Below are 70,976 nucleotides of genomic sequence, written 5' to 3' on the forward strand. Positions count from 1 at the left end.
TGAGGGGTGACCTCATTAATGTTTACAAATATATAAAGGGTGAGTGTCACGAGGATGGAGCCAGGATCTTCTCGGTGACAACCAATGGTAGGACAAGGGGCAGTGGGTTCAAACTGGAACACAAGAGGTTCCACTTAAATTTGAGAAAAAACTTCTTCTCAGTGAGGGTGCCAGAGCACTGGAACAGGCTGCCCAGGGAGGTTGTGGAGTCTCCTTCTCTGGAGACATTCAAACCTGCCTGGACACATTCCTGTGTAACCTCATCTAGTTGTTCACGCTCTGACAGGGGGATTGGATCAGGTGATCTTTCGAGGTCCCTTCCAGTCCCTAACATTCTGTGGTTCTGTTCTCTTTGCTGCAAAGTAAACCCCACTGTGCTTTTTCTCTCTTTAATTAAGATTTTCCTCTTCCTTCCTTTCCTGTTGCTTTTTCACATCTTAGTCCCCTTGCCCCCATCTGCCTGCATTCCCAGTAGCACAGTTTGCATATTGTTACAGTACTTCAGCTATAGCCTAGAGCTGTTGTTAAGAAAAGCACAGTAAAGACTGCCAGAATACAGAACGTTGGTTGATGACAGCAGCTACAGGAATACTTAAACAAACACCCCCCAAAAACAAACAAAAAAACAACAACAATGAACCAAATGCATTAAAACAAATCAGTATTTGGGGTGTATGGAGTTTATGATCTTGCAGGTCCCTAGAGATAATGTAGTCAGTCTTAGTATGAAAAACAGTGGAGTGAGGCATCAGTTTCAACCTCTAGTTGTAAAATACGCAGCACCACCACACTTCTAAGAAGGTGCTGAAGTTTTTGTAGAACAGATGTGTCAGATGTCCCCCTTGAGGATCAGAAGCTGGAGAATCCCCCTGTATCGCTGCCCTCTCTCTTTTCTCTCTGGATTAATGAATTATCTTCTGAATACCACCAAAGGTGTGTTAGGACAGCTGTTCACTACACCCAGAACCAGTAGGAAGGTTACCAGGTCAGAAGAAGGTTTCTGTGTTTAAAGTGGCCCTTTTTTGGGGAGTGGAATAAATAAGGGGGACAAATCCTTGCTGTTCTTGCATTGAACTCCAGGCTTTGGGATATCTACATGACTCTGTTAGTCACTGTTAATAGCTCCATCTGGTTGTGTTTGGTCCAGGCTTGTTTGTAATACTTAGGATAAAGTTGCAGAGCACTGCAGAAGGATCAGAGACTAGGGAATTGGTTTTACAGGGGTGGTGGTACCGTCACCAGTGCTCAGTCAGCACGTGTGCCCTGTGCTCTAAGTAACAAAGGTGATGTGACAGGTACCACAAAGAGAATTAGAATCATAGAATAGTGTGGGTTGGAAGGGACCTTCAAAGGTCACCTAGTCCAACCCCCCTGCAATGAACAGGGACATCTTCAACTAGATCAGGTTTCCAGGTGAGCTGGTGTGGACAGGCTCATGTGCATGCTGCTCAAGGTTAGCATCAGCTGGCATTTGGAGCAGATTCTCAGAAAGCGTGCCCCAAAATGCTTGGGGTGGGCTTCCTCTGGACTGTGTGTGGTGGTTCTGAGACATTACTATTTTCTATGTGTATTTTTAATACAAGGCTGTATCACACCTGCCAGAGTGGTGGTGCTACACAGCACGACGTTAACGCTGAATGTTGTTTGTCTCAGGGTTGTGGTGAAAGGAGTATTGAGTGTTTGCAGAAACATGGCTTTTTGGGATTGCTGTCAGCTAGGAGAGCGGTGATCTTCTAGGGGTATGTGATACCTCTACCAGCTGGTTCTGTAGTAAAAATTCATTGAACAGGTCTGATAAAGTGGAAGGAGAAAAAAGTTTCTAGTTCTCTCTTCTGTTGTCATTGTTGTCTGTATAGGAGAGAAGTGATGGAGGCATGGTTTCACCCCAATATGTAAGTGAATCTACCAAGGATAGCTCATAAGCTGGATACTGTTTTAGTCTTTTTAGCATTATAAAGCTAATTACTTTCAGAAATAAGTAATCAAGCTTACCTTATCTGTGAAATGTATTACTGACCGCCCCTAAAAGTTGCTTTCCAGTTGTTTATTACAAACTGACAGTAGAAAGTACTATGTGCTATTAGCATGCAGCTTAGATTTTCCGATCTTTTGAAATTTTATTTCTTTATTAATGTTATAGCTGTCCTGAACTGTGTAGATTTCCTCATTTTGTAGGTCAGTTGGATGTTAGGTTTTGTCCTCTGGCTGCTATTTTCTGACAACAGAGTTAATGGATATCAACAGAAAAAAACAACCAAACAACTAGTTCTGTTCATTTTCAGGTTTCCTTGTACAGACCCATGCTGTCAGTGTTGTACAGGCTATTCTGATGATTTCCCATGTGGAAAATCAGAGGAAACAATGTAAATGAGGGCACTAAGCTAATTTTTCCGTCTCTCGTAAAACAATGAGGCAGAGACCCAGATGGTCTCCAGTGTAATTTACCTAAGAAAGAATTCATTGGAAAATGTGGTATCGGGGACCAGGAGACAAGGAGAGGAGGATTAAGAGGAACTCGGGCTTTCTCTTCATGTTTGATTTGGTGATTCTGTCCTGGTGTTCTTCAAGACCAGAGAGGGGAAAAAAACCAGCAAAAACTACCCAAAAAACTGTGGTTATTGGTATGACTGCACGTGTCTCTTTTTTTCCTTCTTGAGAACCTCTCTTTTTTTTTTTCTTTCCCTTCTTTCCTTATAAATAATATTCTCTTCTCTGGTATAGCCTCTCTTTCTGTCTTCTCTCTTTGTGGTCGAGGTGGCTGTGGAGATCCTTCGCCATCAGTGGTAAGGTCACTGGAATCTCCTCTCTCGGATCCTTGGAGCAGCGCTGTGTGGTGCCTGTGGATGGAGAGAGCAGGTTACCCCCTCGTTATCCCCTCTGTGTAGTGCCTGTCAGGAGGGACAGCCGCTGCTCATTCCTAGCAAACCCTGAGAAATTCTAGCACTACATTGAGTATTTCAGCTTGTCAGTCTTAGGTCTGGCTCCCACATAACGTCCCTGTGAATCTGCAGACTTTTCCAGAAGACACTTGGGCCAGACTAGTGGGAATGTAGAGTTACTGTATTCCTTCTGCCAGCAATATCTCTCCTGGGTCTCAAATGCATTCTGACTGCTGATATAAAATAACCTTCCATGTTTTTGTGTTTCATCCCTTTGATGCAGCCTGTTTCGTGTGCATTGTCTTTAATCACCGCCTTTGCTTCACTTAGCCTTAGTCCTTGTTCTTATCACAGGTGGCAATTTTCTTGTGTGTTTTCCATATCAAAGCTCTCTTTTATTAAAATTTCATTCTTTCTCTGCTCTGAGATGATAATAACAGACAGAAATATTAGCATGGTAACTTTATAGCATGATGGCAGTGAAAGGCTGTATGAAAATGGAGCTCTTGAAAGAGCGCAAGAAACAGAACAAAGGATCAGATCCTCACAGGCATAGTACTGAAAAACTGCACCTCTCCCTTGAAAAGCAGGAAAATTTGCCTCCTGCAGCAACATTTGAGAGGGGAATACAGGGCAAAGACCCTCAAGGTGGTACTGGCAGGCAGCAAACACAGAGGAACAATTTCTGATGCCAAGTCAAGTATTGCAGGGTTCACGCTGTGGTGTGCAGAGCAATGCAGCATCAATAATACTCTCTTTCAGAAGAAAACAGTTTAATTCTGTAGCGAGTCATGTGGTTTTCATTTTGGTGGGGGGAGCTGACTTCACTTATAGCCAGGAGAATCCCTTGTCTTGCAGGTGTTGTTAATTTTGGTAATAATAGAAGTAGTAAAGCCTGTGTATTGCCAGGCACTGTACACAGACATAATATGGGGTAGTGATTGCACTTTCTGATCTGAATGGAGGAGGTCGGGGAAAGACTGGGAGTGGAGAACAAAATAGGAAAGTGATTTGCCTAAAATCATGCGGCTGGTTTGTGGCTGAGCTAGGATCAAAGTTCAGCGACTTAGTTTATGACCAGTAGTTCACACTTGCTGTTTCTTTCATGTTTTGCTGTAAGTTCTTTTCATGACATCTGTGAAGGAATAGCAGCGGAGGGCAATAGAAACTAACTCTCTCCTCCCTTTTTTCCTTTGTCCAGGTTAAGTCGTATTTTCTGGCATTTGAAGAGCAAACAGCACCATGGCTCCATGAATTGCAACAAAGCAGGAAACGTGGCAGCTCTTCCTACCTCCAGCCTTCCTTCCTTACTGTGACACTCTTCTTGGGACCTTTGGTTGCGTCCCCGCTGGGTGCACAGTGACCTGCCTCGGCAGCACAGCAGAGGAAACAGTTCGTAGATCAGGGAGAGCCATGGCCTTGAACTCATGTGTCTTTCACCTCTTCTACAAGTTCAAAGTGTTGGTGCTTGTCACTTTGTGTTTGATGGTGCTATGGGCCATGTTCAGTTACTTTGTGGACTCCAGACAGGAAATTACTAAAGCTAAGATCATGGTGGACAATTTCAGAAAGGTAACTAGCCTGGAGGACAGTCAAAAGGAAGAGAAGATAAAATCAATTGCAAAAGTTCCCACAGTGAAGTCATTCCAGGATCACTGCCCAGCTCTTTCTCCGTACCTGCGTAAGTGATGGTGCTTTCCTCTCCTCTCTAACAAGTTACATCTGCTTTGGTACTGCTGACTTGATTTTTTTTCCTAGCTGTTTTACCATTAAGACACTTTTCCTGTGAAACAAATACAATGCAACCAGTTGCAGTAAGCAGTTCTGCGTGAGGAAGTTACTTGTGGCACAAAGTACCTTTTGCATTATTTTAATTAAACTATCTTTATCTTGACCACAAGTCTTTTCACTGTTCCTCAATTTTTTGCATTTTCATTATTAGATGTATGTTTGTGTCTCTGTCTTGACAACTGAAGGGCTTCTCTGCTGCATTGGGGTTAGCACTACTTACAATGAAGGTTCAAATAGGTGGCTGTTTCCTTGGCTTGGCTGTTCTTATTACCCCACTTCTTTTGTTGTCTCGATGTTGCTAGCAGCACCGGGCTTCTGCTTTGCAGTACCATGTCATTGTTCTTTTCCTCTTCTGTTTTTTGTGAACCTGATTAAGGATTTGTTTGGGAAGCTGGATTCTTCTGATGAAGTCCAAAATGCTCCTGTCTAGCTGCACACTAAGACACATTTGCTTAGGTAAATGCACTGCGGCTGCAGTCATCACAGTTGCCTTGTTTATCTTTCATGGGTTTGCTGAGTCCAAGTCTGGAGGGGCTGGAATTACAGCTCAGTGCAAGAGAAGTGATGAAAACTTCATTTAGCTACAGAAGGCCTTGGTAAATTTTATCTTCTAAATTTATAGCCTTAAGCCTGGGGTGCTTGTTTTATTGTCATGCTTTAAGCAGAGATGACTTCTCATGGCCACAGTTCTATGTCTCTTTCCACTTTGCTCTCCTCTGCTTTGCCTTGGCAGCTGTTTTCCTGCCAATCCTCCTGCAGCAGTGTGGAACTTCTCTTGATTTTTTTTTTTTAATACTTTTGTTTTTATCATCACTATAATCAGTTTAAGCAACTAAACACTCCCTACCCTCTCTTTTCGCTGCCTGTGTAATGTCCTTGTAGCACTACTTTTCCCTTGGAAAGGCAGGGAAACCAATTGGGGCATGAACTTGGGTTTCTTATGCTGGTTACAGAGTGCCTCATTACATGACTGGACTAGCCACAACCAGAAACACTTCAGGAACACTTCTTGTGCTTCTCTGACAGGAGGTGCCAGCAAACTCACCTTTAAAGCATCTCTCACGCTAGAAGAAGTTGAAAAGGAGAACCCTCAGGTATCCAAGGGCCGGTATCACCCTACAGAGTGCTCAGCATTGCAGCGTGTGGCCATCCTCATCCCACACCGCAATCGAGAGAAGCATCTGCTGTACCTCTTGGAGCACCTCCACCCCTTCCTGCAGAGACAGCAGCTGGACTACGGCATCTACGTTATTCACCAGGTGCGGCAACTCTGCGGGGTTGTGTTTGGGTGGGGATGATGTTGGTGCTGTGCGGTCTGAGGAGGGGCTTGCTGCTGCCGCTGCTGTCTGACATCAGCCCTCCTGGCCTGCTTCAGGCACTTCTGCTTGTAGAGGGACGCAGCTGTGTGCGCAGCCATTGCTGGTTGCGCTGCAGGATCTTGGTTGCTGTTAGCAAAGCTGGGAAGTGTTAACAAACAGAGTCTCTAACCGGTGACCATTTCTAAGTAGCTCACTGTTCCTGAGTTATTCAAGGCAGGCATGTTTTGCCATACTAGTGCAACTCGCTTCTCTTGCAGTGTACACATAGGTAACTAGGCTGACATGTTTTCTGTCTTCAAGTTTGGAGTTTTTTGGATTGGAGGCCTCGGTTTGTGTCTAGCTCTTCTCTCCTATCTCATCCATTTACACACAGCTTACACGACAGTCAGTATCATGTGGTTGTACTTATTTCTTCTGTCTCAAACTAAACACACCAGCTACTGCTTGTGGGTGCTTCACTTGTCCAGCAAGGGCTGTAGGAAGAAATAGTCGTGGCAGAGCATTTGGATCTTGAAATATTTAGTAATTTCTTTATTTGCATTCTTTCTAGCTCTACTGAGTCAGTGGCTAAAATTTGAGCATACAGACATGTCACACTGTCTTTCATCTAAGGTGCTTATGTTCAGGTCACATGAGCTAAAAGCAGTATAGATTTCTCTTTTGTAATATCTTGTATTTTTCTTGATCCTTTATAGTATTTGCTTTCTTTTACTGTCATTTATTTAAGTGTTCTGCTTTGACTCAGAACAGATTTTTCAGACAGTAGGAGAAAAAGATTAATATGGTTTCTCTTTCCTTCTGTTTAAAGAGGCTAGAGTCAATCAGTAAGAGACAGTGCATTCTAGGTGAAAGCTTACACTTTTGCTGAATGACACGGCACGACAGCAAAAAAGTCATTGCAGGATATATACTTTCAGTTGGAATAGACTGTTCTTTCATTGTTTAGAGTCATCATGTGGCCCGTAGAGTGGAAAAAATGAGGCTTTTTTCTGCATTCGTATGTACTGTAATTGTATGTATTATGGCCCACCAACTAGCAAGCAGTAGTTACCAATCAGTCATTGGGAGAATGGACGTATGTTCTTCATTTATTGCAATATGTGATCTGGAGAGCAGCAGTTGTCATGTTAGCAAAAAATAATACAGAAGTAGGAAAGTCTTGTCTGATGTGAGCAGCAATGTTGAGTCCGAGCTTGTTCTATCAGAGTTTTTCCTTGGAAGATGGAAACTTTTGCTTAGCCTTTTCATTTAGATAGGCATACTGGAAGACGGGAAAATGGGTCTAACAAAACTCTCTTTTATGGCAAATCCATTTTCACTCTCTATTTGTGATGCCATTAGTTGTTTCAAGTATCTTTTGGGAAAAGAAGTAGTTAAAACCAGAACTTAAATAGTTAAAATACACTGAGATTACTTCGGAGGAAGATTAAGAAATGTGCCACTTACGTTTTTCTCTGTGAGCCATTGAAGGGCATATTCCAGATCTCTTCTTTATGGGCTACTTCTAACAATTTGAAAACTGTGTTTCTCTGAACCAATGTGTGCATACATGAAACTGAAAGAAACCCTCAGAAATTTGACATCATAGATTTTGAGTGAAATGTATGTAAATTTTTATTGGAAAAGTGATTTCCTGACTGAGAATGGAAGCAATTGATTATCCCTCTCATAGTTTCTCGAAGTGGGCACTGGGCTCTGTCTCCCTAACTGCAAGTAAGGAGCCATAAATCTGCTTTGTGTAGGAGCACATGGCTGTCGGTGATGGTGAACAAATTGCTGCTTTAGAGCAAAGCTTTACTTCTTAGCATGAAAAAACATGCTTTGTATACAACTGCTTTTCCCTACATCTAACCTTCTCTCAGCTGCGGAGGTTAGCTTCTTATCTTCCATGGAGCCTCTTTCTGTCCAGGCAGCTTCCTAGCAAATGACCCCTTTCTCTTGAAAATTGCTTTTTTAAAACAAACAAACTTGTAATTCTGGAAAATATGCTTCCTATGAGTTTCTGGGAGCGCAGGGCTTGGCCCTGTGTCTCCCAGGTGAGAACTGGAGGCAGCTTGACCACTTAGTCCTCAGCAGCAGAAAACCTTCTACAGGCTGGCATGTCTGTACAGCCCAGTGAAAAATAAACAGCAAGATAAGCATACCTGTTGCTGCAGAGTGAATGGTGTCACGGTAAGCTTACAAAAGCGCCAGCGGTGTGTATATATGTGTATACCTCTAAGGTGAAAAAGTATATCTTTGAAAAGTGAAGATGCAGTAACTTACCGCAAAAGCAAACAACAAAGACCAGTAAAAGTAAAGTGAACCTCTGTGCTATGGGGAGTTCCTGTGCAGCCAAACAATTAGGTTGTAGATAGGAGTTAAAAATGAAGATAACTTATTTTTATTTCCCACTCTGCCACCTACTGTGTGCTTAGGGAAATACAGTGAACTCTTTAAGCATTGCTCTCCTCCAAGCTGTGTGGCATAAATCATCTGTGGCAGAGTGGCAGGTGCTCTGACATCTATGAACGAATTAGTATGGGAGTAATGTTTTTGGTCTTTCTTTGTTTTAATTTTATTTATTTATTTATTTTAGGTCTTTTTTTGGGGGGGGTGGTGGTGTTAGAGGTTTGTTTGTTTCTTTGTTTTTAAACTCCTGTAAACCTTACTGACACAGTTGTATGAAGCACCAGTTTCTCAACAGTTTACTGATGCGTCTTTTACTATGTAGCCTGATGGGAACTCCAGCACAGGAGCAGCAATGGTAGTGCAGTCGCATCCTGCAGCATGTGTGCTGCTGGTGCCCAGATAACCATCAGCACTCCTGGCCTTGGCTGTTGTGTTTGTTCATGGCAAGTAGAGACTGAAGAAACACTCTGCATCACTGGCTGCTCTGATGATACATCTGATGTTATGGGGGAGCTCTTTGTGCTGTAAAGGCTGCGACCCGTGCACGTGGTTGCGCACTGTGCAATCAGAACAAATGCCCAGGAGCGGGTCGGATTCAAAAGGTTTTACTCTTTCTTCAGGGTTTTTTTTTTTCCCATTCTGTTTCACAGACTGGCAGCACCAAATTTAATCGAGCGAAACTGCTGAACGTAGGATACCTAGAGGCCCTAAAAGAAGCAAACTGGGACTGTTTCATTTTCCATGATGTGGATCTGGTTCCAGAAAATGACTTTAACGTCTACACATGTGACAGACAACCAAAGCACCTTGTAGTTGGCAGGAACAATACTGGATACAGGTAGGAAACCAGTAATATGGAAAGAATACCATCTAGGAAATGCCATGTTACTGATAATGTTCCTCTTCTGATAGAGCTGTATATTGGTATCTACCCTTCCTTCTGACACCAGATTTCTGGGGGGTAACAGTCTGCCTCTCTAGAGCACCTCCTGACAAAAGAGAACTGTGTGGCATGTTTGAAGTCAGCTCTGTGTTCACTTGTACAAATTATCATTGTCATCGTTCTGATTTCTGGGGTGAGGTAAAGGCTGTTCCGAGAGGAAAGCAACATGACAGAGGTTGTGCAGAGACCTTCGGTCAAAGCTAAATATACATTTGCAGTCTCCTGGTCCTGTGATTTTGACATTGTGATCTTACTATTGTGCTAACAAAATTGCCACTTAGCTTTTGCTGCTGAAGAGGTAACTTCTGATATTGAGAGCTCAAATGTGAGAATTTGCCAAGGGATAGTGTTGTCTTTTATTTAGCTGTATAGCACCTAATACAGGATTGTTCTGATTTTTAAAGGGGTGCCCCTATGTGATAGTCTGGTATAAATAATTTGAAGTGAAAAGTCAGGTTCAGTCTACCTCAGAGAAAAAAAAGCTTCTGAACTCGGTGAATTAAATGGCTCGAGTGGTTTCATTGAATGTGTTTCTTTCAAGAATCACCCTTTAGGTCATGTCACTCTAAATATTAATTAGGCTTTTCAAAAGCTGGTCTCGGCGTACTTTGAAGTAAAGGTCTGCTTTGCTTCTGGGTTTCTGTTGTTAAATAAATGAGAAAGAGGTGGGATGTGCAAATTCTTATATAGTATAATATTAACTTTCCAGTTATTCAGTGAAGAGAGGAACAAGCACAAACGAACGAGGCTCATGACAAGTTTTTGAAGCACTGCGCCTTGCAAAGGGAATGCTGGGGGCTACAGGATGGTCATTCACCAAAGCAACAGAACCCCTGCTTTGGTTAATTGACAGTCATGTAGAATCCAGGCTAATAAGATGGCACAAAGCTTGAGGTGCTTTACTTAACCTCCTGTGCCTTAGTTACTGAAAGTGTTTAGCTTACCTAAGTATGCAAATGGACTTATTTGCTTTTACTAAGGGTTCTTTTTACTATTAATTTCCTCAGATTTGTCCTGTTTGTAGAAGGGAGCTGTTAGTTATGGGTTAGCTTTAAGTATTGGCTTTCAAGAGTCTTACACTGACAAAATGTTTTTATCATGAATCCCCTGCGTCTAGGGTGTTATGAATCCCCTGCGCCAGTATTTGCTAGGATACTGGTGATTTGAATTATATTTGTACTTTCTTTTCTGTGTCACTTCTTCTGTTTATGTATCTGTGAGGTGGGGATAATAATGCTCTACTTCCAAGGGAATTCCTGGGTACGTTTGAAGGAATCAAGATCTTGAGCTCAAGAATGATTCCCAAACTGAGCTGAGACCACAGGTTGAAATCCTGTTTGGATGCCCTCAGTGTTTAGTTTAGGCTGAGGTGAGCATACTGAGACATGTCACTCAGATGAGGTTGAGAAAACTGAAGTCATACAGGATCTACATTAACACAAAATGTCCTGGGCAGGAATGTGGGCTTTCTGTGGGTTTCTTGTGGATTTTTGTTTTTCTTCTAGGGAGAATATCCTCTATGGTGATGTGGTGCATGCAAGCCTTAGCAGCTGTGCACCTCGGCAGAGCAAGTACCCTATGTTTAGTAATATAAACTACAACTTGAGTTTAGATTCTTTGGGAAAAGGTTTATATATTCAAACTTTAAAGATAAGGGTGGGAAAAAAAACTTTCCTAGCATAGCTAAGCTATTTCCTTGAGAGCAGCACAACGTCCTTTCCCGATGACTATTTCTATTTTATGATTTCTTCAGTCCAATTTTAAAAATCCCAAAGGATATTCTCTTGTCCTCCGGGAAGAGGTGGTTGAATGCTGTTACAAAGGTGTGCTTTTATAGATGATGTCACCTAGGAGCAAGATATGGCTGGGCTGTGCCATTTCTGCTCTGCCAGAGGAGGGCTGAGTGTGCAGCACTGTCCTGGTTACAGCTCTGCCTCCTTCAGTGTCTGCCTCTCCAGGGGCACAGGGGAATTATGGGGTGTGTAAGCTCCTTGCTGTCCATTCTGCCCCTTCACTGCACTTCTCTAGGGTACCCATAGCAGGAGTCTCAAGGTAGTAATGGATAATTCAAACTGCCTTATGGTTGGTCTCCTGTAGGAAAGGAGAAAAAGGGGAGAGAGCAAGAAAGACTAAAAATTCCAGAGGTAGAAAAAAAGACAGGTAGAGTACAAGAGACTGCATCTGCTTGGAACAATCCTTTTTTGTATGTTTATATAGATAACACCATCTTTTGGAAAGTATGTCACAGTCCCAGCAAATGGTAGTTAAAGAGCAACTTCGAAAGGTCATGATGATTGGAGGAGGTTCCTGAGGACTGGAAGAAAAAGATGTCACTTCTATCTTCAGGACAGGCAAGGAGGATTTGAGGAACTACAGGCTTATCAACCTCACTTATTAATCCCTGGGAAGGTGATAAAGCAAATCTATTCACAAGTCATGCCTGACCAACTTGATAACCTTCTCTGAATTGACTACATGAGTGGATGAGGGAAGAGCAGTGGGTAGCATTTATCTTGACTTAAAGTAGGCTTTCAACACTGTCTCCTGTTACATCCCCATTGACAAAGTGATGAAGTATAAACCTAGGTAGTGGCCAGTGAGGTGGACTGAAGAGTGACAGAACTGCTGAGCTCAAAGGGTTCTGATCAGTGAAACAAAGTCCAACTGGAGACCAGTCACTAGTGGTTTACCCCAGGAGTCAATACTGGGGTCAGTACTGTTTAACATCTTCATTAGTAACGTGGACAATAGGGCAGAGTGCCCCTTCAGCAACTTTTCAGAAGATATAAATCTTGGGGGGGTGGTTGATGCATGAGGGACTTTGCCAGGCTGCAGAATGTGGCCAGCAGGAATCTCAAGTGTAATAGTTCCACTCAAAAGAAATGCAGAGCCCTGCAAGCTGGGGAGGAATAACTTCATGGACTCGTGTGTGCAGGAGGCCAACTTTGCAGAAGAGGGCCTGGAGTCCTGGCAGACTCCAGACTGAACATCAGCCAGCAATGTGGCCTTTGTGGCAAAGGCTGCCAGTAGCATCTTGGGCAGCGTTAGGAGGGGCATTGTCAGCAGGTTGTGGGAAGTGATTGTGCCCCTCTACCCAGCACTGTTGGGATGGTATCTGGAGTGCTGCGCCCAGTTCTGGGTTCCCCAGTGTGACAAAAATGTGTATATAGTGGAGAGAGTCTAGGGAAGGGCCATGGAGATAATTATGGGATTGGAGCGTCTGAGAAATGAAGAGAGGTTGACAGTGCTGGGATTATTCAGCATGGAGCAATGGCAGCTCAGGAGAGATCTTACTAATGTGGATAGGGAATGAATAAGGTAGAGCCAGACCCTTCTCAGTCAGAGGCAAGAGGCATAAACCAAAATACAGGGAATCTCATTTAAACATACAAAAAAACTGGAACAGGCTGCCCAGAGAGGTTGTGGAGTCTCCATCCTTGGAGATGCTCAGAACCTGAATGGATATGGACCTCAGCAACTTGCTCTAGCAGACCTCCTCTGAGCAGAGTGGTTGGACTACTTGATCTTCAGAAGCTCCTTCAACCTCTGTGCTTCTTCTGTGATCCTACGATAACAGCAAAAATCAGCCAGGAAGAAGAGTCTGTGAGGGAGGTTGTATGTGGTGTATTTTTGGGTTTTGTTTGGTTTGGTTTTGTTATGGGTTTTTTGTTGTAGGGGGCTTTTGGTGATTTGTTGGTTTTGTGTTTGTAATAAAGGCTGTGTTGTAATGGTTACCTTAAGAGCCAAGGAAGAGGAGGGTGTCATAAAATGCAATTAGCAAAATGGTATAAGCATGGTATGTAAATACCTTTTTAAAGTAGATGCAGTTTCCAGGAGAAGGAAGGTATAAGTTAGAAATTAATCTCATTTAGAGCTGAGCTCTGTCACATTATGTTACTAAGTAACTTGCACTGTGCCTTACCATGGAACTGGTCCTGTGTCATTCCTAGCAGAGCTGAGGTCCCACAGCAGATGCCCCTTTGCTGTGATCTGATTTTATTCCACATTTTTCAGATTCAGCTCTAAGACAGCCAATGGCTTTGCTATCATTTTTGCAAAGCTTCCGCTATATTAGTGCGTGGCTTTGTTCTTTTTCTGCTCCTCAGAGTCCTTGATGTCCCTTTTTGACTGGCAAGGGGGGGTTGCGTAAAGAGAGAGACTGCTGCTGAAGGCTCTGTTCTCTCCGTTGGAGCATTAACTTTGTATGGGCTAAAGCAAACCACCATCTTTTTGTGAAAAGAAGAAGAAAACAAGACCTGCCTCGTGGATTTGTGCACCCTTAACTCTGTGAAAGATGAGTCTAGATCCAGAGTTTCAGAGGGGTATTTTCCTTGTTGGTAGAACTTGGCTTTTAATTCTTCGTTCTCTCTTCCTGTGTACTTCTAGGTTACGGTACCAGGGATATTTTGGAGGGGTAACTGCTTTAACAAGAGATCAGTTTTCCAAGGTGAATGGATTCTCTAACAACTACTGGGGTTGGGGTGGAGAAGATGATGACCTTCGAATCAGGTAAGTTATTTATTTATTTATTGATTTTAAAGCTAGAAGGAAATGGATGCGAGAGGTATATGAATTTGTTTTAAAAACCAAAAATGGAGTGACTTCATGCATAGCTTTCAAAGGTGGAACACTACAGGAGCCTTCAGTTCGAAACAGTATTGCTGTGGGGATTTGGAGTGTGAGAGGCAGTTCTGTGAACAGTTTCCTCTTTGAAAAGGTTCAGCACACCTGAGACCTCGTCCTCCTCCTGACAGAATTGTTGGTTGGGCGTGGGTTTTGTTGTGGGTTTGGGTTTTTTGGGTGTTGTGGGTTTGGTTTATCTTTTGTGTGTGTGTCGTCTTTGGTGTTGTGTGTTTTTTGTTTTTGTTTTTTTTTCTTTTTTTTTGGTTGGTTTGGTTTGTTTTTGTCTCAGCCACACAGTATTTGTATTCTGGCTTGGAAACTGATAATAACTGAAATAAGATGACTGAAGTCTGGAGTATGATTTGCCAAAGAGACCCAAATGTATCGAGTTCCAATACTTTGCAAGAGTGTGGGAGTGTTTTGGTTTTCGTGGGATTGGGTTTTTTTGCATTCATCGACTACCCAAGCAGGGCTTAGTTTGTACGTGGGTGGTGTTGATGATAGTTAAGATAATGAATAAGTTGAATTTTAGAAAGAGTGCATGTGTATGCATATGCCCTCTGCTCTTGTTAAAACTAGTTTTGCAGACATGCCTGCCAGTGTAGGAGAAACTTGTTTGTTTGAGAGGTTTAGTGAGACAAAGAAGTCAACAAAACTTTTGTCTTGAACTTTCGCTTTCTGCCCAGGAGGAAACCTCTAATCCTGCATTGTTATTAGTGGAGAAAGGAAAACCAACAACAAACAGAACCCCACAAGCTCTGCTGGCAGAGCCCATCAATTTGTAACTTGGGTATATTCTGTCATTCTTAAGTGTTTATCCTTTTCAGTTGCTTAAATATGCAAACATTTTGAGGATATAAAATTCATATCCCTTGTGATGCTAAATAATTACGCTGGTGAAATCAAGCATCCTAAAGTTAACTTCCAAATGAATGTTTTTGTCTGTGTTAGTTTAGCAGATCAGTCAGCTGTATCTCAAAAGAAATCTAAAAGCTCTACTGGTGACGTGGATTTCTGTCCCTTAATTAAAACTTTTTTTTCTTCCTACCTCTAGCTAGATACAGCAGCTTCTCCTTTGTCACCTCTTGGGAAATGGCTTTTATAGTGGGAAGGAGATAGCGGGTCCCATCTTATTCTCTAGCTCCCTGAGAAGTGTCACAGTTAATGAGTGAACCAAGGTGATAGTGGTGTTCTTTGAAATGTTCCTGTGGGCAGCAGAGAACCAGCTGTGCAGCAGATCAGCAGGATTTACTGAGGGTCTCTGTGATGTTTGCAAGTGGTTGGAATCAAGTATGATGCTTGCTTGTGCATGGTGCCTCATAACTTTGCAGCTGTTGTGGTCTTGGTGGGGAAACCAAGTCATATAAGCCGGAGGATGCAATGCAACTGGACTTGGCTCATGCCTGTTCTCTTGGGTTGATCTTGGACTGGGCTGGTTACAGAGTTTGCAGCAGGTAGGACTGGGAAGCTTGCTGTCTCGGTGGGTGGCTGTGTGGAGAGATCCTTGCAGCCTTCCTCAGTAAAGACAGCAGATGGCAGCATCACCTTCGGTATCTTGAGGAACTCAGGGCTGGAGAGCTCTTGGATGGTTTGTTCTGTCTCTATGGTAAATGTGATGGTCTCTTTGGGGCCCTTTCCTAAGGTGTGCATCACAGAGAGATTTTAAAATCATTTGCTGTATTGGTTTGATAACTTAGGGCTAGAAACAGTCATTGCAAGGCTGTGGAGGCTTAGTTTCTTTAATTCTTGGTTTCCTATTGCTCTTTCAGCTGCTCATGTGACTAGCAAGGATGCCAGGCTATTCCTTAATTCCATTTTCCATGAATTTAACCCTTTCTGCTGACAGGAAAAAATTTTGTGCTCCACAGATATGTTTAAGGACAAAAGCTCCAACCAAGTGCCTGATGTCAAACACTAAATCCACATATGGGGCTCACTGTTTTTAGCACTGTTTTCAGAAAGCAGTTTTTCGTATCAACAACTGAAAATTTTGCAGCTGCCTGCCAACTGACAAAAAAGAAAGCACTTTTTTTTAACCCCCCTCTTTTTTTTTTTTTTTAATGTGGAGAACTGTCAAGTTACAGGGGCTTTCTTGCAGGAGTTGAGACTATCTTGTTGCAAAATATGTGAAATCTTGCTACAGACCTCCCAGGTTAATACAGGGTAGTAAAAACTACACCAGACAATACTAATTTAAATGTGCTCTATTCTATAACATGTGCATAAAGCTCTACATCATCTCTACTGTAGTAGCTACCTGCTTCTGTTCAAAAGAAGGGGGTATCTGTTACCCTACTGGACCTGCTCTCCAGAAATACAACTCTGAGCCCCATTTCTCTGGCAAAATAAATAGGCTGTGGAAGTTCTCTTTGCTTGCTTCCATGGCACCTATGAAGTCTCCAAATATTTTTTTTCCTTAAGAGCTTGGTTACTGGTGATGTCTTGCTCACACCACTATTCTTTCTTTCAGGGTTGAGATACAGAAGATGAGAGTGGTGAGGCCATCTGCTGATGTAGCCAGGTACACAATGATCTTCCACAAACGAGACCATGGTAATGAAGAGAATGGAGAGAGGTGAGTTATGAACAGTGTCCTACCTTGCATTCTCTTGGTATGTGGCATGGGGCTGGGCAACTGGGGCAGAGTTCTTTGCTCTAGGCCAAACAGGCATTTTGTGGTAGCTAGAGGCTCTGGGGGATACCACTGTTCACAGCTGGCAGTTGTTCTGTATGTGAGATCTGCCTAGAATTGACTGGGTCACGTTCCTTAGAAACTTCCAAAGTTGTAGTTACATGGACATGATTTATCATTTTAGAGATTAAGCCAAAGAACTCATTTCACCATGTCTGATTGTCTGTGCTGGACAGGAAAAGCATAACTTCATGTTTGCAGTAGATACAGGATGGCCATAGCTCTGCCTTTAAGTTTACTAGTAGTGGGAAAGAGCTCAAAACTCCTTGATGTCAATAAAGATTTTCTGCTCCTTGTCCTCAGGATGAAGCTTCTACGTCAGGTATCTAGAACATGGAAAACAGATGGACTGAACTCGTGTTCATATAAGCTGCTCTCAGTGGAACATAACCCTTTATATGTCAACATCACGGTGGATTTCAGTGTGCAGCCCAAGATCTCATAAGGGCGAGCACCATACAGATTAGAGGAAGTGGCAACAGATCATGTTTGTGGTTGCTGTTACAGGAGATGACTCCCGGCACTCTGCTTGAAAGAGTACTTCAGTAGGACAGAAGAAAGTTTTTCTTCACAGCGTCTAATTGATTGGTTGAGAATTTGCCTTTGTGAGGACTGGAGCGGCTGACCTGAGAGACGGGTCTTAATGTTCATCTATGCACTTTCTGCTGGGACACCTGCAAAGTGTCCTTGTTTGGGCTGGTCCAGCAGAAGGACTTGAACCGAGTCTCCTGAAAAAAAATTGTTCTTGCAACTATTTCTACTGAAACTTCCTATTTGTTGTAGGGGGAAGACAGCTTAGCACTGCCCACACTTCCATGACTACAAAACAAACAGGCCAGTCTTTTATTAGAAGTACAAGAATTCTTGACCAACCACAAACTTGCTGAAAAAAAATAATTTTTCCAATGTGAGAAAAAACTGTTGATGTGTGAGGGAAGGGCAATAATGGCAATATGTGAGAAGACTTTAAAAATCTCTCAATAAATACATTCCACTGAACTCAAAAGGCTTCCCTTGTCCTTCATGAGCTCAGCTCACTCTGCACAGGGATTGCTGAAATGTCCTGTGGCAACATGGAAGTCTGAGTTCTGCAGTAGGCTGCGTGTTATTCTGGTGTGCTCTGGAAGGAAAGGCAGTGGCCAACTCTGTCAGATGGAAGAAACTGCTGTCCACATCTTTTAATGCCTTGGCCTTGGGCCACAGTTAGCAGAGTGCCTATTTGTATACATACCCAGGCCATTATCTGTGATTCTTGTGTTAGTTAACCACAGACTTTCACTAATCTTCTAACTGTTCCAGTATGCTGCAGAGTTTCTGTTAAAATCTTGATTGGAGCACTTTCCTTACTATGTTATACCTAACTGTCCTTGTGCCTGTGTGTTGGATATGCATCCCTTGCAGGCAGATGTGAAGCCAGGGTTGGGAGAGTTTCTTTTAGGACACAATATAGTAAGAACTCCAAGACAAAAAGCAGCTTCTGCTTGCTACAATATTGAAGAATGGTCATCTAGCTGGGTGACACATTATTGCAGCTGTAGAGAAGGCTGAAGCTTTAAATAAATTCTTAGCTTAGATGCAGCTTTTTCCATGAACAGGGAATTTTAGTATCTGCAAGTTACAAGCAAAAAATACCCTCTGTCATACCTGCAAAATAATTGGGCCCTGTAGGCAGTGCTAATGACTGACTTTATAGAGAAAGAAAGATCACAGAAGGAAGAAGGTCTGTCAGGTAAGTACAAATGTATTCCTGCCAAGGTCACAGCTCTACTGTTTGTATGTTTGTTGTTCTCAGTGTTGTGTTGGTTTTTTTTTTTCAAACAAGTATTTGTTGAAGACAGATCAACCTTGAAAGATAATTAATGTTTGGATAACAGCTGAAATACTAGATTAATTTCCCTACTCTGAGCAGGAGGTTAGACTTAGTGACAGCCTCGCATCCCATTCAGCCTGAAATACTTAAACACTGATGGATCAGGCCAGAAAAACAAACAAAAAACCCACACAGCTCTTGTTTTATCTGGTTTCAGGGTAACTTTCTCCTTTATTTTTTCTCTTATTAAATATTCTAGAAAATCTTAACTCAAACACCTAAATCATTTTTTACTCAAATTCACAAAAGATATTTACAGACCTGTAACTGGCTTCAACACTTTCTCAAAATACTGCACACTTCAGAGGCCCATCTGACAGAATGGCTTACATCCCAATTAACACCTCAGTAAGAAGCAGGACAGAGCTATCCAGGCTGTGGAACAAAGGTTCAGGAAAACTTGCACTAACTTACTGTCAAGGAGACCTTGATCCCCAAGAGCTGGGAGGTGGGTCTGGCTCAGTAGTCTGTGCTTTGACAGGTTTTACAGTAAGCCACATCCTGTTTATTACCTATTATAGCCTGTTCCTGAAGCCTTTTCTTCTAAATCTTAAACAGTCAGAAGAAAAGTGAAATGCATGAAAGACAAAAGGATTAGTCCAGGGTGGTGCAGACTCCACACCACAACAGGAGGTAGAGGCTGAATGCCCATACACATGTGGCCATGCTGAGCCCACACTCAGCTTTTGTTCTCATTCTCTTAAGAAAATGGGGGAACATAGCCTATGTCCACAGTGATGTTAGTATACAGAGGATGCTTTGTCCTGGAAAGGAGCTTGAACTCCAGTGAATTCATTCCATCATCCTTCCATGTTTTTCTGGTGTTGTGTCGGGAAGTAGGACTGAAAAATGAAGAATACCTACAGTTAGATGAACAAAGGTGATGGGACAAGGGCTTAGCAGATGAAAGCTGTTAACAGAAAATCCCCAAGAAAATTCTTTTCACATGATATAGACTAGAGAGAAGATTTTTTTATAAGACTAAACAGATTAGTATAAGATCACACTGAGTATTCTAAACAAGGAGGACAATTTGGACCACAATCTGATCAGAGAGGGAGACTAGTGTGGTAGCAACTACAGTCTGCAAAATAAAACCCTAAGAAACTGGCACCAGCTTAGAGAGACCTGGGAGTGCACCACAGAGGCTCACAGCAATGGTGTACAGAGGCTGCTGTAGGTAGGTTTTAAGACAGGGTTGCTATGGAAACCTGAGTTTTGAGGTGATAGAGGGAAGTCTGTACTGTTGGTATGAGAAGCCTCCACAACACTTGACCCAACACCCTCCCCTCTAGCTCTTTTATATAAAACTCGGTCTTTGGTAAGGTCCTTCATAGCACTTATGTCTTCAAACTATGCTGTTTTCCACTATTTTAATGGCACATTGTAAAGGTGCACAGATTGAAGAGCAAGTTTTTATTATATTGAAGCTGTAACAAAGTGCCTCTTCAAACTCAACTCACCCTATTTATGAGACAGGCACTCTTGTTTTTTAATTTTATTCCCTGAATAAATTGATGCTTAAGTCTGATATGTGTTAGCTTCCTAGCTAGTATATGTCCTTAACAATAGGAAAAAAAGTAGGAAACAAGGAGAAACCCTTCAAATGCAGAGACAAGAACAGAATGATTTGGCTGAAAACTGACTGGGAGCTTTCTTTAAGTAGCTACATTAAAGCAGAAAAACAAGCACTGGCATTACATACACCTACTGTCTGTTCTGAGGAAGATGATGGTGACAACCTACCACAAGGCAAAGAGGAGCCTCCTAACCGCCCCAGGCCCTCAAAACAAGTTACCTTCTCCAAGGCTCTTGTGTCTCTGTCTCTTCATTGTAGTCCACGACTTTGTAGCGTCCAAGGTGAGGTGGTGTCCGGACTATTTTCATTCCTGCTAACTGAATCCTTTAAAACAACAAACAGAATGTTTGCTTAGGCATAAAGATGGCATTTCTCAGCTTAGTTATAGGAAAGTTCAATGTCAGAGATAATTTTCAGTGTTAATACAATCAAATCAAAATGCAGAAGCTGAAGGAACAAGTTGAACACAGTGTCATGTTGTCTTCTCTAGTAGGTTCTAACTAGGCTTGGGTTAGAAAGCTCAACTGCAACACACTTCAATGGGGTACACAGGATTACAGCAAGCAGAGAATGAACAACAGCATAGAGGTCACTCAAGAGCAATTCCCATGAATCTGACAATTGAGTTATTATTTTCACTTCCTTGTAAGAGCAGAGCTTGTACTGCCTAGAAGTCTATTACCTAAACTTAAAACAAAAACAAACAAAATCCCACAACACAACAACAACAAAACCCACACGCAAACCACCACAAAACAAAACAAACCAACAGGCAAAAAAACCAACCCCACACAAACCCAAACTGGTAGTTTCTGAAAGGAAGCCAGTCCTGAGTTTAAGATCAAGCCTCTCTCTCTTCACTGAAAAGTGCCATTCATCCAGACAGCCTTATTAGAGGACCAGCTTCATAAAAGATCAGTGATAAATACAGGCACCATGCAAATAAACGTGAGCTGCTGAGCTGCAGGACAGATAAGAAAAAAAGTGAACTGGAGGCTCAAAATTCCAGAGCAGAGCTCCTAAATCCAGCATTTTGAGCGACTTTCAAGCAACCCATTGCTGATGGCATCTATGTTAGTTTAACAAAAAGTGCCTGTAATAGTGCTAGGGCTACCAAGCCTCTGTTATCACAGGGCAGCTCTTACACAGAGAAAATTTCTGTGAACCTAAGAATGAATGTTTGTTCAGTTGAGATTATATAACTGGCATGTTTGTAATGTTCGATTGCCTTCTCTTGAGATCTGGTACAGCAGCAAGCTGCGCTAAAGCGAGGATGTTATAAAGCTGAAAGAGACTAAAGAACTGAAAATATTTGTTAGTCTAGAGCCGTCAAATGATTACAACACTTCATTGACAGTATGACATACTAGTATTTCAGACAAGGTTTGTTTTCTGAGTATAAGCTTATTGCATGCTCAAGCAAAATCAAGAAAAAGCCAAAACACTAAACTAGCTTTGCGGTTACAGGTTTTGCATTGTAAGATTAAACTAAAACCATAATATGAAACTGTTAACACACTGATTTACTGTTAAGAACCCAACATACCGCCCTGTAGTTGATAATGTTAACATGTAAGTGGTTCCAATTAGTGTTTTCTTCTACTAAAAGGTAGATCCTGATATTTGCCAGGACTACTATCATAAAATACTGCAGTTTGCCGACTATAGCAAATGTAGTGAAAAAAACATGCTGGCTGCTAACTGCTGTAATACACAGTATTCCAGGGAGGAAAAAATTTAAAAAATAATAATAATTAAAAAAAAAAATATCAATCTTTACACAGGATTTTTTTTTACATTTCCCATGTCCAATTTCAAATAGTAATTAGATTTTGTTGCTATGTGGCAAGTGCTTGAGCACCTCCTAAAATCCAAAACCAAGTAGGTGCACCAAGCTGGCCATTCAAAACCAGCCACCTCATTCCTCACTTTTCCAGGTTGAGACTTCAGTATGTGAATAAATCATTAACAGGTACTGTCCATGGCCTCCATGTACCTATGGGTGAGAACATTGCTAATCATTTATACGAGGTTTTAGAGAAACAACACATGATGTACTTCCCTTCAAGAAAGGGCTATTTTGGGATCTACATAACCTACTTGCCGTAAGAGGTTTCTATAAGGAAGTGCATAATTGGCATGACTCTGCCACTGGGACTGAAAACTGCATTAGGTGCCTAAACTGTACCAAAACCAGCTGAATAGACCCAGCATTGTAGTGTTTGATTTACAGATCTATTTGGCTGGCATTCAATTTCTTTAGTAAATGCCCAATCTCTGAACAATCACACACCCATTAAGTTAGCTATCTCTGAATGGAAAAGAAGGAATTCTGTGTTAGAAAACCTGACTTCAAATTCCCAGAAGAATACTGCTTTGTAAAAACTCCTGTGGTTCTTGAACAGAACATTCCACTGAAACTGTGTAACTTGTCACACTGTGCAAGACCAAAAAAACCACACGATGGCCTTTGTTGTCAGTTTAGTTTTATAAACTCCCCATGAGCTTGCTTCAGTGCAGGATGATGAAGGTGCGCAGTGCACCTACAAAGCTGAATCAAAAAGCTACAGCCATGATTTTGTACTTGAAGAATTCACATTAGGCTGGAATTAAACTCATTGTATTCACTTCTATAGCATGCTGCTGCCATGGCAACTTAAGTGCAAGGAAAAAACAAAAAAACCAACAAAAATCAGATTCTGCTGTCACCGACTCACAATAGTACACAGGCGTCTCCATTACCCAGCACTGAAGAGACAAGTTAGAATTGTGTTCCTTAATTCCAAGTATTGGTGATTAGATAATATTTGGAGCAACCTAGATGCCCAACATAACTTAAATTCTCAGCTGTCTGAGAATTAATAAGTACCTCCTTGGTTTTCTTATTCATCAAGCTTACAGATTCCTTCCTTCACTTGGTGCTGTTCATGTCAGTGGGGTCACTTGTCAACTACTGGTGGTTACAAACCCTTGGATGCACTCCAGGGCAACTGAAGGCACAAGGATTTAAAGCAACATTCCACCCTCCAGAGTCTGAGGAAGGCTTTGTCCTCCCAGCACACAATGATTACATTTGTAGACTCTGAGCATCTTCTGACATTAATCATTCCCAATGCCAACAGCATTTTGGATTTTAATGATACTGCAAGCACATTAAGGAACTGCATCTTAGTTCCTTTCTTAGGCTAATGCTACATGTTTCACTGCTCAGACTAGTCCTATTTTAAGCCTGCCCTGTGCATTAGTACCTTGTAGCAATGTCATCATTTTCGCCACCACCGCCCCAGTATGTGTTTGGAAACCCATTCATCTTCATGTAATGTTCTGGAGTCAGAGCAGATACGCCACCAAAAAAGGACTTATATGGAAGACTGAAAGAGGAAAAAAAAAAAAGGTATCAATATTGAAAGCTGATATCAGTACTCAACAAACTAACGTGATCCAAGTCACACATACATTAATCACATGCCTTACAGTCATGAAGAGCAAAACCAGTGTCATTTCTATCATGTGCCATCTCCCCTGTTCTTCCCCCACCCCCTAGACCAAAGTAAAGCTGGTTTTGAAATTCCCATCTTTGGTTAGTTCAAAATACCTGCATCCTATCACACATCTTCTACATAATCCAACAATTTCCACCCTATGCTTTTATTTTGGACATAAAGCCAAACAGAAATTTGCCAGTCATTTGGCACCGAGCTAACAGTGAAACAGGGAACTGCTGGCAAGGAACTTTTCAAGGTTGCATACTTAAAGCAATAATATCCTTTTCTGGGGAAGTCACTAGTGCCAAACAAACAAAAAACCTCTTAAAGATTGTATCTTTCACTCTCCCCACACAGAAAGTGAACCAATTAGGACACATACACCCCCCAAAAATAGAGTCACCTACGTGTACTGAAACTTATCCATGGCACTAGACATATGCTTGGGATAGTATTCATCGCAAACATAAAGATTATAATCATTTTCAGGCACTAGGTCCACGTCGTGCAGGAGAAGGCAATCCCAGTCTTCATCCTTCATGGCTTCCCGGACACCAACATTGAGCAGCTTTGCTCGGTTAAATGTACCGTTCCCCACCTGGAAAAGAAAACCTACATTTCTTCACCAAAACAACAAAGAGGATAAGTCAATTAAAATTTATGTTAGAAGAAAAGCCTTATTCAGTTGAATAACACTGGAATGAATCAATACTGGCTACAAACTTGAAACCCCAGATTACGAAAATTTTACCTACTCTCTTCACAATAACGCTCAGCAATTGTAAGCTTTGCTGTGTCAGGGGTTACACTGTGGCACCCAAAGAAGGCTGACTTTTAAGAGAAAAGTCAATCTGCAGGTGTACTTCTGCACTTTCACATTTTCCCCCTGACTACTGCTTATCAAAGCTTAGAAATGAGAGAACAAATCTTGGTCACAAACGAAAAAGCTTCTCCCTCCCAGTTAGGGATGAATCCAAAACTTGCTCTCTCAACTGTCATCTTTTGCAATACCAGTCCAGGTCAGTTAAAATGGCTGTTTGACCTGCACAAGTTGGGCCACAGCAAGGTCAGGCCAAATGTTTTTATTTGATACAAACTAAAAATATCCAACTTCACTTCAGCATTTAGTCTCAACAGTTTTGCTTAATAGCCACAATGACATGCTACAGACAAACCACAGTCAGCTCTTGAACAGCTGAAAATACAAGTTACCACATAGACAATTTTACTCCCCTAGAAGAAAAAAAAAAAAAACATAATAAAAAAAAAGGCAGATCAGTAACAGAATTATAATCTTGACAAGTGGTCTGATATATCAATAATTAGCAGCCATGGAGATGGGATAGCTCATAGCTCATAGCTCATGTGCTCTTAACCCCTGCATAAAACAGTACTTCCACACTGGAAGATTCACATTTCTCCTTCAGAACATAACTCTTAACTGGGAAGCTCAGCTCTGCCACCAGGCACGTCTGATTTAGATTTACCTGCTGAATCAAGTAGATACTGTAGCTGAGCTGCTGGCGCTGCAAGAAAGGATGAATGTAGTAGAGAAGATGGCGAAGGTACTTCTCCTGGTTCCTGTAGGCTATAAGGATGGCTGATTTGTAGCGGGCCAAGCAGTGGGGTGGCCTGTAGAGGCCACCAGCCTGAACAAAGGGATTTTTTTTTATTATCATTCTTTCACTAGGGAGCACTCTGAAGGTAATAGTCAATGGACCAACTGTAAGGAGAGACAGAAAAAATAAAATAAAAAAAGATCAGTGATGTTTCTCAACCTTCATTCAAACCTATAAGAGCAGCTACATATGTTTACTACTTAAGAGATCAGCCCTGCCACAGAAGAGTTAACACCACCATGCAGATGTGCCCACATGATGAATTCCACCACTGGCTGCTGGTCAGGTCCCCACAGCTCCACACCAGGACAGCAGGATACCTGCCAGAGGCATCCTCAGTCCTGGCACAGCCAGGAAGTCTCATCAGGCTCTTTGCGCAGCTTGCCTGTTCCTGGTATCGGCTCCCTGCTACACAAGCAAACCTTTTGTCTTGTGTTGCTTAGGTGGGATCCTTGCATAACTGTATTCACTGTAAGAATAGTGTTGAAAATGAATCAAGATGAACAGATGTATCTGCTTTCGCTATCCATATGAAAAAATTCTCTACGCCTCTTTCAGAAGAGATTCAAGGAAAAAGATGTCCAAAAGGATTTTCAGTAGGCTGGGGAAGAAATAGTTTAAAACCTATACAAATACAGATGCTCTAGGAAATGTTAACTTTATCTTTTAAAAAGTTTCAAGTTCCATTTGATGTTATAATCACATGCCACAATGGCTGTATTTACTATATTATTTAATCACATACACCGTGACAAGCAGGCAGTACTTCAAAATTCTGGGAGAAGCAGATGACACAACTGAGAAGGAAGAAGAAAGACATTACATGTTCAGGAACATGTGCAGGTTAGCAAATGAAACTAGATATGAGAGTTCTTCTACTCAGCACCTCGATTTTAAACACTAATCATACTGGCTATGTTCAACAGTTTTTACCTAATTAAAAAAAATAAATCTGCATTTTTATATTCTTCCATTCTTCAGACAGAAAAAGCTTGACAAGTCACAAGTAAGAAAACCAATATAAAGTGTCAATCACCATTTTAGCACAAGCCTCATATTGTTACAATATGAATAAACAAATTCTGCGATTATTTAAATGTCTGTCCTTCTGGGTAGTGAGAAAAAGTGCGAGCACTAGCAGAAGAGTTCTATTTATACACAAATCAGTGTTTTATAGTTTGCAACCACTGTCAGCTTCTAGGCAAATTAAGTACAAATGCAGAACAAGATTAAAATCTATTACTTAAATGAACTAGGAAGAAATCGTCACCTAAATCACAATTAAAAGCTGACAATTTCAAATGACAGCTTTAGTTAGGACCAACAATTCTCTGACAAGCCATGCTACTGAAAGATAAAATATTTATTTTGTTTCAGAAGCCTGTGAGGCAAGTTTTTGGGTTGTTTATGTTTAAATAGCTATAAATAAGATTTCCTTTTCCTTCCAAGCTCAGAGTGAATGCTATGGCTGTCTAAAAGCAAGTGTTCAGTATCTTGTAAGTCAGATTTCCTCTTAAACCACTGAAATAATTTATTCTCTCAAAGTACTTCTGATAATGAAGCCTGAGACAGAAAGAGCAAGTATTTAAGCCTGTTGTTTAGTAGCTTTCATTTGAACAGGGAAAGGTACAGGTGTGTTTTAAGTCTAATTAAGTGTTTAAGCAGAGTGAGTCCAAACAATAACTTCTTCAAGCCCATCCTACATTCTCCTACATTCAAGTCTCTGCTACAACTCTAACGAAAAAAAAATTGAGCCTGCACTCCCCCACATCCTGTTTAACTGACAGAAGAAAGCAACATCCCTCCATGGGTTTTTGGGGGTTGTCTTTGTTTTTTCTTTGGAGCACTAACAAGGCTTAGGGACTAAATTTGGCATAGAATTCAAGCTGTCCATTCAGATCTGGGAAATATTTTGCTAGTACATTGAAGTTGGTATACCTCACATTTCTGATAGGCAAACCTATATTTGGGGTCTCCTTTCCCTCCTCGAGCAACCCACAAAATGGCATTTCCTGAAGGTCGGTCTGAACAGCCACTGATCTTATCCCTCATGTTGTCAAAAAGTTCTAACCACTGTAAATCCAACTTAATGTTTGTTTTTATTTGCTTGTTTTTAAAAGGAAAACCTGAATTTTGCTTGTCAGCAGGATCTTGCAATAGCTGACTTTTAAGTATTGCTTTTCAGTCCTTCCTTAAATATCTAAAATGCAGAGGGAATTTATTATGGCTGTGTTACCCTCGGCAGGAAACTGGAGTATATTGCCACACCTTTGTGCCTGAAACAGAACAGTAGTTCTTCAGAGAATCGTGCTGCGGGCCCATAAATCTAGGTCACCCTTATGGCTAAGATTTTATGAAGTTATTACCTACTTCTATGCAGACAGTTTCCTTTCAGCCTTGAAGACCATAATGTTTCAGTCCAACATTGTTTTTAACCTGTAGTTTATGTTGCTATTTAGATTTATGGACTCCCTTATTATCAGATCTTTTAACTTAAGCACCACTGATTTAATGACAACTGGAGCTTGCCTAAAGAAATGTTATATTCAAACTGGATTTCAACTGCAGATCATTGCTCTAAGGAAAATATAAGAAAGGGAATTAATTCCTTTTGTTCTCCCACAAAGGCAAGGTTTTGTTTTCTATAATACGATCGGGGCTCTTTGTATAGCACAGTAAGATTCTGTAACAATAATCCTTAAATTACAAAAAAATCATATCTAAATTTGGACATGAAGGTATCAGTAAGATAATATGCAATGTTTCCTTCTATACCTAAGTATATGATTCATGAGGGTAATACCTGCATTTTTCAAGTTTTTCAAAATATCATGCACTCCCAAGCTGCCTGGCTCCATACCTCAAACAACTCAGCTCAGAAACTCAATCTAGTATACACCAAAGAAACACAGAAAAATAAAGTTAGTCTGTGATTTATATCTCCCAAACCTCTAGCTGTCATACCTTCCTTGGCTACAAACTAAATTCTGGCTCTCAGGTCTCCTTCCTGTCCAACTAACAAAAGGCTAATGCACTGTAATCCAATTAAATCCAGATATGAACAGAGCAGTTACAGGCTGGCCCAAACAGGGAAAAACAACACTGCTCAAGTGCAGCTTTGGGAAAGGAGGAACAACCCATCTTAGAGTAGAAAGCACATGATTCCAGTTCAGACAACGTACAGAACGAACAGCCTGAAGTGTCCAAGCAATTTCTCCATAGCCTGGTTCCTAAACTCTTTCTGTGCTTGTACCATCACAGGAAGGGTATTTGACTAATATGAAACTTCAGCATATAAAGTTAAAACTCACAAATTCTTGTCTGTATTGTTAGATGGTACTAGTGACAGCATACTCTCTGCTTGCTTTACTTTCTAGGCAACACGTTTGACTGCTGGGTGGCATCTATGGATCTTGACCAGCTCTATTCCATCTTAAGAAAGAAACAGGACTTCTAAACTCCTTGCTACACATTTAGACTTAGCAGCTATAATTACTGAGTTCAACTAGAATAAGCAGAACTTACACAAGCTAAACAAAAGGGAACAGTAGCATGCATGAATATCTCACTGGAAAAGCACAGCACCACACAGTATATTAATAGTCATATTTGTATAATTCTACCACTGCTTGAATGAAAGAAAAACACCAACACAAAAAAAAAGACAAAAAAACCCAAAAGCAACAAAACAGCAGCTGTAATTTAAGCGCCAGTTTCTAATGACAGAATACAAGGCTGCCTCCAATGCAGCTGAAAATAAATCTCAGCATTACCACCTTTTTACTTCTCTTTAAATCCAAGAGAAGAAACTCTAGTAGGAGAACATCCATTAGAAAACGTAGCAGGAGCTGCTCATTACCACAACAGATGGTCACACTCATGAAAAGGTTGCAACAGATGGGAGTGAAAGGCAGTAAATACTATAAGAAAGGCTTGGAGAAAAAAAAAAATAATAATCTTCCATAGCATGAGCAAATTATAAGCAGCAGAGTTACAGATAAAATATTCAACTCTTTGAAATCCTCAAGGGCCAAACCAACTTGTTCAGCACATGCCATGCATGAAATAAGGTACCTCTTATAAACAAACAAAACCAACAACTGAGTCTTCTAGCATCAAGCTTCTTCCTGGTAAAAGATGAACCAAACCAACACAATTTGTGTGCAATGTGAACAAGTCAGATTTTGAATTTAAATGCTACATTATTAAGTTTGAGTAAGCCTATAAACACTTCATTTTTGGGTTTTTTTTGTTTGTTTGTTTTGTTTCCGAAAACAAGGGAGGAAGAAACAGGCAACTGGTTATTTGTGTAGAAACTTAAACCTTTAAGGGAACTGGAGTAACTTATTCACAATGTTAATAAAGGCACTGCATATCTAGTATAACGCTTTCAAGTTGTCAGTCACAAAAGGTTCAATGGACACCACTAAGCTTTAAAACAGTAACATCAGAGTCACTAAGAGTCCAGTTCCTCCAAGGCAGAGATGTTCAGCAATTATCCTTTAATTCTTACTCCACAGCCCTGGAAGAACCAAGATGCTATAGATTCAGGTGGCAGGAAAAAGACAGATGAACTGCAAGCTGATCTTACATTCAAACAGTTATCAAAATGATCTACTATATACGTAAGTGGAAAAAGTGCTGCACTTCATAAATGAAGCCCTGATGCAGAAACCATTTAAGCCATTTGGCGTTCTTCCAGTCACTTTAACACGCTTTGGAGTTGAAACAGCGACTTATTACCAGCTCTGAATTGGAGCTGAAGTCCTCAAGAATAGATTTGAAATCTCATTTAATGGAGTTTATGAAATTAATATTAAAAGGCATTGTCCTCTCAGATATAACGCTTCGAAGAGAGATCAGTCCCATGAGAGAATATGATAACAACCAATCAGAACATTTATAAAGTATTTATGTATCTATTCATACACACCTATCACATACAAAGTGCAACTGTCTTGCAGAGTAGCACACATTTCTTGGGTAAAACAAAAAAAAAACAACCACAAAACACCACCACACCCAGAAGAGGCTGGCATATAGTAATACCACAAAGAATAGTTTACTTCTTATATTTAAAGGGAAATTTCATCAAGTAAAAGTTAAGTTGTAGCAGAACATTCATTTCTCTTAAACTGCATCTATATCAATACTCCAAATTATGTATTTCACAGCAACAATGCTTCATGTGCTCAGTTCTATTTTTTTCATGCAGCAAATCTTCCACAACTACTTGGCCTTTTTTTTTCCCCCCTTCCAGTCAACTTACTGATTGTTTCTGTCTGTAACATTATATTTTCATTTCAGCTCTGAAGTACCACGTGCAGGCCAATACCCTTGTTCTCAGCATTTTCAGGGATGCACAGGAGGTCTTAAAAAGATTTCACGGCTCTCAGAGCATTGATTAGTGTAATTTTACTCTGTGTCTGCCTCCACCATATACGTCACTACTCTTGCTTATCTGATGGTTTGTAAGCAAGCTGCACAGAATTGCTCCTAGTTTGTTTTTTTTGAGACCAAAGCTTTCTCAATTGTCCCTTTTCAGGACCATGGATTCTTGTCAGTAGTGGATATGAGCAGGGTGCAGGCACCTTTCTGCTGTTCTTTTTCAAACAAAACAATTAAGTTGGAAACTCAGAACTGTAGCTTCCCAGAAGAACTGATGGGCTGTAGCCAGTGATGAACAGAGCCTGCAGTAAGACCATTCCAACTGGCAGCTGTGCACAAGGGGTCTGTACTGTTAGTATGCTAGTATTTACTTAGTCGACCTGTTTCCAAGGGAAATGCTGAAGCACATACCCAAAAATTGTCATACAATTTCATTGTACATACTGGATGTGTTTAATTTAATACAGGAAGGAAGATGCTTCTCAAAAGAACAAGCATCAGTATGAATATTGTAGCCTAAAATGGACGCTCATCCAAAGCATCTCAGTGGAGTTCTCTAACCAAAGTAAGCAACTTGACACAAGAAGTAACACCAGTGGTAGCTTTCCACAATACTTCCACCTATGAACAAAGGTCAGCCATTTGCTCTTCCTGTGCTCCATGTGTAGTGATGAGCTTTCCTAGAACAGCAGGGCAACTACCAAGTAGTGCTCTAAGACTAGTTATATGCAATACTTACACATACAGAAACCTGTGCAGTATGGAAAAACAGACAAGAGTAACTTACTACACAGCACTCTAAGAAGCAGGCATCCCCAAACTACCTGTAAGTGCATGCTGACAGAACTCATCCATTCTTGGCTGGCTGAGTGGAACTGATTGCCTAGTATCAGAGATGCACCACTTTACTACCAACAACATTGCTTTATGGCTTTGACTTTGTATTTACTTAAAGTTTCTCAACTGTTTTAGTAGTGCAGCAGCTGGATGAATGCTGCCTCTAGGATCAGCTCTAATTTTGTTCTAGTGTAAATACAAATTGACCTGTGACCAGACTTTAAAGGGCAAGTTTTAAGCCTAAAGGATGTGTGGCAATCATAGGCCAAAAACATCACCGTGAAGAGCAAGGTGCCAAGCTACATTCTCATACGATCAGTATTTAAAGCCAACTTAAACAGTTAACTGGATCAATTTATAATGAACTACAGACTTGATACAAGACTGAGACAAACCAGGAGTTAGGGTGTCAGAGGTCAAAATAAGGCAGTTACCAAAGTAAAATCATTGGCGTATTTTATACAGGTCTGGCAACAAAAAAAAAAAGAAAAAAAAAGAGAAAAAAAAAGTGTTACTACCTTGGTATTAACACCATGCACTGTTTTCATTCTTGTTCTAAAAGCTCTATGTAGCCAAATCCTTAATATTGGAAGTTTTTAGATCAATAAAATACTTCTCCTGGTATAACCAATAAAAATGAGTTCATCAGCACAATAAAGTTTTATCAGTGTAATTATTACATCAGTATACCACTTTTAAACTGGAAAAGTTTGAAAAATATACAACTTTAAAAGTGTCCAGCATTATCATGTACCAAAGCAGTTATTTCAAACTATCAGTTCACACCTACCAAATATTGGTGACTGCGCTGAGCAGTATGGCATGGCTTCTTCATTAGGAGCTTGGGTGAACAAGCTGAGGTTTGTATACACGTCATGGGTTTTTGAGTAATCCAGAACCTGATGCGAGTCTAAAAGCCCACGAAACACATTTGAAGGTCCGCCTCGGTAGAGTATCAGAATAAATATTGCTTGGAAGACAAACAGAAAGAGCAGAAAACAAGGATTTTCGACACGGGAGAGGGACATAGTTTCTAGCCCATGCTCTGGAATCACGAGTGGTGAGGAGCTTCGCTGCTTTCCACGGGCTGCCGTTCTACGTTCTGGGCTGCATCACTGCGTACGAAGACCTCCTTCCTCCTCTTCAAAGTTTGGGAGGCGGCAGCCTGCTCTTCTGGCACGGCTTCATCAGGACCCTTGGCGCCAAACCACCCCTTCCTGCTGCAGGCTCTGCGAGGCGGACTGAAGAGATTAAAAAACCCCAAACTGTACAAGCCCACCCAAAGCAGAAGAGCCACGGGGGCAGCGACACCGGCGCAGCGGCCGCCCCCTCACACCCTTACGCCTGCCTCCGCGGGACGGGCTCTCTGAGGCAGAGACGCCGGCGGGCAGGGCGGCACACGGCGGGACAGGGCGGCACACGGCGGGACAGGGCGGCACACGGCGGGACAGGGCGGCGTGTGGGCAGGCGTTGACTCTCCTGTAAACTCCTCCGGAGGCTGCCCGCGGCCCGGCCTCCCCCCGCTCCGCCCCGGACCGGGATGAAGACGCGGTGTACGCACCACAGCGGCGACGCGGCCGTTTCCGCCCAACGGTCACGCAGCGGCACCCGTGGCCACGCCCCTCGCCTCGCCCCCCGCGGTTTGCATGACAGAGAGAGCCGGCGCGCACCCCCTCCCGCCGTCCGGCGAAACTACAGCTCCCAGTATGCAAAGCGGCGCCAGGGCGGGTCTGGCCGTGCCGTGCCGGCGCACGGCATGCTGGGAGCTGTAGTCCACCAGTTTCCTCGGGGCCCGAAGCTGTCGCGGCCCTCGGCTGGGGTGGCCGCCGGGTAACGGCGCTCTGAGGGGGAGCGGCGAGCGATGGGGCGGCTGCTGAGCTCCACCGTGGCTCTTTCAAAGCACAGCCGCAGTTCTGACTCGGACTTGGTTATTGAGCTGAGCAGAAAGAGATGAACTGTAAGGAATGGCCTCAAGTGGCGCCAGGGAAGGTTCAGATTGGATGTTACGAAACATTTCTCGCCCTGGAAGGGTTGTAAAGCCCTGGAACAGGCTGCCCAGGGAAGTGGTTGAGTCACCATCCCTGGAGGGGTTTAAAAGGTGTTTAGACGAGGTTCTTAGGGACAAGGTTTAGTGCTAGAGTTAGGTTACGGTTGGACTCGATGATCCTGAGGGTCTCTTCCAACCAAAATAATTCTATGAATGCACTCTACCTACACTTGAAGGGTCTACAGCAGCATAGCCTGCACAGCAAGGAACCTCCTGTCACAGCCTCATAGCCCATTAAAATGTTGCCTTTTACATCCATCTCGGTTTGGTTTTTTTTTTTGGGTGATTTCTTGATGAGATGGGACTTAGAAGATTGTGCTGTCAGTCCGTCTGCCTGTTCTTGTAACCAATTCTTAATGTGCTGCCCATTTTCACTCAAATTAGGCAGAGGAAAAGAAGTCTTGGAGATATTAAATTCCTGCAAGTCTTCAAAAATAGTTGGGCTGGGTTTGCTCTAAGGAGAGTAGTCAAAAGGAAATTTGTGGCTGCGAGAGGGACAGGCACCCCTACCTCAGCCTCCCTCCCCTCTCCAAGGTGTAGCCACAGGCTGGGCAGTCAGCTCCTGTCTCACCCAAACCAGGCAAAGCACATGCTGCTTTTTGTCCCCCAAACAATGTGGCATGTTGTGCTGGTTTTGACTATGATAGAGTTCATTTGCTGCACCGTGGCTAGCGTGGGGCTATGGTTTGGGTTTGTGCTGGAAACAGTGTTGATAACATAAGGATGTTTTAGTTATCACTGAGCAACGCTCACGCAGAGCCAAGGCCTTTGCTCTCCTCACACCGCCCCACCAGTGGGTGGGCTAGGGGTGCACAAAATGTGGAGAGGGGGCACAGCTGGGACAGTTGTTCCAAACTGGCCAAAAGGATATTCCATAACATATGATGTAATGCGTAGTATATAAAGCTGGGAGAACAAGAAGGAAGGGGCAGGATGTTTGGAATGATGGTGTTTGTCTTCCCAAGTAACCATTACATGTGATGTTGCCCATCTTTCCTGGAGATGGCTGAACACCTGCCTGCCTATGGAAAGCAGTGAATGAATAGCTTTGCTTTGCTAGCGTGCATGGCTTTTGCTTTGTCTATTAAACTGTCTTTGTCTCAACACACAAGTTTTCTCACTTTTACCCTTCTGATTCTCTCCCCATCCCACTATAGGAGAAGTGAGTGAGTGGCTGCATGGGCCTTGGTTGCTGGCTGAAGTTAAACCACGACACATGGGAAACAGATGGGGGAGAGGGTGATGGCATTAGTACGGGGATCTGGGAGTACTCTTGCTTCAGAGCTGGACTAAGATGTAAGGGACACATTTTTAGCAAACTTGACCTCAGTCATTCTGTTGTGCAGAACAACCCATTATTCAATTTAAGTGGGTTGCTTAAGGCCTGGATATAAATTGTAATCATTTGACATCTAATTTTAAATTAATTGTTTTTTAAAATAAAAAATGTAGTTAATGTTTATTTTGCCTGTGCAAAGTCTTGCTTTAGTGAAACCCACCCAATACTGCTGCGGCTGCAAAAATTGCTTTTCTTGCACATCACTGTGAGTCTCTACTGTTTATATTCTTCCTGTGCCATTCCCTCCATGACCATGGCAAACCCATCCTCCTTGTCTTCTCCTCCATAAAACAAAGCAACACTCTCTTTTCTGCTGAAAGCTCCAGTGAGTACAATCCCACAGACAGGAAAGAATTAATCTCTGCGCCAGTGGCGACACAAACAGAGGAACCAAGATTATTGTGGTGTGAGCTGGAGTTGCAGATAGCAATTGTTTTAGAGCCTGGTACCACTTCATGCTTTATGCTTTATGCTTTATGCTTTGCTTGCAATCCTCCCTTGGGTCACAGTAGGAAATTGCACTGTACGAATAATTTGGGCATGGCTTGTCTGCTTCCATATTTCTCAAGGACAGGGAGAAGCTGGACCTGCTAGAACTGTCCTGCACCAGCGGCTCTGTTAACTTCCTTGCAGTCAGGGCTTAATTGTACAAATTGTCACCCTGTGTCACTTCCTGGGCAGAAGAAGCAGGTCAACTGAAAAGTCAACAGCCTACCCCAATATGTATTTTTACATGCGTGTATGTATGCTCTCATGACTGAAAAACTAACATGCAAGTAGCCAGATCAACTATCTGCAGAAGAGCTGAACAGCACGTTTCTGTGTGGGCTGTGAGAGCTGAATCTCCAGGAATGACTCCTTCGGGAGCCTTCCAAAACCAAATGCAGTTCCTCCTCTTCCCCTTCAGCCGTCATCACTGAAATGGGTGGGTCAGAAACCACGATGACCTTTTTTCTCACAAGAGATCAAGTATGAACTGGAGAGCAGAGTACAGATAAGAATTTCATGGTGCCAGTGTGTCCGAGCCTGTTCAAGGTCACAGTGCTCCTGTTCTCAACCGAGCTGTCAAAAGCTGTGGGGTGTTTTGAATTAAAAATGAATAGGATTGCTTAAATGCAAAAAAATAAATAATTTGACTGACTCCACCAAAGCGTGGGAGGGAGGTGGCGGGCATTTTAGCAAACACTGTGCACAGATTTATTGAGGGCAGTGATGGAGGAAAACAATGTGAGGCTGGATCTGTAAGAAGCAGGCACCAGGCTGTCTTCACAGTCAAAGGTCTGCCTTTCTCATTTTCACGTCTGCCTGAGAAATTAAATTGAAAGCATAAAAAAAAAAAAAAAAAAGAAAATAAGGACAAACACTGTCTTCAACAGAGCTTGAAATTAAGTTTGTGCAAGAGCCTTTGAATTGTCCCAGGGGAGGGGGCTTCCCCTCCCTCCAAGTGTAATTTCACCTCCAGTCAGCCCTGAATGTGATGACGGACTGAGAGAAGTGCCTCGCACCATTTAATAAGATTCATTCTTGCTTGCTCTTTTCCTTTCTTCTCCCTGCCTTGTTTCAAAGGGCCTGCACTAGATCCCTGTTGAAACTGCAGCAGAGTGCTCAGGCAGTAATGGTAGAAATGTCTTATTCACTGCCCTCCCCACACTCAGGGCTTCTATCATGGGAAAGAAGAAGGTAGCATTAATCCTTGCACAGGCATTGCAGAGGCTTTCAGCCACCATGGTCAAGCAGAGCTGTCCCTCTTTTTTGAGGATGAAAGCGTTTTCTAGTGGGGTGGGCGTTTCAGGTACCTTTGGCCACAGCAGTTCTTTCTCAGCCTTTCAGAGGATCTTGGATTTTGGCTTGTAAACTTAACATTGCACTTCAGGTAACACGTTTGTGAGTGTCATTTTTTTTATTACACAGGAAAGAATTTGATTTGTACTCTAGTGTGTTAAATTTTTAGCAATGCTTCCTCAAAAGAGTCTTAAAAGTGCTTCCATATTTCTGGGAGGTGGGTCCCTCCTTCTGAAAAAAACCAAAATTACAGATTGCTGATGTGACACACCTTGGCCAAATAACAGATTAAATCAGTGAGAACATTAGAAACAGAAACCTGGGTCTACTAGCTTCTCTCAGGCTTGTGGATTAGCCAAATAGCTGCACCCGTTCTCTTCTGGTCTGGAGAAAGAAGGAAGAACTAAGAGTTATTTCTCTACCAGATCCCATTGGACTGCCCTCTAGTGCCTCAGTGAGAGCGCATACATTTTTCTCTGCGGGTTGTAGCTTATAGGTCCTGGCAGAAGCAGGGACTGAAACAGTGTGCAGTTTAGGGAGACGAGACCTTGTAACACCTTAAGGTTGCACTTCCTTACCCTGTTGATGCTGTTCCTGGGTGTTTCCACCTTACCCAGAAGATGCAGTGGGCTGTATTGCAGAGGAGCCCAAGGTTCTGCCCTCACCTGCTTCCCATCACATGCTGTCCTAAGCAACTGATCCTCCTCCAGGAGCAAGGAAGTTGAAAAACATCTCTTGAGAGGCTTCGTGGCCTCCAGAACCAATTGGGAGAGACTGTGGCACCACATTCCTGCAGGACATCCCATGTATCTTACCATACTGCTGCCAGGAAAGCTTGTCTTGGCTCTTCCCAGAGGGGCAGACAGTGTGCAGGAGCTGGCTGGCCCAACAGAGCTGGAGTAGATACCGTGTACCCTGCAGAACAGACCTCATAACATCATCCAGTAGACCTCCACAGAAATCAGGCAGCCCACCCACTGCCACCAGCAGCCTTGTTTAGGCATGACCATGCAACGCAGCTTGCCATTGCACCAAGACAGTTTGCGGCACCTTTTCCCCCTCCCTTGTGATGGAGAACTGCCTGCCTGCCTTGTGTTTTGATGGCCACCCACTTCTGAGCTGTGGCCGGCAGCTTTACAGAGCAATCTGAGTAGGGATGGTCACCACATCACCTCAATGACAGCTTGTTGCTAGCGATGCCATGGGACTATGGAGTTTAGGCTATATTCTCCTGTCTCCTTCTGCTTCCTTCTTCTCCAAAATGCAGGCACCCGTCTCAGGGACCTGAAATGTTTTTGCTTGAGTTTCTCTTGTAGCATTTGGGTCGAGTGATGACTGAAGGAGAGCCATTGAAATGAGAACAACTAAAACTGATACATTCTCCATTACAGAGTCCGCTGTGTTTTCCTGGAAAATAAGTAAGCACTTAGGCTGCAAGAAAAGACAATAATCCAATATTGTACTATTCACATAATATTTAATAACGCTCTAGTAACATTCAATATAAATAAATAACCATTAAAAAGTACTTTCTTGACATTCTCTCTCCTTTGTCAATAGTATTTTCTGCAACAGGAAATGTTAGTAATATTTATTGGTTGGTGAAGTGGATGAGTCTCTGAGAATATGAATATCAGATACTAACATGCTAGTAAAAACCAGGTGCGGGATGCCTTCTCTTCTTTGAACACTTCAGGCTTGATCTGCAGCTTCCCTCCTTATTACATTCACTGCGTTCACTTTCTCTGAAGCCTGTAACTTTGACCACTGCTCCACTCCTGGGCTCTCCCACCCAGCTCTGCTCACAATCTGCCACATTAACTCGTGGTGTCTGTTACTCACCTCCCCTTAGCTGATACGCCTTGGCCAGCGGCAGTCCTTGCTGTCCTTAGGCTGCTCTACAGGGAAAAGAATATTTGTGCTGAACAGCTCTAAACGTCTGCTAGCCTGGAATATCAGCTCTGCACATCCATGCTGCCCATACAAGGCCTCAGTCCTGCACAATTTAGTGACTGACAGAGTTTCTTGATTCACAGAAACTCTTCTCCACAGGCAAGAATGGAGACAGTGTGATAGTGCTGGTCATGAGAGCAGGCTTCAACCGGCATAGAAATGACAGTGTAGCGCATATCCACATCCCCAGTGGGAAAACCAGGAATAATCATTTTGCTTTCTGATAGGGATGCAGAGAGAATAACTCTCTAAAAACATGGGGGGACCCTGTGTGAGGTTAAAGGCCAGGGAATTAATCACCATATTCCTTCCTCTTCATACAGGCAGAAATCCTGCCCATCTCGGAGGGGAAAATAGAGGATCATAAATCCTTTATTCATTCACTCTTGTTCATTCAGCAAAACCACAAAGAAGGGGACTTAGTCTTGGTTTTATGCTGGCTGAAAGCACTGAGCCCACTTGCCTGGTGGCAGGGCTGGATTGCCCAAGCCCACTGGAGTGCAAGGCCTGTCACCTCCTGCAGAGGACAGGACACAAAGCTCTGACCAATGGAGAATGAAAAGTGTTTTGTAGGTGCTGGGCTTCCTTCGTGCTACCTAGTGCCAGTATGCCAGACCCTTGCTCTGCAAGGACCTTTTTAGGGTCCAGAGAAGACACTGTTTTCATGGTCCATTCAGTATTCCTTCATGCTGAGATAGCTGCAGGGTGGCCTTGTGGTGCTGAGTGTGTTCATCCAGAAAGACCTTGGCATAAGCCTCACTAAACACAGTCTCCATTTCTCTATTTGCTGCCTATTCTTTGCTTTCTCCCACCTCCCTCTCTGATAAGAGGCATCTCATGCCCTCTATCCCCTCCTGTACTTTAGCCCCCCTCCTATAGCAGGATGCACAGCTGTGAGGGAACACAGACTGACTCCCTCTCTTAGATACTCTTCAAAGAGCCCCCTTCATGGAAGCTTGCTGAGATCCCATGAGGGCTATCTGCTGTGTGAAGCACTCCTTTGCACATATTTTTACCTCCCTATGTTCGCTTGGTAGTCAGAAGCTTAGTGCCACCCCCGTCTCTTGCATAAAGGAACTGTAATTTCCTTTGCTGTACTCCTCTCCTTGCTGTGTTTCTGATTATTTTGCCAGTTTAAGACACCGTTGTAAAGAAACCCCAGGGAGCACAGAACATATGACATTCATTGGTGAATGCTAGGCTTTACTGCTCTGTGAGAGTCTGCGGCGAAGGGTGAAATATTCTGTCTTCATGAGCATGTCAGGTGATCTAAGCTAAAAAACCAAAACTAAACAAGGAATAGGCAAAGAAGAATTCTAGTATAAATAAATCAAGAAATAAATAAGTCTACTGCCAGCCCAGAATTTCTTGGGCAGGGAATGATGAAATTGCTCATAACTTTCCCCATCTGTGAAATCCTCAATATGTTTTGAATGCCTAAAACCTTGTTTCTCACGGCCTGAGTGAAGACGGTTTTCAAGATGTGCTCAGAGGGGTTTCTGGGTCATTCAGGGAATCTTCCTGGAAAAGTCACAGCAACATTGCTCCCCACGCACACACATGGTACCAACACTTGTGCTTTTAACCCAGTGCATCCTTCCTCTGGTCCTCATTTGCCACCTTCTCCTTTGTGGGCTGCCTTCCTGTTTTACTGAGGGAAAGGGAAACCCCTCCACACGACACTGTCTCATCGCTCTTCACAGGGCCACACATGCCTTTCAAAGTTCCACTGGAAAACCTTGTGACATTTGCTGTTTCAGTTGTCATCTACATGCTCAAAATATGCTTTGCGATGATGCCTCTCCACATTCCTTGACATTCTGACAGGAGACGAGTGCAGGCTGAGGGTTCCCCATCTCTGAGCAATTCTCACCCACCTCCACCTCAGAGAGGTGTTTTCCTCTCCAGAGGTCTAGGAGACAAGTCTGTACATGTGATTTGAGGCTACTGAAGCGCCTGATGGTGCTGCAGCAGGGTTCCACGCTAGGAACACCACCTTCAGGTCCACATATCTTTGCCCCTGCTTTCTAGTGTCTGCAGCGAGACATGGAGGCATGGCCTTTGAGGTACAGTACCTGCCGGGTCTCCCTGAGCGGGAGAGGAACTTTATCCAGAGCGCTCTGGGCCCGGGGATCTGGGACAGCATTTTCCAAAACAACCTGAAGTGAAGGCAGTCCAAGTTCTCAGCCGAGGCGTAGGCACCAGGTCCCTTCTGAACTCCCAAACCTCAAACGAAGCGCCTCAGCACAGCTCCCTCGCCAACACTGAAGGCTGATCCATGTGGGTATCTGAGTGCACCCTTCAGAGGGAGAGCCTCTCTCAAGCTAGCTTTGTTTTTAAGCTGTTTTGAGAGCATACCAGCCTCAGGCTGACAGGTCCACGTTTGTGCTTTTGCTACAACTCCTGTCCTTGAACCACTGCAGCTCGCAGCTGCTGTACTGAAGCTTAGGTTTGACGATATGCCACGGGGGATCTTCCGAGGCACCCACATCCATTCTGGACTTCAGCCTCTGTGCTGGGCCAGCCGAGAATGGAAATCACATCTATTAAGTTTTAATGAATGGTTAAAAACACAAAGCCCGCAGGGGAAGGGAAGCACTCCTCTCCCAGGTGGGGAATGGGAGCCAGTGCACGAAGTCAAAGATGAGGAGCTGTAGGATCACAGGGCACCACATCAGCTCTGTCCCCACCTTTTGGGCAGCAGGAGCTGATCAGTGTGGCTATATTTTGGGGTGTTTTTCATCCTCCAGTGGTGGAGCAGAGGGCTGGGCAGAACAGGCAGTGTGCGCAGCTGCTCTGGGTTGCTGACAAACTTGGGGAACAATCACTGCCCATTGCTTCTGTCAAAACAAACACAAAATGAGGTAAGAAGATGATAGAGGTGTCAATACCACATCCAGTACAACAGGGCAGGAGATGCATTCAAACTCAAACTTTTGTCACTAGCTATGTAGATTTGGCCAAATCACTTCATCTTTCACTAATAGCCACCTAGTAATAAGAGCACTCCAGCAAGTAGAAAACCCAACACTTCATCTCCCTTTATCAAAGGAGATTTGAATCTGTGACATCTTTTCTCTCAGACACAATTACTTTCTTTTACAGGGGGCAACATTATAAAGTCTACTCTTTGGATTATTTAGGCTTTTCACATGGGACAATTTTAGATTTAAAACACAACCCAGGGAGTAAAAACGAGGTTTTCACACTCCCTGAGGTCCCTGACCTTTAAGTTTTCTCCTGTTGGCTCTTTGCCCAATCTTGGTTTCCTGACCTAACCCAGTAGTTACCTGCCTTTGAAAGAAGGGCTGGAGGATGCCTCTTACCAGATATCTTAGATTTGTTAGCAACACTCACTTGGAACTCAAGAACAGTATATTGATCTTCCTACAGCTTACATTGGGCTAGAACTCAAATCATTCCAATATTATGCAATTACACTCTTAACTATTGCACATTTTTGCAAATCAAACCAACTATGGCCACTGCTCTGAAATCCATATTCCTGGAATACGGAAAGTACAACCTGAGAACACCTACTGCTTTAGGGTCTTCCAAGAACAGACACACCTCTCCACTTAAAACTCTGGATTACAACATAAATTAGGTGGGAACTGGATGATCAAATTTATAAACTGAACACTTCTGAACATGTCTGGATGCCTTAGATTAGATCCACAGAGAAATGAAAAGGCAGTCTAGGAAGGTACCCAGTGAACCTGAGCAACTTTCAAAGTTAAAATATTTCTTTTTTTTCCACTCCTTTTTTATCTTTATGGATTTAAGTCATCCCAATTCCCCATGTCCATGTAGCCTAGACCTTTACACTACTGCTTATCTCCAAGATAACACAGGATTACTCATGTACACATTTTTCAGGATTTTGCGCAATCAAGTAGGTCTTCCACTGCTTCTTTTGAAAGAACCAATAAAACTAACAAATAATGACCAAGGCATTTCACCTGGTGTCAGACACTTCCTCCATCAGACAATGTTCCACTATTTCCATTTATAACTAGCCCACTACGACTTCCTAATCAAGTTATCTTCCTTTTATGTCTTCCCAGTAAGTTCATTAAGGCACAGACTAAGCTAACTGATCTTCTAAATCTTTGCTAAATAACCTTTCACTTTAGCAGGCTGTCCCCTGGCTCAGGTAGACATCAGTAACCGGATTCCTCAACAACACTGCTCACAGCTTCAGGCTGGGGATATGAGTGAAGTGCTGCTTGTTCTATCTGCACTGCAGAGTCCTAGCCAGGACATCTTATTTGTGAATCAGAAAAACTTTTTGAAGGAGTTCTTTTTTTCTCCCCATAAAATCATTACGTTAACCTCTCTGATACTTATTTTAAAGAAAGAGCAGGAGGATAAGACCTGAGGATCCCTGTTCAGTCTGTCTGGAAGCTCTAAAATATAGGTGAACTTCCTTCCCTCTTTCCAAATATCGTAAGGCAGCAGGAGTCCTATGCTAACCTAAGCATACTTTTCTCTCTCAGATGTCTGTAAACAGATGTTAGCAGTTAGAACAGGTAGTTTTTATAACACTAATCTTGAGTGATAATTTTCAGGCCTTTAACAAAGTAAAATACAAGGCAAAATTAGTTCCCATCTCCTGTTCTCAGAAGCTAAAGCCTATGTTTCTAGGGGGTTTCATTACAATCAGTAGGGACATATGCTCTGATAGTGTTTGCTTGCTCTGTGACCCCTGTTGCAAAACAGGCAGTCCCAAGGATTTCCAACATCCCCCACATTCCCCTTCCTACTCTGCATGTCCCCACAGTGTTTACCAGAGACCAGGCTTATGGCCACTTTCCATAATATTTCCACAGTGAAAGCCTTTGTTTAGCTGAAGGTGGGCTGAGAGCTCCCCTTTTTGTCTCTCCTGCTCCTCCACTTTGCATGAAGGGGCTGGGGAAGTAGCTGAGGATCTCACCGTGATCCTCAATACCAGCGCATCTCAGATCCTGCCTAGTGGTTCTCAGGGCAGCAAAAAATGCAGAATTTCTAGTGCAGAAAGGAAAACCACTTTCCTTTCCTTTCCTTTTTTTATTTTTTATTTTTAATTTTTTTTAATGTTGAGCTCTTCCTTTTAATTTTATTGTCTCTCGTGAAAAGCAAAACCCTGATATGTCTTATTGCTCCCCCTTTGCAGATCTGTTCTGATTTGGCGCCTAGAGTTTTTCCCCCAGACTCAGCAGGGACATGGCGAAGGGTGGTGGGAATGCAGGCAAGAAAGAGACTTCAGCTGGGACAAAATAACTGCTAGTTATACAACACCTGCTGAAGCCCAGTCTTCACAGTTCACATGATCAGCAGGTCCCTTTACACTATGCATCAGACAATCCACCAAGCAGGCACATGTGCCAAGCAGCCATGTAAGTGGTGCAACTAGAGAAGAACAGAGCACCGAATCCTGCACCGATCAATGTCTGCCTGGCTCACATCGGCAGGCGTTAAAGGGGAAAGAGGCCTCTGGGGGGTCTGGGACTTGGATTGCTCGATCTGATCGATCCCCAACAAGGACTAATTGCCAGGAGGGAAAGACAGAAATATTCTCTCTATTATGTCTAAGAACAGAATATCCTTGGGGGAACAATTTTACTTCTCTTTTTTTTTTTTCCTCAGTGCAGGCTTATCCAGATCATGTCAGTCAAGGTTCTGAAGCTCAGCAGCCTTGATAATAAGGACCTCCAAAACATCATAGCTGTCAGCAGAGATCTCAATTTAAAACTTTAAGTGGGGGGAAAATCTAATGATTTTGCTTGAGTGCCCAGTCAAGCAATTTACCTTTCGGGTGTCTCCTGGAGCAGATGCCACCTGCCCACTTGGCAGGTCAGAGCAGCTGTCCCACATGGCAGACAGTGGTGCAGAAGGGATTGTGGCCAAATTCTCTGCTAATACAAGTGGAAAGCTCCTTTAAAATCTACAGAGCTGGCCTAGCCAAGAATCTGGCTTGAAAGCACCTTGAGAGAATGGCACTGGAGAAGGGTGCAAGTCCTCCTGGTGAATGGGTGGCAGTATCTTGATCTTTCAGACTGTTAGCTTCTCTTTCTCACAACAAATGACTTAATGGGGAGCCATTCCCATGAGAATCCACAGCAGGTGTGTGGCATTTCTCATGAAGTGTTCAGCAGAAAAGAAAGGGCAAGGACAAAAGTGCGGATACATAAGTGGCACATTTATGAAAACATCACATCCGCACTCTGTAGTGGAGCAGTTAACCCCTCCTCTGACAAGCAGGCAAGGCAGGTCTAATCTGTCTGAGTTTTTATAAACCTGCTCATCCTTTACAAAGTGAGTGGTACATCCAGACCAGTTAACTGGATTCTGAATCCTTGTGAGCTGAGTTTGGGCAATCATAGCTTTAGCCTGCTGCAGACCCAGCATGAGTGGGTATGTAAAACAAGCTCGTTACTGCTAGCAGATTTCACAGAAGCTCAGCTTAAAAGAGGGGCTGCATAGGAATAATTTACTGATCTGGGATATGTGAGATATTAATGTAAAGTTGGCAGATGCGGTACAGAGTTTGTGTCCTACAGGAGGGCCAGGTAGGCTACCCCAGGGTCCCTATGGTGGCACCAGGTGTCTATATTTAGGTAACTGACTCCTGTCCTTCCATCTGCTGCTGAGTGAGCAGGCACTGGGATTGCTTTGCACTTTGTATGGCTGTCATTCAGAGATGATGAGATGATGTGGAAATGCTGTATGCAGCTACTAGTAATGCACACAGCAGATCACTGCAGAAGCTGAAATACTCATGACTGTCTGAATAAAAGCTGTCAGTTTTATTTCCACTGGTAGAGCTGAGCTGAGGTGTATATTGGTGTCAGGACTGAAAGCAGCTCTGGAAGCTCTTCTGAAGTAGGAGTAAATCACTCAGCATCCTGTATCCTGCCACAGTTACGAGTCATTCCAGAAAGAGCTAGATACTCCCAAGCTTTATCCTTGTGGACTTTTGGGCTAGGAATCTGCAAAGGGCAGACATTAGGATAAGAGGATAGCTGGCAGGTGAGGTCACAGCTCATCTGAAGCCTGTTCTTCATCCATCTCTACTTCTAAGAACATAACACTGATCTTTGATACATTCCTGCCCTCACCTGTGGTGGTTGCCATAATCCCCCAGCCTGCTGTTGAACCTGGCTCTGTGGACCATAAAGACATGGCTAGTGCCTTCACTATTTCTCCTCAGCAGCAGGCATGTATTCCTACCTCTGCTGATGTTGGTACTGAGCCCCTCAAACTCTGTGAGAGTCTGTGTAGGTTGCTCTTTGCTGGTTCCTATTTTGAGGTCACCCAAGTCTCCCATCAGCCCTTCCCTGCTGCACCCACACCATGGTTGGTCATACAGGATAAAAGCTGAATGCCTGGAGCACTGCAGAAGTGGCAGGGCTGCTGGGGAAAACCTCATCTGCAGAGGTGTGATCTCTTTCCATACACAAATCCTACACTAAAGAGGGGTTGGAGCTGGCAGAAACAGAGGAGCAAGGAATTTGGCTTGTTATTACTGAGTGAAACCACAGGCTTCTTCTGGCACTCTTCTCTCTGTCTGTGTGCAGGCAAAGCTTTCACATGGACTGCAAGGAGGCTTGAATGAGCATGAAATCAAGACTGTAAAGATGAGGGTGGCACAAAGGGTGGCATGATAAGGGAGTTACTCAGGTAATCATATATGCAGTCTTTGAGGAAATAATAGCATAAATAAGGAAACAGGTATACATTATTTGCTTTGCCAAAACCCATAAAGACAAAGGTACTCACACCCTGGAGCTGGCTCTCTGCTTACACCTCTACTCTGGGGTCTGTAAATCCACGCTTGCCTTCATTAACAAGAGTGGGTCTCTCGGTTCTTGTGTGCCAGACCAACACCTAGAGGTAATCACAAAGAGTTAATGGGCCGTGAATGCCACAGAAATGATGAGAGCAGTGCATCCATCAGGTAGAAACCTCAGCAAGCTGAGGCTTGCAGGGGTTTGAAGCATGTCATTCAAACAGGTTGAATCTGGGAGAGACTTCAAAGGTACATGAAATGGTGACAAGGAGCAGGGATCATTCTGGACCAAAACCTCAGACTCAACCCTCTGCGAATCCTCTTGGATTTTGGAGAAGCAATCTGGGCACAAATTGTACATCTGAGGCTCTTTATTAACTAACTGTTCCTCAGTGCTCTCCGAGCTTCACATCTGTGAAGCATTTGGCAGGCTCTGCCCATCTGTCCCAGCACCATTTGGTGCTGACATGTGCCAGCACAGGGCAGGCACAGTGGAAGGTGGAGGAGCACAGCCGAAGGCTGCAAAAGCAGCCAGAACCCAGCAAGGAGAATGTATCTTCAAGGTCTCTTGTCCTGCTCACCTTTGTGCAGTTGGCTGCTTTTGGCTCCAGCCCATCCATAGTCACTAGATCCTTCAGCAGGCTGGTTTCCTGGTAGCCTCCTTTGACTCCCTCCAGCTTGAAACTGGCCTGAGGCTTCTCCAAGATCAGCTTGATGCTGATAGCAAATCCAGCCATGTCAATAGCAAAGGGCCGGTTAGGGTCAAAGACAGTTTTCCAGCCCACCACCTTCCCTGCTGGGCTCACTTTTGGGGATTCATATCGCAGTCCCCCAACGAAAGCCACTGGCCAGACTGACACCCTCCTTGTGTATCGCATCTGTGTGACAGAAAGAAACAGTGCTGTGAGGATTGGATATTGTGAAAAATTCTTCCTGGAAAGGGTTGTCGGGCATTGGAACAGGCTGCCCAGGGAAGTGGTAGAGTCACCATCCCTGCAGGGGTTTAAAAGACAAATAGATAAGGTTCTTAGGACATGGTTTAGTGCTACGTGTAAGTTATGGTTGGACTTGATGATCCTGAGGGTCTCTTCCAACCCAAATGATTGTGTGATTCAACCCTGCGATGTTTGTCCCACCCCATCAGCGTGCCATCCTCTGCTTTCATTGGCACCTGTCCTCCCCCGTTGACTTCCCACACAATGACATAGCTCCAGGCAGCACGAGCTGAGCTTTTGTGCACCTGTGCTGCTGCTTGAAGAGCTACAGCTTGAAAGCCACAGGACTGTTTTAGCACGCTCTTCTCTGAACACCAAGTTCACGCCTTTTCTGTGCCCATATTCAGTCCCTCAGAAGAAGGAGAACCTTTGCTTTTCAAATCTCATCTGAACTTTTATAATTTTTTGTAAAACTGTATGGTTTTTGTAAATGCCAGACACAACATCTACCAGGCCTCTAGCTCCGTATTATCAACTCTACTCCCTCCAACTTCACCCTTATGAAAGTAATTTCCCTCCCTGACTGATGCATCTTTGTCCTCATTTATTCCAAATTCTCCCCACCCTTGTTCTTCCATCCATGGCTACTGTCCAAAAGAAAATTGAAATTGTCAGAAAGGACCTGGAGAGAAATAAGAAAGGATGAGCTTAACAGAGATCTAAAGAATTCTGAACACTAGAAATGTGTTCTGATGCATAACTCTGTATTTCAATTTGTGTGGCACAGATTGGTTTAAATTTGTGACAAGGAAGTTTACTGAATAATCATTTTGCAAGTTTCCAATAGACTTGGTATCTCACAAAAGCCAAGTTTCCAGCAGAAGTCTGGGCAAGCTTCTGTGATCCCAGGGGCACAGTCCTGTTGTGGTGGCTGAAACTGAGAGTACTGAAGGGCAGCCAAGGAGAAAAAGTGGATTAGAAAGTCAACTTTTCTAACATCTCCTACCCATCACACCACTACAACAGTACAGATTTATGCTTTGCCAGGAGTTTGTCTTTATTTAAGTCAGATCAGCTCACCCTGAGAAGAATTATAAATTCTGGAGCATGTATCCTCTGGTTCCTGCCAAAAGGGGCTCTAGCTGGTGCAATGTTGTGTGAGAGGCTATTAACTTCTGCAGCCTATGCCATGGCAGGTGGGTTCTTTGCTCTTTCAGCCCTTTAGAGCATGGCTACTGGGTTTGCACAGCTATAGGTTTGCATCTGCCCTATACCCAGCTCCCACTGAGCACAAGGCGGGCAAGGAGGGCGCTAGGCAGCCTGCCAGAGCCCTTGTTTCCCAGCTGATGCTAGAAGCCCACATGGTAGCCCTATCTTATAGGTCTTTGCAAGTGCATCTGGGCTTAAGATGGTTTGCAGCTGTATCCTGCTTTTCTGTCCCATATAATCCTACGTCTCTTACCTCTTCAAAGAGCTCCAGGCTGTAGGTGTTATCATCATCAGCAAAATACACCACCCCTTCTGGTGGTGCTGTGTTGCTGAAGCTGTCCCTCAGCCAGTGCAGCCCCAGGTTCCTCTGTAGTGTCCCCCTTGGGGTATGGGATGGGATCCAGGACAGCCCCAGCTTCAGGCTCTTGGGTGTCTCCACATTGAGATGGGTGAAGTTGAGCCCTGCCTTCTCCAGCAGGTTGGATACCAGGTTGGTCCTCCGGGGCGAGTCCTCTACCACCACCCAGTGCAGGTTCTGTACATGTAGGAAGGTGTTGGCCAGACGTGTCAGCTCAGCTTTTTGCACTGGCCGGGTGTAGGTAGGGGTGATGACGAAGATGGTTGGCAGGGTGTCTGACCATGGGGGAGGCCTGGAGTATACATAATTTTGGATGATTCTAGGCGTTGCCCCTATGCTTTGCTGCTGCCGAATGCATGATGGGAGGCCTTCTTCTCTCAGAGCAGAGGTACCATTGAGGAGAGCTTTAGAGGTCACGTTCTCATCTGTCTCTTCTAGGACAAAAGGAAGGAAAGAAGGAAGAAGACAAAGAAAGATGTTAGAGAACTAACCACTACCGGGCTGTCTCCTCTCCAGAGAATGCTGGGGACACATCTGTTCGGAGTCAGTACTCAGCACATCAGCATCCTCTCACTGAAGGTGCATGTTTAACATCGTCTTAAGAACAGTTTGTTTGCCTGCTGTAGGGAAACCCTGAGGAGGCCTTGGGGCAAGTTTATCTTTAACTCATCCCGTGAGAGAACACCTCCTACTGAAGGTTCGCACCAGCAATCATCACAGCCACCAGCACACTGACAGCAGAACTCTTGCACTTACTTCTCAGCAGGCTGAGGTAGCGGGTGGTTGGGTACTGGTGCCACAAGGTTAGGAGAAGAGCCCATGGTAAGGCGATCAGGAGCGTGGTAAGAAGGTTACGTCTCCTCAGCATGCTGCAGAGAGCTTCCAATGCCCAGGCATCTCTCTGTCTTTCAGAGCAGAAAAAAAAGAGTAAGGCCTCTAAAGTATCAGCCACCACAAACATTAGGACAGTAAGTCTAGAGGCTAAAATAATAGTCTGAGTTTGGCTTGCTTGGAGGGTGGCATGACCAATGTTGGGCCCTGAACCCGCAGGGCATTTGTCTAAGTTTCACAGAATCACAGACTCACAGAATGGTTGGGGTTGGAAGGGACCCCTCTGGGCAGCCTATTTCAGTGCTAAGTTTACAAGGATCCCCATTAATGTTGCAAGTCTGAACCACCGTTCAGCTGCCCTGGCCAATTCATGTACTATTAAATAGAAGCTTTTATCTATTTATGTTGCTATAAAGATTATCCTGCTTCCCCATGATGAACCCGCTGTTCTTGACCTGGGGTCATTCGTATTGCTGATTCTGAAGCCAGAGAGGATGGTTACTTTCCCCTCTCTGGGGCTGGTATTCATTCCTGAGCTTTGTGATGACCATTTAATTTGCTTCTTTTGTAGAATGTTTTAAAACTCTGTGCAAGATTTGTGCTCCTGCATATGCAAGTGGACAAAACAGACAATGTCAGAGCTTCTCGAGATAGCCAGCATCTCTTTCAGTCCTGCAGTTTTAATTCATCCTCCTTATGCAGATGCATTGAGGCAATCAGTGATGCATGCTATCACCTACTAAGTTTTCCACAAAATCCCTGCCTCAGTAATTTCACAGTGCTGGTGATGCCTGCTGAAAGTTTAATTATTCCACATCCCTATCTACTCCCAGCTAGCAGTGTTTGGCCACTGCAGCATTTAGGTTAAATCTCTGACTTCGGAATACTTCAATTTCTTTCTTAGTGTTTCTATAATGTATGTGATCATGAGATCTCAGGAATCACAACATTTATCATTTGTTTTTGAAACTCATTCTATAAGGTGAGAGGAGCTAAAAGGAGATAAAGAGAAATAAAGGACAAAAGTATCAGGAACAAGCAACAACAGGGGGTGGCTTATTTATAGATGTTCCAAGCTACAGTAGTCCTGTGCTTGATTTTTCACAATTGTTGAGCACTTTCAGCTCCCACGAGTTAATACGATGAATGGGCAGTCAGTCTGTCTGGAAATCAGATCCTTGGCTTCTCAAGGTAGCCGTGACAGCAACAAAGTATCCAACATTAATGATCAGTTCTCAAAAATACAGACTCAAGCGTTTTGATGTTTATTGCAGATTATTCATGCAGGGACATAACTCAGCCCTGTGTATAGTCATGGTGTGATGAGATCCCAGTCCTGGGCCACCTGTTTGAAAAACCCTTAATAACCCATGTGCGGTAGCTCATGTGAGCATGAGATCCCAGAGATGACTTCTGGAAGTCCAACATCACATGAGCCAGCCTAGTGCATGTTCTGCCTTCTATATGGCTCTGGCACACTGTCAGGAACACTTTCCTCCAAATTCTAGCTTCTGCTTTGGTCCCTCTCTGGGTATGAAATCTCCCAATACTGTTATTACACACAAGCAACAAAAGCAGTGCTCCAGAAGGTGCTTCAGAAAGAGGGATCCGCTTCTGCTGCTCAACAGTACAGAGCAAAGTTACTTGGCACCATCTGAGGACTTTCTGCTATCACTCCAAGTAGGCTGCCTGATGTTTGACAGCTGGATTTTATTCCCCATCTCTCTCCTGGTAACATCTGTAATCTCTTTCCTCTGGGATTACCTTTCTGATGTCAAGTAGTTCTCCCAGTGGACTTCCTTGCTACCACAGCGATGCTCACTAGGAGGCTAAAGGGAGCATAAAACTTTTATAAGCCTCCTGCAGAGAGATTTATGTTGGGAAACCACAATCACAGCCCCTGGGAACTGAAAATCTGCTGAGTGGCACAGCCTCACAAGGCCCTCTAGCTCTCGCAGGCTGAGGGCAATTTGAGGGAAGAGGGCAATGGCATTACACAGGTGCAAAAGAAGGAAAGGAGGTTTGAATTGGTTTGGTCTAAGTTCCTGCTCTGCCAGGGATTTCCTGGAGGTACTGAAGTCCATTCGTCTGTAACCAAAGCTCTCAAAGAGATGCAGGCACATTAAGTGCAAAGGAAATTCCCTTCCCAGGACATGGGCCCAGCAGCTCCTGATCTGTCCAAAGGGGAAGAAGGATTGCCTTGCTTCAGCCTTAGAGAATCATGTGAGAAGAAGCATCATGGCTGGTCTGGAAGGAATCAGGGGATGCTATTCTAAATTAATCCTCTGGGACCTTCCAGGGACCCATCTTTGATTTTTCATGTGACGTTTCACCTTGGTCTCTTGACAAAATAAGGATTATGTGATTGCAGGGCTCATCAGTGCCCCACTGCCAATAACTATCAAACCCATTTCAGCCAAATCTGACAGAAGACTAGCACATCTCAGCAAGTCTTCTGGCAGGCAAGTAAATACTTATAAGCCCTATCAGGGAAATTGCCGCAACATGCGCACATTCCTTGTTAGACATCAATGGTACTACACTGGAGTAATCCTTCTAGGGAATCTATCTCCACTGCTCCCCGAGCTAACCATTTGTTGTGATAATCTAGTGCTTCTGTTGTGGTTTAACCTCAGCTAGCAATACAACCACGATAGCCGCTCACTCACTGCCCCTCCATCTCTCCCCAAATGGCGGAGAGAATCAAAAGGGAAGGGACTGTGTATAAACACAGTTTAATAAAATAACAAAACACTAATACACTACTAGTAAATATACATATATAAAAGAATACAAAATAAGAGATACTCAATGCAGCTCCTCACGAACTCCATCCACACTGAGCAGTCAGTCCCAGGAAGCAGCACCTGGTCCTGAACAGCTGATCCCAAAGAGAGAAAAAAAGGAAAAAAGGCAGAAAGGCCCAGAGGCGTCTGCAAAATGGCAAAAGGCTGAACTAAACATGCCAAAAAGAACTCCCCCAGCTCTGACAAAAAGAGCGAAGAAGAACACAAGAGAGAGCAAGCAGAAGATCTTGACTCTCCTTAAACATAAAGCATGACACTAATGGGATGGAACGCTCTTATTGGTCAGTCTGGATGTCAGTCAAGCTCTGTCCCATCCATTCTCCCCTTCCCAGCTGCCTCACACCTGTGGGCAGAGCACTCAGAGTGTCCTTGGCTCTCAGACCAGAGCAATTAAAAACATTAACTCTGTCTTGGGGTATTCTCTCTTGTTCTCAAACTAAGTCCAAATAATGACAATGTTAGCTACAAAAAGAAAGGTTTCTAACTGCATGAAGAAAATTAACTCATTCTCAGTCAAACGAGCACAGCTTCTTACCTTCTTGCTCAGGGAACTCCGTGGTGGCTGTTCCTCTACTTTCAATCTAATGAAAAGTGATGAATGAGTGGGCCAAGGAGTCTGTGTCGCCAGAGACACACAGGACTGTTTTACTGAACCCAGCAAGAGCCTTGTGCAGCAAAGATGCTGGTTCTGCATAATTTTGTTGCTTTCTGATGTCTGGGTTCAGGGCAGGTACAATAATCTCCTTCAAACTTTAGTGCTGAAGGCATAGGTGTTTGGTAAGCTACAGATCTAGGCTGGACACAGGGCAGGGTACTCTTACACCAGGGGATAGTTTCCCTCCTTCCCTTACTGGCATAGCAGCACAGAGCAAAGCTTCCCATCACTCAAGGCCATGAGAACAGACAGAGACACCAAAGAAACCCACGGAGGGCTCTGCACTGTCTCATAACAGCGTCAGACATGCAGGTCCACCCAGGTCCTGGCTCAGGGTCATCACAACTCCTTGCTTCCTCTAGTATGCTTGCAATTACAAATGTCCCTGAACTAGAGTCAGGCAGCCAGTGGTTTTTCCATTTAATAAAAGGCCTTAATTATACAGGCACAGTTTCTATGCAGCGGGCCTGCCCCTCCTGCAAACTCAAGTTGCTTCTGGAGGGAAGGAGAGGAGGAGGTGGCGGTGGCAGCTGTGTTACCAAGAGAGCACAGAGGAGAGTGGATCAGAGCTGGAAGAGCTTTAACAAATTCCCTTTCTAGTTTTTTCTCCTCCTCCTCACAGGCAGCCCTGTTCATGCTTCCCAAACGCTGCAAACAAGCAGAGGTGCTGCCTGTGTGTGCAACTCCCCTGTTGGTCCTTGCTCATTTATTTCTACATGCACCTTCTTTCTGTTGCTTCACCAAAGCATGCAATGCTGAAGAAGTTAAACCCTGCATATAGCACCAGGTTATTACACAGACGAGCTAACTTCAACCCGGTTTTCAGAAAATCTGTCTTGAAATACCTTATTTTCTTTTTAAAACCTTACCTTCTCCCCCCCCACTGCCATGCCATGCATCCATCATGCTTGTGCTCTTCTCTGTTCCTTTACATCTTTCACCTGCCTCTTCTCAGTCCTTAAGAGTCTCTCTTCTTCCCTGTTTGCAGGAATAGAGGAATCCCCTGGCCTACTAATCATTTTAGCCTTCATCTCCTCTCCTTGCCCACACAAAGGCCCTTTGCATTTTCTTAATGTCCAGCCTGCCCGGAATATTTCCCACAAAGTGGTCCATTAAAGCATCAGCCCATCCTCTAGAACATATAGAATCAAAACCCAGTCACATGTCAATGCCTCTGGGTAGTCTGCTGATGGCCCCAGCGGGGCTTACTGAGGTTTACTGCACATATTTTTACCTACTTTTTATAATTAAAAACAAAGTCCCCTAAGTGGCTCAGATTAATTGCATGCCTGGCTGGCAAGCATAACTGTGTGTATTCTTGGCACAACCAGCTACCTTCCTTCTGCCTTTAAACCCATTCGGAGTAGATCCTATTAAATGAGATTCAAGATCAGAAGAAAATTTTGTGATCATCTAAACCCACCTCCAGCGATCATCCCGTAATTCCTGGGTTTAAGCTGTAGAGGGCAGGGACTGTCTCTTAATGTGCTTGTACAGTCCTGCACTGATCCCAGCAGGAGCCTTTGGATGCGACTGCAATACAAATATTATTGATTGTACTCTCTTGCTGGCTCTTTTCCTCCCTTGCTATTTCCCCTGTCCTCCCTATTCCTCTTTCTCTTCCCTTTTATTTTTTTTCCTAGTGTCTCCTGCAGCCCCTGTTTGTGTTACACACCCTTAACAACATTATCTGGATCTTTGATGGATGCCTTCAATATGCTGCCTGTAGCCTTCCTGAGCTGTTTTCCAATTACACATCCCTCTTCTTAATTTCATCCATCAATCTTCTGTTCTCCATGAAAAAATAAACGAACACACACACACATACAGAGCACAAATCTGAGTATGATAGGGACAAAATGTTTCTCATACTACTCTCGATTCGTGCTGCTTTGTCAGACTTCTCAACTCCTGGCACACAACAGCATCCAGTCTCCATTTAAACTCGTGTGCTGATGCAGGGGCCATTAATCTGAAAGGATTCAGGAGAAAAGAATGAGACAAGCACATAGTGGGAAGAGCCCAGTCCCAGCCTGGATGCCTCAGACTGATGCCAAAGAGAAGCAAGATCTGGCTGAGGCTTAGAGCATCACGTGTGACTGATCCCTTCATGTGCTGTTGACTAATAACCAACACAGAGTAAAATGTGCTACAGGCAGGGCAGCTCAGGTGTTGGGAGCACGATAAGGATTCCCCAGCTGGAGAAAACCTAGGCAGCCTCACTGTTCAGATGCAACTTCAAGAAGTCATATATGTGACTTTCTTCTTGAGTTGTACAGTAGTTTGAAAGGACACGTGTGGGTGAATGGTAGAGAAAGGTGAAAGCTAGGGATAGGTCCAGCTGACAGGCATTTATAAAGCTGACATGTGATTTCAGGTGCCTGCAATTTTCCTATAGCCCTGTTGAAACTGTTCAATTTATGTCCTCTTTAATAACTCAGAAATGGTTAGCATCACGCAGACTTTGGTAGTTCTGTTCTGAGGTTTCATTTCTGCTCTCCACTCACCTGATTCAGCACAAGAATCACAACTTTTGAAAAGTTTGCTCGGCAGGCAAGATGATTTTGCAGCTTCTGGTTCAGGGCAGCCAGCCTGTCTGAGCCAGGCTTACAAGACCCTCAGTGCTGGACCAGCCCCAGGACTGTATGTCTGTAGTCTGAGACACAGACTCTAAAGATCATTATCTTCCCAGAGGGACAAATTTCAGAGTTCAAACTGTCCCCTGGGAACTTTTCTAGGCAAGCACCCAAAGCAAACTAGTCTCAGCTAATGGAGTCGAAAGTTTCAAGAAACACCCTCTAATCTTGATTTGTACCATGTTCGCAAGCCTACTGTTCTGTGCATACCCTGGGAGAAGAAAGGCAATGGAGAGGGGGAGGAGAGAGGGATGTGAGGAACAGAACTGGAGCAGAGCTGCTGGCAGGTTCAGATGACTCTTAATTTCACGCACCGAAACTGTCAGCAGGGATTTTGCTTTGTTTTGCTTGCATTTTGCTGCCTCTCTCCGTCAGCCCCCAGCCACCTTGAGGAAGTCCATGCAGATTTCATGAGTTCCCTAACTCCCGGTGTGGGAGATGTGATGCTGAAGGCAGAGCAGGGAGCTTTCAATTATTGATGAGAGCGACCTCTCTTTAAACAAGAAATGCATAATTCATGGCAGCGCTGGTATTTGTGGTGATCAGCAACGGCTCTGTCTCTGCTTTGCTGAAATCCACAGGAAACTGCTGTCCTCTCTCCCCGCCATTCCCTTGGGCCCATCAGAGCCTTCAGCTGAAGCTTCAATACTGTTTAAAATTGAGACAAGCCTCGATGCTGCAGTGCTTTCCCTCACCGGGCAGTCTCCTCCCTGTTTGAGATGTGCACAATAAAGTGGGAGGATGGATTCAAGGAACCAACAGAAGTGGGTGGAATGGGTTATTGCTCTGGGATAAGCAGGGGTAATTACTGTGCAAACGCAGCCATAACAGGACATTTCTCGGCAGCGGGACTCCTCTGACCCTAAGACAGGTCTGCAGGAACGGCGTCAATGTTGGACAGAAAGGACAGGCTAGATCTAAAGGACAGCACCTGAGGGCTCATATCCAGCTGTATTTCTTGTGGGGGTGGGAAACAGAAGGCGAAAAGGGAGATTTGGTTTTCTGCTCAACGAATAGCAATTTCTACCTTAAACTCTGCTGGACTGGAACCAGGTGGCTTAAAAACAAAGCAAAAAAAAAAAAAAAGAAGGAAGAGTGTTTTTTTTTTTCTAGGAAGGTAAATTTTAACAGTGGAATAGGGAAGGAAAAGGCTCTTTGATAACTCTCACTGGGATCTTGACTTCCCAGTAGCACAGGCAATGCAGGCCACTATAGTCCTGTCTGAAGGTGGAAGGCCGCTCTTCCGCTGAGGGTTTTAATCTTCCCTCTGCTGCAAATCTTGTGAATGACTCTGGGCAGGCGATGCCTGCCATCTGAATGAGGTGAGCACTTCCCTACCACTCCTGGGGATAGAGTGTGAGGCAAAATTAACTAAGCCCCCTGAAGAGATAAAAAACAGAGAGCTACAAATAATAAAACAATAAGGGGAAGGATGGCCAGGTTCTTCCCCAGGGCAGGAAAAGTAGAACTACCAGCAGCTGTGGGGTTTCAAGGCTCTGCCCCATCTCCGCTCTATCACTCAGTGCACGGGCTCCTGTGGGGACAACTTCCCTGGGAAGTGAGTCACTCACGGCAAAACAGCTGCCCTTCCCAAGCCCCCACACTTCTTCCTCAGATGCAAAGAAAGCCTTCATCCTCTCCCTGCCAGCTCCGATCCCTTCACCATATGGGACTGCAATTACTTCAGCTCAGAAACCATGCTTGTCCTTGGGGAACACGCCGTGCACCCTCCACATGCCGATCCCTCCAGTGCCTGCGTGAATCCAAGTCAAGCATCTTTCTTCAACCTTAGTCTGTAAACAGCTCAGCACAGTGCCTTTCTCCAGAGCATCCTGATCGCAGATATGTGGCTTGTGTCTGAGCAGCATGGAGTGGGGGAGGGTGATGATTTACACAGGGCTTTGTTCCCAAGTTCATTAAAAAAAAAAAAAAAGGCAAAAAAAACCCCAACAGAAAACAAGAAAGAAGTGAAGCTAATTAAATCTGCTGGCTGGATCCCACGGGAGCCAATACTTTTGAGACGGCGCGTGGCTCAGCCTGCTGTCCCCAGGAAGATCAAGGGTATCCAGGCGCTATCTGGGCTATCAGCAGGAATGAAGATAACCCAGTTCAGATATAGACTAGACCTTGAACTTGGCTGCAAAGCCCAGCTGTGCAGAGAGCCTTCCAGAGCCTGCAAAAGGAGGTCTAAATCAGACTATTTTTAATCAGCCCGGCCCCACACGTCCTTCACGGTCGACTCATACGACCTGTCACTGCCTTCTTGTCCCCCTGAGCTTTGGCAAGGGTGGGCTCTGCCCTGACCGTATTTCCCTGTGCTGCAGAATAGGGGTGCCAGAAATACCCAGAGAAAGGTTGGCAGCTCGGGCTCAGACAGAAGCAGGAGGTACCAGATGTCTCCTGGGAAAGTCAGCTCTCTCCTGTGAGACCTTGCTGCTTGGAGTGATCCTTTCTTGAAAGGGAAGTCGAGAGCTTATTCAAATGTCAACTTCTCTCCCCTGCTGCCAAGCTCTGGCAGAACTGAGGTTCTTTTTAGGCACTGATGACTATTACAGAATAATCGTTCCAAATGTATCAGCGTGAATCAGCCCAATATCTGCATTATCCAAAAAAAAAAATAAATTCTTTTTTCCAAGGAGGCAAAATAATTCTAAGGAAGCAGAAACAATACTGGATTGTTCGAAAGTATCTGTACATTTCAACCAGAGCTTTTCCTACTGAGTTAACAGCTGATTCCTCTCCAGCAGGAGTGGGAGCTGTCATTTTACAGGTTTCTTACAAAAGCAGAAAGGAAAAACCCATAGTATTTGCTTCCAGAACATTTTCAAAGACAGAGAGGAATTACTTTTTCAGAGAAAAGGCATTAGGCATTATTTGATGGATAATTACATTTCACAGGTGCTTGTTTGGGGGAAAAACATTTCATGTTGATCACAAGCTCCTTGTAAAGATATGGGGCATAAAGGCCAATGCTGTTTCTCTGGTAGCAGCCAGGATGCAGAGATGCGCTTTGATCTTAGATATGTGTCAATATGACATCAAATGCATACCTCCAGAGGAACACACTATCACTAATGCACACTCTTGATTGATTTAGACAGCTTGTTTTCCTCCTGTTTTCAAAGGCAATGTTAAAATGCTCTTCCCTGCTGGACTTCCCAGTTACTCCTAGGGAGGGCAAAAGAAACTGAAGGAGAAGCTGCTCTGGCTGAAATCACACTGAAAATGAGTGGAACAGCAATTATGCCATTTAAAACACAGATGCAGCTAAAGATGTCTACTGTCTTCCCAAAACCTGTGGAAATACTGCCATTTTAATGGTTACATGTGTGTGCTGGCATGCTGGAGAACCAGAGTCCAGACCCCTTACTGCACAGAAACAACTGTGGGCAGAGGATGCGTGCTGAATTGTGTGATCAAGAAAACATCATGCAAACAGCAAATTTGAGCAGAATGTTTTTGTGGGTGGCTGCTCCAGAGATTAACACAGAATGGGCTCTGGCCAGCACTGATGAGTTGCCACCACATCAGGCAGGAGTTGGTTAAGTGAGAAGCGGAAAGAGGAGAAACACCACTTTGGCCTCCTTGATGGACATTTTTGCTGTTGCAGCTCTCTGAGCTGTGTGAAACATGCTTGATCTGTAACTAGCTGAGATGGTCCAAAATGCTAATTCTGATCTCTTCCTCCAAATAAATCATCAGCACTCATTAGATTTGCCACTTGCTGTGCAGCATCCAAGTGTCATGCAGACACTTTTCAAAACAAATGGAGAATGGAGAAATAAAGTGGTACCTAGAGAATTGTCTTTTGCAGTAGATATACGTTATGGTCCACTGCTTGATTTGTACCTTGAATGCCACATCTGATCTGTATAGCTTTGGCTTGATTAAAAGAAACACCAGAATGACAATTAGAGAGTCAGAAAACAACAGTGTTTGTTCTCCTGCCGTTTGCATATGAAATGGAAAGGGAGGAAGGGAGTGACAGAAAGAAGGGGCAGGAAGGTGATGGCCAGTGTCCTTCTCTGTCCTAACAGGGAAGCTGTTGACTCCGGACCATGAGCAGGCCACGTCCAAATCCCAAGGCATCTGAGATCAAGAGATCCATATGTGATTCCCACATTCCAGGAATGCCAGAGGAGCAGTCAGGACAACAGTCAAAATATCTAACTTAGGCACTGGCAGAAGATAACCTTACCTCAGGACAGAAAGAAGTTTTTATTTGTAGAAAAAGCATGCAGTGGATGCATTTGGGCCAATTGATAGAGCTGATGTGTAGCAAATGCCAAATGCCCCTTTGTGACAAGAAATCCAGTCTTACCAGAAAAAAAATAAAATAAAAATTAAGTTTTGGTTACTATTTTTCCAGGTCTTGCACTGTTAAAATGGAAGAGGGTTGCCTGTTGGGAAGGCAAGGAAGGCTGTGAGGGAATTGAGGGCAGATGAGCTCACAGCACAAGAAACAAACTCCACTCTCTTCTAGAGTGCACAGGGCTTGCCACAGGGATTGGTTGTATAGGGACTGCACTCTGCTGTGCTCCTTAACTGAAAATGAAAGTGACCTGAGCTGAAAGTGGTCTTCGCATGTGGTGCCTATAAACCTTCTCTTGGGAGGGAGGTCAGCCTATGCTGTATTGTATTAATGGGTTTCTCTGTGAATTTGCATGCTTCAGCTGCTCAAGACCTGCATGTTGTAAGGGGTTGATGCTGCTGTCCAAGCTGGCAAATTGTCTGCTCTGGCTGTCCCTTGAACTTGGAGTGTGATCTTCACACAAATACCAGCAAGAAAATACTGTGAGGTGCGTCTCCCCAGCTCTTACATCTCTGCACTTGGGGCTGCTGGAGAGTGCTGTCCTTCCTACCTCCCTTCCACATGGATGGGATGCCAGTTGGCCTTGGGCAGAGTAACTGAGGAACACATACTTCTGGTTGGAGGGAGGGATGAACTAGGCTTTCTTCTGAACCCTCCTCTGCTCTTTTGAGAGCCCTTTGAGCTCCCTTCAAACACAGATCAGGCTGGCCTGAAACATCAGGGCAGATGAAGAGCAGTATCGTGTTCAAACAAGAAATGGGCTGCTGCTGTAAATCTCAGAGGTGGATCTGGATCTCTTCTGATTCTGGGGAGGCATCTGGCTCTCTCCTTGTGTTGGGGGAAGGAAAGCACCCTCTGGTTATCGAAAAGCTTTCTGAGCACTGGGTCAATGTGTAGTCTCTCCACAGACAGCAATACTGGTAAAAGTGGCAGCTGCCACAATAGAGACTGGATCTCTAGATCACAAATGCCTTAAAACAGAGGTCAAATTTGTCCTTGCTGGACAATGAGCTCCTGCCTCTGAAGCACACTTCTGGTTGCTTTTCACAGTCTTTGTCCTTAACAAGATTCTGTACATTATGTGAGTGGTGAACAGTATTTTCTCTCTGCAGTAGAGTCTCCTTTTTCAACTTATTAACTCTCTCCCAGCAGAAGGATGCTGGGTGCTGCCCAGGTTGGGCTAATCTTAGGATTATGTTACTAAGGTTGATCCTACCCTTTTCTTTCCCAAACCCCTGCAAGCATGCACACATCCTACCTCTCTGGCTCGTGCCTGGCATGCCAGTCTTCTATCAGTGGTTATCTTGTGTGTCCTCAGTGTGACAGACACCTTGGTGTTTCTGAGCTACAGCAGGATGAGGCCAAAAGCAGTTCTCTGTGAGGGTATTTGTAGAGGTCAACAAGCCAGGTGATGAATTCCCAGCTTCTCACATGCACATGTGAACTACTTCCATCCCTTATCCGCTCTGCAAAAATACCCACAAAGGGCCAGTAACAGTTCCTAGGCAGGGGAAACATCCCAAAACTTCTTGGGAAGGAAGAAGGAAGAAATTGGCTTCCTGTTTCTGCTGCTGTAACTAATTTCTAGGCCATTTGTGTCTGTCCTGATGCTCAGGTCAGTGCCCATGTTGAGCTTAGGAGAGAAATACCTAGTATCAGATTTTATCTGTCTGGTAAGTTCAACGCAGAAGGGAGTGCAAAAGGGCGGAAATCATGACTATAGACTATTTTGCACCAGTATTTAACAACTACAGGACTTGGTTTGACTTCCAGGGAGACACAATTCAAGTGTGGCTTGGATTGCTGGATGGGTAGCATCAAACAGACCGTGGCCAGCAGGTTGAGGGAGCTGATTCTGCCCCTCTGCTCTGGTGAGACCCCACCTGGAGTTCTGTGTCCAGCTCTGGAGCCCTCAGTGCAGTAAAGACATGGACCTGTTGGAAAGGGTCTGGAGGAGGCTACAAAGAGGGCTGGAACACCTCACCTATGAGGGCAGGCTGAGAGAGTTGGGGTTGTTCAATCTGGAGAAGGCTTCAGGGATAGCTTATTGTGGCATTTCAGTAATTTAAGTGTGCCGGTAAGAAGGAGAGGGACAGACTTTTTTAGCAGAGCCTGTTGAAACAGGACAAGGGGTAATGGTTTTAAACTAAAGGAGGGGAGATTCAGGCTGTACATGAGGAAGAAATTTTTTGCAATGAGGGTGGTAAAACACAGGCAGTTTGCCCAGAGAGGTGGTAGATGCCCCATCCCTGGAAACACTCCAGGCCAGGCTGGACAGGGCTCTGAGCAACCTGATCTAGTTGCACATGTCCCTGCTCATTGCAGGGGTTTGGACTAGATGAGCTTTGAAGGTCCCTTCCAACCCAGACTATTCTGTGATTCTATGAACAAAACTTGCTGAAGGCAGCTTATCTACTGCTGAATGGGAGCAGGTATTGACAGGAGAGCCATGGGGGTCCTCTGCAGCACCTGCAGAAGAGGCTATTAGGTGGGATGAAGTGTGCAGAGTTTGTCTAGCAGGCTAGTGTGACTGGGAGTGCAAGTGGAAAGATTGATCGTGGTACATGAACAGTACTGGATTTGTTCTCAAGCGAGTGACAAGAAATGGAAGTACCATGCACAAAGGCTCTTGGAGGTGCTAGGAGCAATTTTTAATTATTCTTTCTCAGACAATCCCTTTGAGCAAACTATATTCACCCACAAAATTCTTCTTAGCTTAGAGGTCAGCAGTGATGCCTGGATCTTAGTGAAGTGCTTAGCAGTGTCCTCTGCCTTCCCTTGTAATGGAGCTGTCGATGCATATCAAGTAACAAGAGATTTGTTGCATTTTCCTTAATGCTCCAGAAGTCCTGTTCTAACATGGAAGTCAGAAACATCACTTCTGCTCTAAAGAAAGCTCCTGTTATCATTTAATAACATGCTGCTGAGTGCTGTAGGTTTGAGGAAAACAGGAAACAGCATGAGTGTTGCTAACCAGAATGAGAAATACACTGGGATTACTCGAGGAACTATCGAGAAGCCTGTGGGCTGCTACAGTGCAAGAGGTGCCGGTATCTAAGGGTAAAGGGGAGATGTGTGCAGCGCAGAGGGCTGGACTGGAGAGGACATCTGAAATATCTAGTTGTTGACAAAACAGAAGCTGCAAGAGATTGTTTGGAGTAGGATAGAAGAGGTAGTTCCAATGGGAAAAAAATAATAAGTGGGGTGGATCAGAAATGCTGGCCAGGTTGAGATTTCCCACTTGATAGCACTTGCCAAAATGCAAATAATTTCTCCTTCCTAAGATCTGCCAGGGGACCCCTCAGCTACGTGGAGTCAGCAGTTAAGGCCCCTACCTCCTTAACTATTGCTCCGCAGAGGTGGGGGGCTGGCATGCATGTCTGAGGGAAGAAAGAAACTTGCTGTGGACCTTGGAGCAGAAAGATTTGTCAGCTAGCCTCCGACTGCCCTGCCCAGCTCGAGATCCAGCTCAGCCAAGCTCATGTCTGACTTCAGCAGATGCTGCCTGTGGGCTTTGTAGAGGTGCATAGGGATAATCAGGATTTGGTTTCTGTTTGCTTGCTAATTTGAGCCCCTGCTGTGAGATCTGAATGTTTCTGAGGATTCTATATTAGCTTTAATGATTAAAAAATTATTTCAATGCTTAGTGAAGAAGATGCATGATCTCTCACTGAAGCCGCTTAGCAACAGGACTCATTAAGACATGTATTAGTACAGAAAGATACCCTTGCCCCAGCGTCCTCTTGGAATGACTATCCACTCATCTAAACAAGATAAAGGTCTTTGCCGGCCTCCTTTGAGGCCAGAGGTTAAAGCATTCAACTGTGAAACAAGATTTCTTGGTTCTTTTTCTGGCTTCAACAATGTGTAAGTGTGTGGATCTGGGCAAATCATTTCACCTGCTTCAGTGCCTCAGTTCCCCCACAGGTAAGATGAGCACTATAATGTATAAGCACTTGGGGAAATGACTTTCAAGTGCCTAAGCTCATTAGAAAAAACAAACAAACAAATCCCAACAACAACCAAAACCAAAGTCCCCCAACAACAACAACACCCAAACAAACAACAACAAAAACCAACCAAAAAACCCAAATCCTTGCAGTGAGTTAAAAGTGTCTCAGCCTCTTGACAGTAGCTTTTACAAACCACATGGTTTGCATTGCCCTCCTGAAACCCAACATACTGTTAGCTAATTACAGGAGAGGAAAAAAAAGATCGCCTAGCCCCTTACCATCTGATGGTAGCCAAGTAGAGATGTTAAAAAACTTGTTATTTGGATCAAAAGGATTCATTTTAGGCAAAGCCTGGCAAAGTATTTCTGGTTACCCTTCAAGGAGAAAGAGGGCCATTCCTGGGGCAGGAACTAATTTTGCTCACAGGAACACTCTTAAATAGCATGTCTGAGAGGAGAACAGTAATACTTGGTCTTTTATTATCCCCAGAGCCACTCATTGATCCATTCAGGCAGTACCATTTCCCTTATGGGGGGAAACTGAGGCAGGGAAGAAGTGGACAAAAAAAGCACCATTTTGGACCACAATATAAGAGCTGAGGAGTTCCTGGCTCCTGAGCTCGCAGAAGGGACATTGAACTTCATATACGAATGCACAAGCCTTGGGTGGAACTTAATGTAGTGTGGGGGTGAGAGAAGCACAGACGAAAAGTTTAGGGAATAAAAATGGGTGTAGGTGAGATATTAAGGTGTGACTTAAAGTGGTTCCTGAGGGAAGGAGAGGGAACAGGAGAAGAGATGAGGTTAAAGGGGAATGGGAGAAAAGAGGAGCAGGAATGAACAAGGCCAAGGGAGCAGGAGACCAAGTGGGACAGCAAGCAGGAGGCACAATCAGAGCATTTGAAGAGATTGCCTATTTTGCTTCTCCTTTATTTTATGTGTGTGATCTTGCCTTGAAATTGCAGGAATGTGGCAGCACAGCACTGGCGCTCTGATTTATTAATTCCATCCCATCCCACCAGCCCATAAAACAAAAGCATCTGTGTTTGCTCAAGAGGAGCACATGAAGGGCCTCATTCATGTCAGAGGTGGAGAGGGAAGCTGGCAGATACAGGAAAGTCATCGGCGCCTCCTTCCTTTTCACCTTTGTGTGGATCTGGGCTGGGGGAAGGGCCGCAGGAGGGAAGGATCCAGGGGAGGGGATATCGGGAGGGAGAAAGCTAAGATCAACCCAGCGGTCCGTGCAGGAGAAAGCGGAGAGGGGAGCCAGCGAACACACTATGCTGGACCACCCCCAGTGAGGAAGACACTCCAGCACTGCAGAGGGGACAAGATCCCTTGCTGTCACCTGGGCTTGCCCAGCACTGGCCTCAGAGGTGGCACTTTGCAGTTTTGCCCTGATGAACGGCGCTCCTATTGCTATAGTTGCAGACAGGGCTTTCAGGGAGCCCAGCACTGTTGCATGACCTGTAGCTATGGACATAACCATACTAATAAATTTAATCTGCCAGCTGTAGGAGAAATATGCCCTTACAGCTGGGTTTTTTAGCATGCTTTCAGAATGAGGAAGGCTCAGGGCGAGGTGAATATTAACTACCCTATTTTAATGACTGGGACATGAAGGGGGAGAGGAGCTAGCAACTTCTACTCCTGCCTTGCAAGGATCAGACTCTGCTGTTTCTAGAAAGAGGTACTGAGAGATTTCTGTTGGACACAGAGGACCTTGCTAAAACCACATCTCTACCCCTGCCCTTAGAGACGGTGTCTCCAGGAGCCAGGCTGCCCTGCAACGCTGCATGGGGAGCATCACCTCAGGGGATGCAAGGTCTGCAAGCTAATGCTGCCTGCCTGCTCCCTGGCTTTTCTTCCCAGTTCTCCCACACAAGGACTGCCGAGGAGCAATCCTGCTTTGCCAGCAAAACGCAGTTCCCATGTGCCCTGTACTCCCACACACAAACCCACCGTGAACTTACAGAATGAGACAACGTTGCTGCTCTAAAATCTTTTATCCAGAGCTGATATTGTCTGACTGCTAACCCCGTTCAGCTCCACATAATCCCAGAACTTGCTTGGCTACAGTCTGGCTGTACTGGGAATATATGCCCTTGCTCTCTTTGCCAAGAGGCAACATCCAAAGAATAGGTCAATACCATTTTCTTTTGTAATGCAGCATTATTCATAAAGTAGCACCACACAAAGTTGCCAGGGTGCTGGCAGTCTATTAAAATCAACAGCACAGGCAGGGGAAGTATTAGCCTAAACAACACTGGACCAGCTCAAATCTCATCAGAACTTAACCTGAACCTGCTCCAGCTGACAAAAACACAAACCTGTGAGAGTTAAGTGTCAGCACACAGGCTGGAAAACACGTATTTTTTGCTCCTGCATGGAAATGAAAATATGCCCCAGTGATCTTCACTCAAGCATGTCTGTCTTCTTTTGTCCTCTGTCTCTTACATTGATCAATGTTGTGGCTTTCGGAAGGTACAAGAAATCCTATGCTAGACAATTGTGAGAGGTTGAAGCCTGAAGATTTAGATCTATTTCAAATGGACTGTCCTGTCCAGTGATGAATGATCTACTATCCATCAAAATGTCTCCTCTTTTCCCAAATCCTACACTCAGCACTAGCAGCATCTTGCAGCAGCGCGTTCCACATGTCACTATGCACAGCACAGGAAAATGCTTACTTTTATCATCATCAAGTTGCTACCTTTCACCTTTTCCTGAATGCAATCCAGTTCATCTGCTAAAAGACATATAGAGAAGCATTTGTTCTCCCTGTTCTACATTGTTGATCGCTTTGTTTTTCACCCCAATGTCCTTCCTCATTTGTCTCCCTGAGCTAACTAGCCCTGTCTTAACGAATCTCTCTATGTGCATCAGGCAGTTGTGGGATTACCTGCTCAGAGGAAGGATGAACAGCAAGCAAAACCTAAAGGTCCCTGTGCTGGGGCTGCAGATCCCAGCTCTGTGTCACAGCCCTGGGAAGCTGTGTCTCCTGAGGAAACTTAGCTCACATTTTATAAATTTGAGGAATTTGCAGAGTGCAATGTTTTTATCTCAGGGGGAAGGATCTCAGACAGCCCCCCGCACCGCACAGCAGAGGAAGCCAACAAGGCAGTTGATTGAACACTTGGGAGCATTGGCAAAGTAGATAAATTCGAGCTCTTAAGAAAGACCTTCGGGAGCACTAATGTCACATGAGACTGAGAGAGAAGAGACTTCAAGCTCTTAATTATGAGCCTGCACATCTTGAAACAGCATGAAAGGAAGAAGGACCGAGTTTTTATAAGTGTGCTGACCATGGGTGGGGTTGCTGTTTGCAGGCATACACCAGCCTGGAAGAATTGGTAGGGTCTGACCAGTGTTCCTTTTGAAGGGCAGGCTTCAGACAGTCATGCCCGAGAGGAGGGTGACCGACAGCCACAAGTCTCATCCGCACGCTGTATTTGTTAGTCTTCTTGGTAGGTTTTAAATCACAGTCCTGTTAGGATGAGCTGCTTCCCAGCAAGTGCTTCTCAGAGATGCAGGGGCCTTGCCTGGGAGACAGACGATCTGGGGCTGTCTCAGCTCTGATGCTATCAGCTGCAGTGTCTCCCTTGTAAGTGGGGGTAGTCATCCTGACAAACAGCTCTGTATGTGGGCAGGGAGTGCTCTTAATCACGTATGCGGAGTACTTTGAGATCTCAGGATGGGAAAGCAGTGCAGACGAGCATAATGCTTATTATTTGACAGAAAAGCCAGGAGCAAAAAGGGCAGAGCAATTCTAGACTTCTCCAGGGCCCTGCAGGTGTAAGACCCAGCTTCCAGTCTGGCTTATTGCTACATTTTTAGGCTTCTTCTTTTATTAGGAACAATTAAATACAAGGAGGAAGGGGACAGATATCATCTTTCCTGTGTACATCCTGCAGAATAATTGCAGAGCTTTCCCGGAGCAATTTTGCATGCTCAGTAAAGGGCATCTTTGGAGCCTATCAAATATCTCATCCCTTGTAGGCATATATATGAGGGTTTGCAGCATACATCAGGAGATGTCTTTGTTGCTCCCAAATATTGGGAATAGGAAAGACAACTGGGAGTGCTGAAGAGAAGGAAGAAGAGGCCTTTGAAGAAGCCTCATGAGGTGGATAGGGTTGCGGGGTGGCTCCTCATGGCTGGGACAGCAACATTGCCTCCCAAAGCATCAGTGGGAAGCTGGGGGTGACTGTGCCTGCAGCATCAGCACCCCGAGGGAGCACGGCAGCAGTGGCTAGAGCCGTGAAGGCACTGAGAAACATGCGGTGTGCAGGTGATTACTGTGGTGAAGAGGGGTGTAAAGCCATCCAAGGATATGGCTGGAGTGAATCAGCTCCAGGCTCCTGCCAGCAAGCTGCCTGCTAGGTACGACTTTGCTCTCAGACCCTAAGGACATCTCCTGGCCTGCTGCTGAAGCAGAGAACAGTTACCTGCCAAAAAGCACCTCTACGGATGCTTCGCAGGCAAGAAGAAAGGATGCTGGGTACGCAGGAGACACAGTTTGAGCTGTCCACCTCGGACACTCTGCAGGGAAGGTGCCATCGGAGGACACAAGCACTAGTCACAAAGACATTCCCAAAACATGGCAAGAATGTGAATTTAAGGGCTGTACATTGTGGAAGTATATTCTTTCTTGCATACATTTAGCTGCTCTATAGCTCTGTACAGCTCCCTAGGCAACAGTCTTCCCAAATGACACCGTAACAAAGCCAAAAAGTGCCGGAGCCTTGCTCATTAAAAATCCTTGCCATGGGAGCAAGTGTCCTCAGCCTGGTTGCTTTACTTTCTATCCCGTGGCTGCTAAGTGCCTTGCAAGTCAGGCTGGGGCCCTCCATTGTAAAGGTGGCTGCATCTCAGCTGTGCTCTGTGTCAGCAGGTTGAATCACTTTGGTATTGCAAGGTTGCATAAATGGTTTATCAATTATTGTAATTATTACTACACCGAAAATGTCAAAGAAGCCAAAAGCTTTAATTTGATCTCATCCGATTCCTGAAATACCCGATACTACACATTAGCTGCTCAGTGAATCTACATTTACTGTCCTGTGGAGCCTTAATTCAGTGCAGACTGAAGTGCCCTGAAAGTGATATTGAAGTCGCTCCCAGGAGAGAAGGAGGGGAGGAATCACAGCCACCGGGCTCCTGACACAGTGTGTGCTTGGTCGCGGGCACTCACATAGGGTCTGTGTCCCAGGCGTGCCCACAAACAGGTAACTTCCAGGAAATTATGGAGCAGGCACTGACCAGAAGTGATACCAGCCCCTGCATCCCACTTCAAGGCACAGAGAGAGGGGGACTGACAGCACGCGTAGCTGCAAACAGATGTGACACAGGCTGTCACATGCAGTTTTGCCAGTGCCCCCCTACTGCCCTGTAACCCTCTCTATTATTACCTGAGACTGATCTCCCCATAATGTCCTACCAAGATATCTCATTTCAGAGTAATGATGGCCTCCCTTCTGCAAGTATCAGCCTGTCCTGCTGTCTCTGTGCACCTGTCTCCCAACTCGCTATCTGGCTCCCGTTCCTAGCCCTATCTGAGGCTGTCTGGCAGTCCAGGGATGTAAGGCATGAACGTCACCACCCATTTTTCCCTTTTGCACCAGACGAGATTTGAGCCTGAGCAGAGGTGGGTGATCTGACTTATGTGTGAAGTCGCTGTACCCTGTTGTACTCTCCACATACATGCTTTACACGAGGAGGCCTCCTCTGGGTCCAAGAAAGAAGCCGAAAACACCTGCAGAGGCTGTGTCGTTCATGCTCCCCCACTTCTCTCTGACCTGCACAGGCTTCGAGTTGCCAGATGGGTATTTATTGTTTGTCATTATTGCTCTGCTATGGTGATGCTTGGTGCTGCACTGCTGATCCGAACACCCCTTTGCCCAAGTGCACACAGAAATTGTGCCTTGGCAGATTTGCCTGAGGAGTTACTGAGGAACCAGCTACTTCCCTCCAGATTTGCAGCACCTGGGTTTTTTCTCCCTCCCATGCATCAGCTGCTGAGTCTGCCTGTCTTATCCCCTGGCTCTGGAGTGGATGGACGGGTGGCAGCAGCAGAGGAGGTTGAGAAAAAGAACTTTAGAACTCCGCCACACAGGACCATCCATCCCAAACTCTGCTTCAGAAAATCAGCAAGTGCATCCCTTGACAGACACCCATGTGTCAGGCAGGGGTGAAAAGGGGCAGAGACCTTCCCCAGCCCTCAAGCTCTTGCCCTGTCCCAGTTCACCTCTTACCAGAGAGCCCCCAGCTCCTCCTCACGGGGATACCCGCTCAGGGTCGGACCCCACCTGGGCTCTGTGTGGCCACGCACAAATCCCGTCGCCTGCCTGTCCTTCGGCTTCCCCGGTATCTGTCACGGAGAGGCGCAATAAAACCTATCGGGGGACAGCGGACTGCCCGGCACCCGCGTTCGGGTAACCTGGTTGGAGATCCCCTCCGGCGCTGACTCGGCGGCTGCTGCAGCCACGAGTGGATAGCCCCCGGTACTGGGGGCATCACCCCACAGCTGGAAAATTCCAGTCTGGCAGCGGCATGTTGCTTCTCTGGAAGGTGCTCGGGCCGTGGGAAGAGAGGCGTGCAAGGACAGGGACTCCCCACGAAGCGCGGAACCGGTTCGGACGCTGGGCACGGGTGAAGTTTGGGGACCCGGCTGCTGGTCCCGGGGCAGCGTACCCCTCCCAGCGCCAAGCGCTGGGCACCCGGGGAACCGCAAGGTCACCCCTGTATCCCTGGCGCTCCCTCCACCCCCAAAACCCCGGTGCCCGGGGGCCTCCCGCTTACCTGGCGAGATGCGCCGGTCACGGCGGAGATGCCGGGGCGCCGAGCGCGGAGCGGCACCGCGCCGGGGGCTGCCGGGGGAGCATCGCCCGCCGCCGGGCGGAGGTGTGTCCTCCCCGCCGGCCCTGCTGCCGCCGCGGGACCGGGACCGGCCCGTCGGCGCTGCCGGTGGATG

At 44.6% G+C, this 70,976-nt stretch overlaps 3 protein-coding genes across 7 annotated transcripts; 1 reads left to right on the plus strand and 2 right to left on the minus strand.

Moving 5' to 3' along the window:
* Positions 1-4,292: 4,292 nt before the first annotated feature.
* On the plus strand, positions 4,293-17,263 carry B4GALT4 (beta-1,4-galactosyltransferase 4; the record flags this gene model as incomplete). Its single annotated transcript, XM_080363490.1, has 6 exons — positions 4,293-4,560; positions 5,697-5,929; positions 9,031-9,218; positions 13,710-13,832; positions 16,417-16,521; positions 16,942-17,263. 6 exons carry the CDS (start codon positions 4,293-4,295, stop codon positions 17,081-17,083), a joined length of 1,059 nt encoding a protein of 352 aa, XP_080219616.1. The 3' UTR covers positions 17,084-17,263.
* A 1,393-nt stretch (positions 17,264-18,656) lies between these two features.
* On the minus strand, positions 18,657-33,094 carry LOC308053103 (beta-1,4-galactosyltransferase 3-like). 5 transcript variants are annotated; one of them, XM_080363875.1, is made up of 7 exons: positions 32,978-33,094; positions 32,207-32,657; positions 25,060-25,295; positions 23,980-24,170; positions 23,336-23,458; positions 20,307-20,411; positions 18,657-19,350 (listed from the first exon to the last, which is right to left on the minus strand). In XM_080363875.1, exons 2-7 carry the CDS (start codon positions 32,442-32,444, stop codon positions 19,209-19,211), a joined length of 1,035 nt encoding a protein of 344 aa, XP_080220001.1. In that variant the 5' UTR covers positions 32,445-32,657; positions 32,978-33,094; the 3' UTR covers positions 18,657-19,208. The 5 variants fall into 5 exon arrangements, 3 of the variants coding, with proteins under 3 accessions (XP_080220001.1, XP_080220002.1, XP_080220003.1); XR_013923609.1 differs by lacking the exons at positions 18,657-19,350; positions 32,978-33,094 and adding an exon at positions 20,885-21,040 and having other exon boundaries at positions 20,320-20,411; positions 32,207-32,824; XR_013923610.1 differs by lacking the exons at positions 18,657-19,350; positions 32,978-33,094 and adding an exon at positions 20,885-21,048 and having other exon boundaries at positions 20,320-20,411; positions 32,207-32,824.
* A 13,225-nt stretch (positions 33,095-46,319) lies between these two features.
* On the minus strand, positions 46,320-49,678 carry LOC308052781 (galactosylgalactosylxylosylprotein 3-beta-glucuronosyltransferase 1-like; the record flags this gene model as incomplete). The annotated part of the gene is made up of 4 exons (XM_080363413.1): positions 46,320-46,406; positions 46,890-47,186; positions 48,706-49,244; positions 49,567-49,678. The coding sequence occupies 4 exons, from the start codon at positions 49,676-49,678 to the stop codon at positions 46,320-46,322; spliced, it is 1,035 nt and encodes a 344-aa protein (XP_080219539.1).
* Between the last annotated feature and the right edge of the window lie 21,298 nt (positions 49,679-70,976).

The sequence above is a fragment of the Nesoenas mayeri genome, assembly GCF_963082525.1.
Source record: "Nesoenas mayeri genome assembly, chromosome: 1".
In the NCBI taxonomy this organism is placed as follows: domain Eukaryota; kingdom Metazoa; phylum Chordata; class Aves; order Columbiformes; family Columbidae; genus Nesoenas; species Nesoenas mayeri.

Excerpts from the sequence above, each read along its gene's own strand:
- LOC308053103 (XM_080363875.1), bottom strand. The coding sequence starts at position 32,444 with ATGTCCCTCTCCCGTGTCGAAAATCCTTGTTTTCTGCTCTTTCTGTTT. Across the intron at positions 20,412-23,335 it reads AATGATGACATTGCTACAAG|GATTCAGTTAGCAGGAATGA; the intron begins GTACTAATGCAC and ends GTTGTTTTAAAG. Across the intron at positions 19,351-20,306 it reads ACACAAGAGCCTTGGAGAAG|TCCTACTTCCCGACACAACA; the intron begins GTAACTTGTTTT and ends TTCATTTTTCAG.